Source organism: Benincasa hispida, chromosome 4 (genome assembly GCF_027475165.1).
Source record: "Benincasa hispida cultivar pf3 chromosome 4, pf3_genome.v1.1, whole genome shotgun sequence".
NCBI classification, from domain to species: domain Eukaryota; kingdom Viridiplantae; phylum Streptophyta; class Magnoliopsida; order Cucurbitales; family Cucurbitaceae; genus Benincasa; species Benincasa hispida.
The window spans coordinates 19,230,722-19,302,810 of NC_143481.1; the positions used below are offsets into that span (position 1 = coordinate 19,230,722).

The 72,089-nt window shown below is 36.6% G+C and overlaps 2 long non-coding RNA genes across 5 annotated transcripts; one reads left to right on the plus strand and one right to left on the minus strand.

Moving 5' to 3' along the window:
* Positions 1-5,923: 5,923 nt before the first annotated feature.
* On the plus strand, positions 5,924-39,906 carry LOC150036562 (uncharacterized). Of its 3 annotated transcripts, none has more exons than XR_016528967.1 (4): positions 5,924-6,303; positions 6,559-6,664; positions 37,448-37,914; positions 39,491-39,906. It is a non-coding gene; the product is annotated as an uncharacterized LOC150036562 (long non-coding RNA). The 3 variants fall into 3 exon arrangements; XR_016528968.1 differs by lacking the exons at positions 37,448-37,914; positions 39,491-39,906 and adding exons at positions 19,470-19,667; positions 30,698-30,932; XR_016528969.1 differs by lacking the exon at positions 37,448-37,914 and having other exon boundaries at positions 5,928-6,303.
* A 2,716-nt stretch (positions 39,907-42,622) lies between these two features.
* LOC120075745 (uncharacterized) lies at positions 42,623-46,319 on the minus strand. 2 transcript variants are annotated; one of them, XR_016528882.1, is made up of 7 exons: positions 45,933-46,319; positions 45,785-45,817; positions 45,617-45,670; positions 43,694-43,767; positions 43,487-43,613; positions 43,177-43,228; positions 42,623-42,962 (listed from the first exon to the last, which is right to left on the minus strand). It is a non-coding gene; the product is annotated as an uncharacterized LOC120075745 (long non-coding RNA). The 2 variants fall into 2 exon arrangements; XR_005481418.2 differs by having other exon boundaries at positions 43,177-43,381.
* Between the last annotated feature and the right edge of the window lie 25,770 nt (positions 46,320-72,089).

Sequence of the window (72,089 nt, forward strand, 5' to 3'; positions counted from 1 at the left end):
CCAATAACTAGTTGGTAGTAATTGTTTGAAGATCTGTTGTAGAAGTTGAGTGCCTTAAAGTTTCTTCAACAATTTCTTTGCCTCTTCGATTCATCATCAATTTTGACCAAAACCCAAGATGGGATTTGTTGTTTCTACGATGAGCTGCATCAGGTAGAGAAGTATTTGTAGTGAAGAAACTAGTGGCTGTTGCTGATCTTCTTTTGAATAACAAGCTGGACATAGAAGAAATTGAGGTTTTTTTTCTTGGAAAATATGGGGAAGAGGAAGAAGAAGGGGAAGAAGAAGAGTAATAAGAAGATAGAGATGATAATGAAGAAGATGAAAAAGAAGGAATTATTTTTTTTGTAGAGCTTGAAGAGGGTGTAATTGCTAAATTACAGAGTTTTTCTCTTAGACAAACGGAGCAAACACCGGGTGATTGCTTGTGTTTTGGGTGTTTCCTACATAGAGTATTGTTATTATTGCTGCCGCCGCCTCTAACGCCGCCGCCGTGGTTGGAATTTCTTCCCATTGCCGCCGCCGCATGATCCTTTAGTTTGCTACTCAAGTTGTTCTTTGGCATTCTTGTTGTTGTTCTTGTTGTTGTTCAATCATTTTGAATTTGCGAAGGTGAAATCTTTTTTGAGTTTGCTGTTGGCGATTGATATGGTAATATATTTAAAGGAGAATTGAAATTGGAAAAAAAAAAAATAAAAGTTGAAAGTGGTGCAGTTCGAGGATCTTTCCTCGGCAACTTCCTTGATTTTTCTCGTTCATTGATTTTTTAAAAAAAAGGAAAAAGGAAAAAGGAAAAGAAATTATTATTTGGTTTTTTTCTTTTGTTGGAAAATGGGTGTTTTGACTGGTTGTGTGTACATAAGTTGGCCGATTGAACAGCTGTGACTCGATGAGAAGGGTTCAGGTGGGGGCCACTACCGCTCTACTTTTGGAAATTGAACCGGACCAGACCACTCGGCTCAAATGGGCTGTGGCCAAATGGGACATTATAATTTAGTTAAAAATCACTTTTGGTCTTTAACTTTCTCGAGAATAATGATTTAATTTTTGTACTTTGGTTTATAACGATTTACTTTATGTATTTTCAATTTTGTAATAATTTGGTCTCTATACTTAATTATATAATAAGTTTGTCTTTACACTTTCAAAATTGTAATAATTTAGTCTCGCGTGTAAAAAATTTAATCAAAATTCAATGTCAATTTTTAATATTTTATGATGTAAGCTTTCCATTTTGCATTAATATTAAGTCTCTAATCAATTTAGCAGTTTATTTATGCATGAAATCTTATTAAGTCTTATAATTACTTTCTATAGTAGGGACTAAATTGTTATAAATTTTAAAAGTAAAGGGACTAAATTGTTATAAAATAAAGTTCATGGGCTAAATTGTTACAAAATTTAAAGTATAAGAACTAAATTGTTATAAACCAAAGTTTAAGGACCAAATCATTAGTTCTATGAAAGTTTTGGACTTAAAAGTGATTTTTAACCTTATAATGCTTTTGGACAATGCGAAAAAACCACCATTAAAATATGATGATAGTTGTAATTACACTTTCAAACATTCAATTATAGAATTTGAGCCATCAAACTTTGGACCTTCAAACTTATAATAGTTGTAGAAATTAGATCTCCAAATGATAAAAAATATCACTCAAAGAAATTTATACAATTATGAGTTTGAGAGTCTAATTTTAACACTTGTATGGCTTGAGAACTCAAATTTTACGATTAAAATTTTAAGGATTTTTAGCTCCTGTGTTTTCAATAAATATTAAACTTTTTTTAATTAGCTATTAACATTTCCATATAATAAATTTATATATTATATTTCCTCATTATTATTTAATTAATTTTAAAAAATTAAATTTAAGATTCATTAAAAATAGGTCGGCTAAAATTCAATAAAATCGAAAAAAAAAACTATAATATAGACCGTAGAATAAGATTTTAACTATATATATATGAATACATAACTAAATGTGGAAAACAAACGCAACATTTCTTTTTCCTTCCTTTCCTTCCTCTCCTTTCTTGTTTTTCTTCCCTTGTTTGGTTGGGCGGCGGCAGAAATTAATAATTTGTCTAATGGAGAAATAGAAGATACCACAGCCAAACCATGTCGTACATTAAATAAACAATTTTGTTTTAGAAAAATGTCGGTTAGGTCGATATTTTAATTTAATAGGTGAAATTGGTAGCAATTCTTTTTAGAGTACACTATAAGGGAAGTCCCTTTAGAACAACATCAATTCATTTATTGTAGCAACCTTCTAATCACATATTTCAATGAAGTTTGTCATTTACGTAACATGAACCACATTCGTGAGCTATTTGTAAATATCACTCGAATTTGTTCAAAAATTTAAGTTCAGGAGTTATAATTCAATTTAACTATAACAATACTTTAACAGCTACTGTGTTGCTATATTTTTGAACAATAAGTTAAAATCTGGAATGAACCTTTATTAAAAGTGAGTTGAGATGTCAATGTTTATATTTCTAAGACATGGGGTAGTGGTGAGCCTCTTCTTGAAAACACAAAAATATTTTCCATTCTTATTACATTTTTAATTATTTTGCCACAGGCCACCTTGTTTCTCAACCCAAAGAAGATCTCCCCAAAATTTAACCTAAGAAAATCTACTCTTTAAAAATTATGTATAATTATGAACAAGTTAGAAAAAGTGGAGTAAATCATGTATTATTTTGTAATATAATTATTCATAAAAATCTTTAGATAACAACAAGAGAATAGCCTATTATTTGAAGAGATAACAAACATTGATTGTACATGGTATAAAATAATGCAATAATTGGTTAATTGAATCACATAGTGTATGATTTAAAATAGCTTGTTTTTATGTAATAATGTGAAGGGTCATGTGATAATTTGGAGATTAGAAAACTAAATAAAGTCTAATCTCATACAACAATGCATATGGATTTTTTTAGTATAATAATACATCTAGGTTGCCATATTAGAATTATATAGAATGATGATATCCTTTGGTTCACACACGTGTCTCAGACTCGGATGTAGCTTTAATATGTATGTATCGTTCTAGCTAAATGCTAATTTTGGGACTATTTTTGGTTGAATAGTTGCTTTCAATACAACCAATTCTCAAGTACTTTCATATGTTTTTCATTCTCTATAATTCAATCATTTTATGCCAAAAGGAGAATTAGCTGTTCTATTGCAATACATTTCCATGTACTCTTAAAAAAAAACACGAATAGTTTGTTTGATGATAGTAATAATAATATTTATGATGCATCTACTTTGAATTAGATAGATATAAAAACATGGAAAGATTAAATTTAGAAATGAAAGGGAAAAAAAAAAAAGAGTTGGTTGGAAAATAATGGGATTTATTAAAAAAGTCGAGGCAAAAAAATGTTGAAGATGGAGTGGGCTACTACTTTTGGTCTGGAAAATCTGTGACACTCGGTTTTTATTCAACACCAACTCCTTTCCATTCTACTCTATTCTATGGATCTCATTCCTTCCAACCTGTTTTGAATTTTTAATCCCACTTTAACCACAAATATACTCCTAAACTTTAATAATAATTTAAAGTATCCTCGTGATTCATCCACGAGGAAGGGCTAAATTATAACAAATACAACTGAACTTTCTTCTTTGTTTTAAGAATACCTCCATACTTTTAAAAGTTGTAATATTACTTCTCAACTTTCATAAACGTTTTAAAACTATACTTAGACTTAGAGTATATATTCTTTAAAATTTTGAACAAATAAGGAGATGACCTAAAACGATGTAATGATTCAAATTTTTGTTCTATGTCATCTACTATATTATTTTATATCTCATTTTCTAATTTCTATTTGAAAAAATTTCCAATCCAAGTTATTTTTGAAACATTTATGAAAGTTCAAGTAATATTGTAACTTTTGAAACTATAAGGATATTTTTGAAATGACAAAGTTTTAGGGTATTTTTTTTTTATAATTTAACCAAAAGGAAAAGAAAAAGGACAATAATGATCCTTCTCCTACATCTACTTAGAAAAATAAAAGCAAGACTAAACCAAATGGGCAACAAAGAAAACAAGGGTCTTCCCCACAATATATCCTTGTATTACTTTTATTGAACTAATTCAACTAGATTTGATTCTTTCATGTATGCCAAGTCTAGGTCTTTAGAAAGACCTAAAGCATACATGAGATCTGAAAAAGAGTAAGGATCAATTTAGAATGACTTTTTAAGTGTTTAGGATTTATTTATTTCACTTAAAAAGACTTTTTAACTAATTAAAAGTCATTTCAAATAGATGATTAGATTGTAAGACGTTTCTTAAGAGTTGTCACATCAGGTTCAAGCTCACACAATCTAGTTAAGTGTATGAGATTCAAAATTGTTGAAAGCTAACATTAGGCCTATAGTTGATCCAAAAAGGAACTAAATAAAGAGGTATCTCAAAAGTTCGTAATACCAAATTCTAGTTAAAGAATTATAATTGCTCTCCAAGCAACATCCCAAGGTATAGCGTATAGGTTGAGCTAACTATAAAGAGTACCCAATGAAGGCATATGCTCTTTAAAGAGGTATATGTAAGCCTTTCAAAAGTTGGTGAATTCATATGAGAAAGCCTACTAAAGCTCAAACTCTCCTCCCAATACTAAGGGACAAAGAAATCAGATGGTTGAGAATTATTCTGAAATGGTTAAAGTTGTTTGTAAAATAGTTAAAATCACTGTTGACTTTTTAAAAATTACTTTCAAACAATATATATTAAATCATTTAAAATCAATTTTGATGAAATAGACCTTGTGTTTAAAAATGTAAAATTAAATAGATGTTTTGAGAGATTAAAGGTGTATTTTAGAATGATTTTAAAACAAAAGTGATTTTAACAATTTCAAAATCAATCCCAGACAATTTCTAGTAGCATTGTTACCTTACTGTGCTTTTGCTTCTTCCCTATGGGAGAAATAGAGGGAAAAGACAGGAAGAGAATACCGTTAGAAAACACACCGATTTCTAATTAAAATGTCTTTCTAAATTTGAACGAATAACCACTACTACAAATTTGAGCTTAATTGATGCATGAATTTTTTGTTTTGTTGATGCTTGTGACAGATACCGTCAAAAAAACCTTAATTTATAGCTTAAAAATAAGTATTAATTTGAAAATACATATATTGATGGTTAAAAAACATCAATAAAAACACCTATATTGACATAAAACTACGTAAATTTTCATCGAAAAGTGAATTCTCAAATTTTTGGTTAGTTGATGGGCAATATATGTCAATTAAAAGATTTTATGGCGGGCATTGGTTAACAACAAAGACTAAACTTATAGCAGTAAACTCTTCATACATGGATACTGACTCTAGATTTTGATGGGAAGAATAACCTTGAAGCTACAAGAAGTTGGCTCTCACAAGAACAACAATTGGGAAGTTGGTCCCTTGTCATTAATAATTATCTCACTTCCAAGCCCTGCATTTTGAATCAAAGCTATCATTCAATCCAAACACACATTTTAAAGACATCCATTATGTACATAAAAGTGAAACAGGGCACAATGCTTTAATGAAGAACTTGAAGATTTAATCTGAATTCGGATCTGTGAAGTTAAATTCCCCAGCATATAGAACTATAGCTTTAATTAATTATTTGAAATTCTGAAAATCCCTGAGAAAATTTGACAAATTGTCATGTGAAATTACAAATTATTGAAGACTAAATTATAACAAAGACCTTTGAAATTTGTTATTTGTTTAAAAAATATCTGTAGTTGTAATATTACTCTTGAATTTTCATCAATATTTTAGGAAAAAAGTTACTTTTTTGGTCCCTAGTTAGATTTTGAGTCTAATTTCTAGTTGGTCTAGAGATCAAAAATGTATTTTTTCAACATTTTAAAATTATCATGATAGTAGATATCCTTTAGAATTTTGAATAGAAAATTGATATTACAATGGACCGAAAAAGAAAAAGGAATGCCAGGCCAAGAAAATAAGTCCTTGTTTGAGCTGATCCAGAATGCAAAAGAAAAGTGGTAGCTGATGTGTATGGAGCTCCTTAGGCCACATATCTCATCAACAAGCATGTGGAAAGCTAAGTTTCCATTTCCTTTCTTCAATTCATCATGTCAGAAAAGAAAAACGAAACGAAAATTTTCTTACTTTTTTTCTCTCTACGGTTCATGCTAAGGTTAAGTCTTTCAATCTAAAATTTCTTAGTTTCCAGGGATGAAGATGAACATGCAATTAGAAATTCAAGGAGAGGAAGAAGAAATGAACACAACAATGTATAATAGTTCGGTGATTTTACTCCACCTACATCCACTTTGAAAGGATCTTCAAGTTTTTCATTCAACAACTTCAAGATTACAAAAAACGTTCAAATAAGTTTCTTTTACAGCTCCCTCCTAAAAAAATATTCACTGATTTCTCACACTGAAAAAAAAGCAAAACACATACATTTATTTTTTACACTGTGTTCCTTTTTATACACATGTTGATGGACAAAAAACAGTTTGTAACAACCTGCTAACTGTTTTCTGTTTGTTTGAATAGGGATTGAGAAGATAGAGAGCTAAAAAAAGAGCTAATGTTTTTGGTTCACATTGTCAACAAATCTCCCTCTTGAAGAAAAACACCTTGAAGGTCTTAAAAAAATTCGGTAATTATTTTTCTTTATTTAAGTTTACTATTTTGAGTAGGCTTAGACAATGGCCAAACTTAAGTCTTGGTTAGTCAGAAAATCAGCTGCGTTATCTTTTGTTTTAACCTTCTGTACGTTGACTATTCCCTTCTCAACGATGTCTCTAATAAAGAATAGCTATATATCAATGTGTTTTGTTCTGTCATAGTATCGCTAATTTTTGGTCAAATGGATTGCACTCTGGTTATCACATAATAGTTCTACTGATTCTTGTATGTAGCCTAGCTCAATAATTAAATCTTGTAGCCAAATTGTTTCTTTAATTGCTTCCGTTACTGTTATGAACTCAACCTCAGTAGTTGATAGAGCAACTACTGATTGTAGCGGGTAGACTTCTAGCTTATGAGGTTTCCTCCTAGCATAAAGGAGTAACATGTTAGGGATCTCCTCTTATCACTGTTCCTACAAAATCTGCATTAACATACCCTTTTAGAAGTAATTTAGGTTCATTAGGAGCTGTATATGATAGATATATGTTTGTTGACCCTACTAGGTATCAGAATACCCACTTGGTAGCTTCCCAATGATTTTTGCCAGGGTTACCCATGTATCTACTAACCAAACTTGAACTATAGGCTAGGTCAGGTCTAGTGCACATCATCAAGTATATTAAGCTCCCCGTGGCATTGAAGTACGGAATATTTGACATGGCTTGTTTTTCAAGTGGGTCTTTAGGAGAGTCTTTAGTAGACAACATGAATTGTTGACCCATAGGAGTAGTCACTGGTTTAGCATTAGTCATGTTAAACTTGTCTAGTACCTTTTTAGTGTACTGCCTCTGAGATAAAAATAATTCTCTTTTACATCTTTGTTTTATAATTTCCATTCCTAGGATTCTTTTAGTTGATTCTAGGTTCTTCATCTCAAACTCAACCTTTAGTTGGTCTTTTTCTCTCATTCAACTTAGTCAATTCCTTCCTAGCTAATAACATATCATTTACATGTAGTAACAAGTAGATTAGGCTCCCATCAGGAAGTCTCTTGTAATAGACATAAGGATCAAATAGGCTTCTCACGAAATTGATTTTGTTGATAAACACATAAAATATTTTGTACCAGGATCTGAATGACTGTTTGAGCCCATATAGAGACCTTTTCAACTTACAAACAAGCCCTGTCTTCCCTTGGACTTCAAAACCCTTAGGTTGTTCCATGAAAAGCTCCTCCTCTAGGCTTCCATGAAGGAAGGTTGTAGTAACATCCGTCTGTTCTAGTTCAAGGTCTTCATAATAGCTAGGAAGACTCTGATCGAGGTATGTTTGACCACTGGGGAGAATATTTCTGAGTAGTCAACCCCTTCTTTTTGTTTAAAGCCCTTGAAAACTAGCCTGGCTTTGTACTTTACTTCTTAATTGTTCTCCCATAGGAATTTCTTCTTGCACACCCACTTACAAGGGATGATACCTTTGTTAAGTGGTTTATCAGTCAGCTCCCATGTCTCATTCTTGTAAAGTGAGTTTAGTTCACTCTCCATAGCTGCAAGCCATTCATTCTTCTTTTCACTGTTTAGGGCTTCTTCAAAGCTGTTAGGCTCATCATTGTCATCATCCATAGAGTAGATAGAAATACAGTATGCTCTTGCAAATCTAGTTGGAGGTCTGGTAGACCTTTTTTCTTTGTCTCTAGAAAGAAGATAATCATCTAGGTTTTTTGGTTGTGCCATCGGTCTACCTTCAGATATGCTAAGAGCATTTGGTGGTTGTGAAAAATCATATGCTGACTCTGAGCGGTCAGGTTTAGTATAAACTTCAATGTAAAAGCTAGAATGAGGCTTATTCTGACTGGTTGAGGCTGGTTGCTCCATTGTTTCAGAGTTCATATAGGACTCATCTTCCTTAAAAGTCACATCTCTATTGATTAAACTCCTGTTAGAGTTGAAATCCCAGAACTTAAATCCATTTACTCCTTCAGGATACCCTATGAACATACACTTCATTGCTCTCGATGCCACTTTGCCTTGCTTGGTGTGAACTTAGGTTGTGCATCTAAAAGGCTTTAAGTTTGATAGATTAGAAGGTATCCCCCTCCACTTTCTTCAGCGGTCTTCGTATCAATAGAGACGTTAGGACTCCTGTTAACTATAAAGGTTGCAGTGGCAAGAGCCACTGTCTATAATTCCTCTGAGATTTTAGCTTCTGACATCATGCATCTGATTCTTTCCATCAAGGTTCTATTCATTCTTTCTGTAACTCTATACAATCCTGTGTCTAGTTATTCCATGCTCAACACAGAGAGAGAGAAATTATTTCCTAAAAATTCTAGGCCATTATCAGTTCTGAGGAATTTAATTATTCTTTTAGTTCGAGTTTCAACTTTGACTTTCCATAATTTAAAGCAGTCAAAGGTTTGATCTTTACATTTAAGCAGGTAAGTCCATGCCTTTCTTGAATAGTCATCTATAAGAGATAAAAATTACCTGGAACCTCCCCAAGAGGAAGTTGCTGCAGGCCCCATAGATCTCCATGTATGTAATCAAGTATGGCCTTTGTGTTATGGAATCCTTTTGTAAACTTCATCCTTTTTTACTTCCTCAGTACACAATGTTCACAAAAACTGAGTCTTTTAGTGCCCCTGAATTGAATCAAGCCTTGCTTCATAGGTTCATTCAGCCTCCTTTCACTAATATGTGAAAGTCTTCTATGCCATAGTTCAAATTCACTATTATTCTTAGTTTTTGACAGTAGAACATAATTAGGCTGATTAACCCTTTTAAAAACATATAGGCCATCAGTCTTCTTCCAACAAGGATGGTTGTTTCTCTATCTTTAGAGCATTTATCTCCCCAATGAATGTGCAACCTTGATCAACTAGCATGCCCAAAGAGATGAGGTTTCTCTTGAGCTTTGGAACATGCCTGACATCCTTTAGAAGAAATTTCTTTGTTGTCTGATAATTTTAGTAATACTGAGCCTCTGCCAACGATTTCACACTTATTGTTGTTGCCCATGTAAACTGAGTCTCCATTCTTTGTAGTAAACAAACCAGCCTCTTTTGGAAGTCATGTGGTAGCTACATCCTAAGTCTAGAAACCAGTATCCCTTCTTAGTTTCAAAGTCCATGGCTTTTTTATTTGCAACAACGAGCACCTCAATATACTCATAATTTTCTTCACCAACAGGCCTTTGATGTCTCCCTTGTTCCCTTGATTTCCTTTGATAATTTCCTATGAAGTCTCTATTTTTGGTTGGTTCCTCTCTGCCATATGGCTTAAACCTTCTATTATCATTCCTTTTATGATGATTCCCTCTCTCAGGGAAATTTCTCTTGAAATGCCCTTCCTTGTGAGAAATAAAGCATTTTAAGGTTGGCCTTCCTCTATGTATTTTATGATTTCTATTATAATGATTCTTCTTAAACTATTTTTTGCCTTTTGAAAATAAAGATTCTGCTCCACCAACACTTTTGTCTTCTGTTTGAAGTTCTAGCTCTCTGCTTCTTAAGCCTGGGATGACAGTATCTACTGTCACAGCTTCCCTTCCATACTTCAGGTGGTATAAAAGAACTCCTTAAAAAAGAGATTATCAAGTCTAAGGCATAAAACAACTTTCCTTTTGTCAACATTGTGTGTATGGAAAATCAAAGAGGCTAAAATTCATAAGAGCAGAGCATATTACTAAGAATATCATGGGATATATTCATGCTGACTTGTGGGTCCCTCTTAGACTCCATCACTAAGTGGTTCAAGATACTTCTTATCACTTGCTGATGATTATTCAAAGAAAGTATGGACATTTATACTTAATTCTAAGGATGAGACATTTGAAAAGTTTAAGGACTGAAAAATGAGGGTTGAAAATCAGACAGACAAGAAGGTGAAGACTCTTAGAACTGATAATGTTATGGAATTCCTCGAAGGATCTTTCACTCAGTTTTGCTCAGAAGATGGAATTACTAGACACAAAACTACTCCCTATACTCTATAGAAGAATGGAATAGCTAAACGGATGAATAGAACAATCATGGAAAGGGTGAGATGTATGCTTTTTGATATCAATTTACCCAATTCTTTTTAGGCTGAGACAATGGACACAACTGTTAGGGATGATGCCCTAAAGTCTCGTGTCTTGTAGTTTGTAAACACAGTTTGTACGACGCTTGTGATGTATAATGTATGATATTTTTTTCACTACTTGACTTTGCACATTGGATGTTTTATTTGCTTTACCACAAACCAATACTAAAATTCCTGGTTGTCATTATGTAACTTAAGAATGTATGTGGTGACATACAAGTGGATCATGTCCTAAGTTATAATTAAAATGGTCTGTAGTATATGACTATATGAGGGAAACCTTAACCTAGTAATGGTACGAATGCAGCCCGTTTTGTGGAATAGTTACAAGTGTTGTAACTTGCCACATATGGTCTGATCTTAATCATTTGTGTGGGGACATGTGAGCGGGGGCGTCCTATTGATAACGGGCAGAAATGCACGTTATCATAGTGCTAAGTTCTTAAACAATGTTGGATTGCGTTGATGAAATATGTTACTTCGCGTCCATTAAGCATCAATTTCGTAATATTGCGGTCGCATGTGTTCAGCGCATTAGAACAGTTGATCTTTGCATTTTTGTGCAGAATATGCATTAACGCAATGCAAGAATTGCGATCATAGGAATCATTGGTCGAGTGCAACATCACCGCAAGGCTTTGTGTTGATCGTGCTCGCAAACATTCACCCAAGAAGGATCACCGCAACTTGGTCAGCACAACATGGTGGGCGCATCTAGGTGAAAGGCCAATTAAGCGCGATAGGATAGAAAGTTGATGACAATCGAATCATAATTAAGTTGACAGCCGATAACGATCACAAAGTACATTTAGCTTTATTAGTGATAATTATTCGGCACATCAGTCAGGAATTAAAGTTGTCCCATCTGTACAACCAGGAGAGAGAAGCCATCTTTCACCATGGATGCTCTATAAATACTAAGAGCAGTCTTCAAAAAAGAGGTTCACCGTTTTTAAAATCTTTTATTCCACAAATTCATGCCATCGTCCATAGTATTCCTTTTCCTTTTAAGGTAGAGCAAGAGAAGAGTGGCGACATCGGAGATCGCTTAGGGCAACTCGAGAGAGAACCTTGGGGCGTAGGAGCAGAGAGTGGGCTGACTCTCGCGAGAGCGAGATTATATTTTGAGCAAGGGTAGAAACAATGTAATGCCTGGTAGCAAGAAATTGCTACCAGGCTCTTTATTTTCTACTTGCATTGTTATTATGTACTTCATCTTCATATTTATACAATGGAAGTTCTATTTCTACATCTGTTCACTCTCTTAATATGCATGAGTAACTAAACTAGTCGAATGAGTTGAGAAGAACTAAGCTAACATGACCTAGGAAGTTTATTGCTTGCGATTGTCTTGTTTTATGTTGTGCAAAATACCCTTTAGAGTTACTCGAGAGAGAGTCTAAAGAAAGAACCTAATGTCTCGAGAGTGCTAGGTTAGAATCTGGATTCGAAAGAGCAAGATTAGACTTGCATAAACAATAGATAGAGACTTAGAGATAAGCTCTATTTGTCAACTTGCATCGCATGCATCCTAGAGATAGGAATGATATTATGTGGTCGCCTTATTTGTGTGTGTACTATCCTGTCATCGCATAAATAAGAATAGAGGCTTATGTGTAAGTCCTATAGACTTATCGCATATATCACATGTGTTCTAGTATTAGAAGCCGTAGCATTCACATCGAGAGATGGTTTACTATTGTATGCATGTTGCATGATCGCAAAGCATGAACGCATTCTAGGGAGAGTTAACCGAAACCATTCTCAACCCATTCACCAAATATTTATCGCATCTCCCGTTTACCAACTCTTTTCAAACTCCGCCGTATTTGGTATTTATTTTTCATTAATGCAAACAACAAACCCAACACTTTATTTATTTATCTGGTTACCGCAAAGTCTTTATAAAAATTACCAACGCAATCTGTTTTCACAAGTCCCTTTTTTCGACCCTAGACTTACCAGGAAACTCAGAGGAATTTACACTCAGATTCCATTGCACAACGCAAATCCATCAACACATATCATCCATATTTCCATTTCATAAAATCAAGCATCACCTATACAAAGAGTTTGTATAAGATCGGACCACAAAGTGTTAATGTCTCATTATATAACGACATTCATGACAGAGACTTCGCTTCACTAAGATGACCACAGGTAATGACCTCAATCTTGAGTGAGTTGAGAATCCTGCCTTTGAGTATGGTCATTTGATTTTCATGGGTGAGAGTGGCCAAGTCGCCGATTCAAAACTACCACTTTGGGGATTCGTCTGATATAGGAGTTGGGAATTCAGCTACACAAGATGGAATTCAGTCCTTCCCTAAAGCAGAGGTAAATAGATAGATTGCTTCTATTGAGGGTTGATCCTGGGGCTTGAACGATGTGGCACCACACACCTTTTCATGGCCTGAGAGGTGTCCACACATAGTAGGACTATTTTGTATTGTTCATTAGAGGGATCGGTGCTACTTAAGAAGTAAGATGTAACTACAAAGGCAAAAAGGGTAAATTGGCCGAGCTGTACTTACGAGCATCTATGAAGGGTTATCGTACTAATGATTGATTATATCCAATGGACACAGAAATATATCTGTGGTAAGAAGAATTCAGCTTTCGGTGTTTAGTGGATTTCCTGGCAGTTAACGGATGGTAGATCTCGTGGCTAGAGAGTTTAGTCAGCTATTCACGTACCGTTGGAGCTTCGAGCCATAGGTTCATAAGGTCCCCTTGGTAGCTTGGATTCAAATTGAGAATCACTTTTTGGGTCACTTTGAAATATTCAAATTGACAAGAGGGAGTTCAATTATATATGAGATGATTGAACTAGTTAATTATATATGATATAATTGACTTTATGTATGAGATACATTAATTGGAGGAAATTGGATATAAATATGATTTATATCTAGTGGAGGAGAAAACACTATGGTTAATATATGATATTAAACTATAGGTTATGAATGTAATATGATTATATTTATTATTTTATTAATTGGACAGTTATGGGATAATTGGCCACCGTTTTCTCCGTAACCGTACGTTAGTGGGAAGTTCCATTCAGTTATTGTAATTGAAGGGTAAAATGAAAATTGTTTTCATTTTGCGAAGATATAAAAAAACACAGTTAATTACTCATGGTGTGTTTGCTGCCCATCGCTTAGTGAATTGAGAGCCTATACGATAGCTTACCTTTTCCTAAACGATCACTTAGCGCCGATCTTTAACTAAACGACCGCTTACCTTTTCCTACATGATCGTGTACCTCACCTAAACGATCAAACACCCTGTCTATACGATAGACATTTCCTTCTCCCACTTCCTTGATCGTTGTATACGATTTTTTTTCCTCCTCACTTCTACAAAATCCGAACATAGCCCATTCTTTGGATTCTCACTTTGAGAATACTAAGGGTTCTAAGTGGTGGTGTCGTCCCCATCTTCTTCATCTATTCGTGTGGAGTCCATCCGTGGTAGACGATCGGGTGTTACTGAATGAAATCTTGTTGTTCTATGAGAGCGTGAGGAGTCTGTTCACTTGGAGAGAACAAGCTTTGCCGAGAAGAAAGTCTTCAACTGGTAAGTTTCCTTGTGCTCGTGTTTATTTATCTTTAAGCATGTTGATAATTTAGTAGTTCAATGTATATCTGTATGTGTGAATGTAAATGTGGTAATTCTATCACAATGCTTTTGGAAAGATTTGCTTCCACTCAGAGGTACTCTTGTATAAGAGTTCTTTCAATTGGTATCAAAGCCAGGTTCTGATATTCCAAATTCATTGATGCAAAGAGTTGCATTTATGTTCTCGGTGGGTAAAAGCATGTGTACTCTCTGTTTTAATTATTAATTCGTTTGTGGATGTGTTGATTAATGGACTTTCATTCCTCGGTTTGTTAAATTCTTTTACATTTCGAGTTAATTGTAAAGGCCCCTGCATTTTTGGGCATTATTAATTGCTATTGAGTTTGTATTCAAAGTTGTTTGAGTCTGTGAGTCGTTCGTGAAGAAGCTTCGAAGCAAGGGTTGCTGTTCTTCGAGGACAAAGACAACCAAGCATTGGTCCGGTCATGTAGACGATGGGGCAGACGATCGCTGAGTTTCAGATACTCGGTAACTGTTTTGAGCGTGCGCACTAGACGATCGTATAGCTCAGTAAGCTTCATCACTTAGTTACTGACTCTATGACCGCAAAGTAAATCGCATAGTAAATCATTTACCTATCGCGTGTTAAGCGATCATCTAGACGATTGAGCTTCGTAGCTTCGTTGTCGTCTAAGTGATCGTTTAACATCCACGTGCTATTGTCTTGTGCGCTACACGATTGTTTACCTGGAGGCATTTACTAAATGATGGGAGCTTCGCCTGGCGGTTCAAGATCCAGTTCGCCTGTGAGCAGGTTTTCTCGGTGGAAAAATGTAATAGATAGAATTTTTCATTTCGGTTTTTTGAGGTGGTTCATCCTGATCCATTAATTAGTGTTTTTATACATGAGATGTATGTTTTATTTATATGTCATATGATATGCACATATAGAAAAATCCCACCTTAGGTTATGCATTGGTCATGCATCATCTCTTTATTATAAATGTTATGATTTAGAGAAGCATGATTTAAATTACGTAAGAGAATACTCGTGCATCATATAATATAAGAGTTATATTTATGCATGCATAATGCATTGACATGCATCATCTTTATATTATAATTGTTATAGTATAAGGGTGTATGAAAAGCATGTGTACTTGGTTGTTATAAGTATATAAAAGTTATGTATAGTAATAACCGGACATTGTATGAAGCATGACACATAGGTTAAATTTATAAGCATTATAAATACCTTGGTGTGTGGCAATGTATGTTTTAGTTGTTTCTTTTATAAAGGTTATGAAAAAAAATTAGAACTAAAGTCAATAAGAAAGACATGCATGCCAACTTAGGTTTAATTCATGGTTTAAAATGTTTAAAACTTGGATGAGATAGACCTAAGATCACGGTTCTAATATGATTAGCAACCTTAGGCTTTAATCTTTTCATCAATTGAATAGGATTAAATTGACTAATAAAAGGTTAAAGTGTAGCAAATCTATCTATAAGGGACTTTTTGCTTAAGGCAGGTTCTGTCTAGACTGGGGTATTTAAGGAGATGGAAACGTAATACCCCCACCTGGGAACCTACCTGAAAAGGTGAATTAGATAGATTTGATGCATGCATGTAAGTTAAGGATAGTCCATTAAAGAGTTTAATGTGACTACTTGAACTTGTTTTATTTCAAAGACAAAAGTTGTTTTTAAGCGGACTTAAAAGATGACTTAGACTAAAATCAGTAGCCGGATTGTCTAGATTAATGAACTCCTAGGTAGAAAATTTAGTGGGAGGTATTTGGGGCATTTGATACTTCATTTAAACCTTTCGGGTTTCTCCCTTATAGTCCACATTGTGAGATCTACCCTTGGCCTCGTGGCACCTTGGGAGTATCCCCCTAAAAGATGGTGTTTGGGTAGGTCAATATCAAGATAGATGGAGAGAATGTTCATAGTAAGTGGGAGCGGGAAGTGCGACAACATATCCCACAGTCTCTGATGCATTGAAAAAGAGAGAGGAAAAATAAATATGCGTGCATCTTATGATATGCGTTGATCTCATGTGTCGATGGTCATATGTTGGACTAGAAATATTCAATATGCGTTTAAGCGTGTATGCGATGACCATGCGTTCCTGTCACAATTTTTCTCGTTTTCTCGCTGAGTATAACGAGAACGCAAGTTTCTCAAGATGATTCGAGGTCGAACACAGGGATTTGTAACTTAATGATGCTTGTGAAGTAATGCGTTTGAGGCGAAGAACAAAAGTAAAAGGACAGAAATTAAAGGATTATGCGCTACTCCTACTCCTAACTAAACAGATTGAGTAATGGAAGTTTAACTATGAGGATTGGTAGAGATGCGACAACTGTTAACGTGTAATAATATGCATGAAGAAATAGAATTGTGGAGGGGATAAATTCACTGCGGCATTAAGTTTTGTCGTAAGGGTAATCCTAGCTCGCCACTCTAACACATTGCACACCTCTCGGTGGTCAGCATGGTTGCATTGAGTATAAGATTATTCCTATCCCTAGGAACATTGCTTACTTTGATTTAGTGTGTTCCACTATTCACCCTCTCAAGCTGTTAGTTGTGGCTAATCAGCTCATAGACAAGCATTGCTATAGCCTCACACCAAACGAAGAGGATTAACTCACTATACTCGCACAACGCACACCTCTCGATGGGTTGCTACATGCGTCCTATCTCTAGGTTACACGATTGAGTATGGAACTGCCTTTGATAACTAAACGATGAAGGTAAACGATGACAAAGATGAAGAAGATGGTATTGAAGGAACTAAAAAAATCCATTAATTAAAAAATGTTTTAATGTCTAAAGTCAAAATATAATACAATACAGGGATAAGAAGAAAGATGAAGGGCTAGATGTAGGCAATCTCTTGCTTCCATCAGGTGTCCGTCAAGGCTACCGGTGATGCCATTGATGGGTGGTGGAGCAGTCTCTCTCGAGCTCTACTCCGGTCGTCACTCGGAATGGGCTGTGGAGGTGAAGAATCCTTAAAGAGTGTATGCTCATACTCTCATCTGTGATCACAAGGATCTGCCTTAAGGCAGAAGCTCAAATGCCTTGAATTTGGGCTTTAAGACTCTATTTATAGAGCTCAATTGCCGACAGCATTGGTGGTCCCACTCTGAATCACTGCCACTTTTGGTGCGGTAGGTGAAATGTCAACATCACCTTTTTGATACTCCCAAGATATGTGTTTGATGCGTTATTTTATGATTGTGGAATTATGGATGAAATGTGATGATGAAATGCATTGAGCGCTCAAGTTTTCTCAGTGGAATTCAAGTGTTAACCCCACTAAGTTTCCTGGTAAGTCTAGGGTTGAACTCAGGGACTTGGGAAAACAATATGCGGTGGTAATTTTTCAGAAAACTTTGCGGTAGCAAAATAAATCAAATAGTTGTTGGGAATGTTGTTTGCGGTGTTAAAATTAAACAAATGCGGTGGAGTTCGAAAAGAGTTGATAAAACGGAAGATGTGATGAGTATGCGGTGAATGGGTTGAGAAGGATTTCGGCTAACACTTCCTAGGATGTGTTCATGCTATGCGATCATGCAACACACATACAAAAGTAAACCATCTCTCAATGCGAATGCTATGGCTTCTAATGCTAGAACGCATGCGATATATGCGATAAGTCTATAGGACCTACACATAAGTCTCTTATTTATGCACTGAAAAAATGACACACACACAAATAAGGCGACCACATAATATTGTACCTATCTCTAGGATGCATGCGATGCAGGTTGACAAATAGAGCTTATCTCTAAGTCCCTATCTCTTGTTTATGCAGATCTAATCTTGTTCTCTCGAGTCTAGATTCTAACCTACCTTTCTCAAGTTCCAGGTTCTTTCTTTAAACTCTCTCTCGAGTAGATCCTAGGTCATGTTAGCTTAGTTCTTCTCAACCCATTCGATAAGTTTAGCTACTCATGCGTGCTAAGAGAGTGAACAGATATAGAATAAGAACTTCCATTGTATAAATATAAAGTTGAAGTACAAAATAACAATGCAAGAAGAGAATAAAGAGCCTGGTAGCAATTTCTTGCTTCCCAGGCTTTTACCTTGGCTTTTCTACTCGTGTTCAAAAGATAATATCGCTCTCTGCTTTCTACGCCTCCGGGTTCTCTCTCGAGTTTCCTTGAGCTATCTTTCGGCGTCTCGGCTCATCTCTTTCTCCGCCTTAAAATAAAAAGGAAAACTATGGACAAGGCTAAACTATGGAGAAATTTATCTAAGTATCTGAACTTGCTGAACTGTTGAACCCCTTTCCTGAAGGATGCCTTCGGTATTTATAGAGCTTTGGGGTGAAAGACGACTTCTCTCTTATGATTGCACAGATGGGATGACTTTAATTCTCTGACTGATGTGCCGAATATTTGTCACCAAAAAGCTGAATGTACTTGTTATCGTTAGTGGCTTGTCAACTTAATTCCGATTCGACCATCATTAGCTTTCTGTCCCATCGTGATTAATTATGCCTTTCACCTAGATGCCCCACCAGGTTGCGCCGGCTCTATGCGGCAATCCTTCTTGAGCAGATGTATGCGAACAAAAAATCATCGCAAAGCCTTGCGGTAATGCTGCGCTCGTTCGTTGATTTCTTGTGATCGCGCTTTTCACCTTGCGTCACTGTATATTCTGCATAAAAATACAAAAATTAACTATTTCTATGCGATGAACGCATGCGACCGCAATGTTATGAACTTAATGCTTTTTGGATGCAATCTAACATATTTTATCAACACAAGCCAAAATTGTTTAAGAACTTAGCACTGTAATAATGTGCATTTCTGCCCGTTATCACACCCCCAAATTTAAACAATGCTTGTCTTCAAGCATAAGCTGAAGATTTCCTTTAGCAAGTCGACTGCAAATCTCTTTTCCTAGATTTCTCAAGGATACTTCATTAAAATCCTATACACAAAAATTTCCTTAAGTCTTATTCAAGTCTCCTCTTAAAATATTTCTAAGACCTAGGGATCGCAAGCTTAACCTTCAAAAGGACTTTACTAAATTTCGAGACATCGCATGATTTATTTCAAAAAGAAAACTTTTCCACTGGGGTGTCAAATGATTTTTATCCTTGCATATTTCTTGACATTATTATTTTTTTCTGACCTTACGCAGATCCAAGTGCATTGCCTTCGTTTTGGCTTGCCCCACGTGTGTCATGCGGACATCCAACTACGAGCAATGTGCTCTTTCTCAGACTAAACTCATACCTACTTGGCAGCGGAGTTGCAGTCATTTAATTATGCGTTGATTTTGGCATCTTATTTTCGTTTTGGCTTGCCTCCAGTGTGTCATTTGGACATCCAACTACGGGTAAGTACCCTTCACAATTTAACTCTTATCAACATGGGTTTTCCTATTGCATTGATAGTTGAGTTGTTATTCTCAGAATTTTTTTTTCATAAAGCTGAAAATAGCAAGGTCAAAAAATAAATACCTCATCCCCAAATTTAAAATGCGGCAATGTTCCTATTGCCAAAAGATTGAAAGAAGTCATGCGATGTTCTTAGGAAGCTACGTAAAGAGAGTTTGAAAGAAAGCTAGCAGACCTCTAACTTTTAGAAATATTTCATGAAGTGACTTTTCTAAGATTAAGTTGATTCTAGTATATATGAAAAAATAGAAGCATGTGTTCATCATTGAAATCATAATTGGCAAAGAGACAGCATGCAGTAAACAAAGAGGATGTGATGATAAAACTTTTAAATTAAAATGCGACGCGATAGTGTAAAATTTGGAATAAAGTCAAGGAAGAATACAACTCCCAAATTTGCACTGTCGCCCGCATTGTTTGTTGACACATCCTTCTTTGCGGCGATCTTCTTTCTTTAGATTGCAGTGATGGAATAAGATAAGTTGCTTCGTCATGTGGCGCCTCCGCAATTGTTCGCCTCGATCATTGCAAGAAAAACAGTGAGAGGGTCAAATAATAATAAACAAAAAGATTTTTTTTTTGTTACCGCAATCGTTCAGCAAGATTGCCCCCCCTCCCCCCCTTTTTATTTCTAGAGTAGAATAGTTAAAGAACTGAAAAGATATAGTGAAATGAAAATTTTGAGTAGTAGAGAAAAGTTGAAGATTTCATGATTCCCAAATCTTGCGTCCCTGATGAATTTCGATCGTCTGATAGCGCAGGGATCACATACTTCTTTCTTATTCAGAATCTCTTAGTTCTACGGAGTCGACTTGGCGATGCCAGTCTTCTCTGGGATATACTTTTACTCGCTGCTCGTTAACTTTGAATATGTTGAATTCGACCACACCATGCGAAAATACTTCTCTAACTATGAATGGTGCGGACCAACGGGACTTTAATTTTCCAGGGAAGAGCCGTAATCGTGAGTTGAATAGTAAGACCCTTTGCCCGACTTGGAGGTTCTTGCCGTATATATGTTTGTCGTGCCAGCACTTTGCGTGCTCCTTGTAAATCTTAGCGTTCTCATATGCGTTGATCCTCCATTCCTCCAGCTCGACCAATTGAAGTTTTCTCGCTTCTCCTGCTTTCCTCAAGTCAAAGTTTAGCTTCTTTACCGCCCACAGTGCTTTGCATTTCAGCTTTAGAGGAAAATAACACGCCTTACCAAATACCAACGCATATGGGGACATATCTATGGGTGTCTTAAATGCAGTTCGGTATGCTTACAACGCATCGTTGAGGTTTGTTGCCCAATCCTTTTGCGAAGGCCTTACTACCTTCTTAAGTATCAGCTTGATCTCTCGATTGGATACTTCGGCCTGACCATTCGTTTGCGGATGGTATGCGGTGGCCACTTTGTGGAGAATGTTATATTTGTGCAGCAGTTCTTTGATAGTATGATTGACAAAGTGAGACCCTTCATCACTTATTATGGCACGTGAGGTGCCAAAACGAGTGAAAGTATTTTTCTTTAGGAATTGAGAGACTACCGCCGCATCGCTTGCGGCGCATGCCACTGCCTCTACCCACTTGGATACATAATCGACGGCCAACAAAATATAAGTTTTACCATTCGATGGAGGGAATAGTCCCATGAAGTCGATACCCCATACGTCGAACAACTCAAGCTCTAAGAAGATGTTCATTGGCATTGCATGTTTCCAATGAATGTTACCCATGCATTGGCACCGATCACACTTCATCACCTAGTCGGCTGCATTCTTAAACAATGTTGGCCAAAAGAATCCACTCTGTAAAACCTTAGCTGCGATGCGCTGTCCTTCAAAGTGCCCACCATATGGTGAGTCATGACACTACGATAATATGCGTTGTTGAGCAACATTTGGTACGCATAGTCGTAGAATCTGGTCTGCCCCCTTTTTATACAGATTTGGCTCGTCCCAAAAATATGATTTGCATTCGTGCTTGAGCCTCATCTTCTGGTGGTTAGTATAATCCTCTAGAAATTGCTCGCAAACCAGATAGTTGACTATGTCAGCGTATGATAACGGGTAGAAATGTACATTATCATAGTACTAAGTCCTTAAACAATATTGGATTGCGTTGATGAAATATGTTAATTTGCATCCATTAAGCTCAGTTTCTTAATATTTCGGTCGCATGCGTCCAACGCATTGGAACAGTTGATCTTTGTATTTATGTACATAATATACGTTAACGCAATGCAAAGATTGCGATAGGAAATCAGTGGTCGAGTGCAACTTCACCGTAAGGCTTTGCATTGATCATGCTAGCAAACATTCGCCTGTGAAGGATCGCTGCAACTTGGTCAGTGCAACATGGTGGGTGCATCTGGGTGAAAGGATAATTAAGAGCGATGGGACAGAAAACTGATGACAGTCGAACCCAAATTAAGATGACAGCCGATAACGGTCACAAAGTATATTCAACTTTATCGGTAACAATTATCTGGCGCATCAGTCAGGAATTAAAGCTGACCCATCTGTAAAACCAGAAGAGAGAAATCGCCTTTCATCATGGATGCTCTATAAATACCAAGGGCATTCTTCAGAGAAGGGGCTAACAAGTTGATTAGTTCACCGTTTAGCTCACGCTTCTATTCATAATTTTCTTTCCATTTTAAGGCGGAGCAAGAGAGAAGTGGTGGCACCAGAGATCGCTCAGGACAACTCGAGATAGAACCTTGCGGCGTAAGAGCAGAGAGCAGGCCGACTCTCGCGAGAGCGAGATTATATTTTGAGCACAAGTAGAAACAGTGTAAACGCCTGGTAGTAAGAGATTGCTACTAGGCTCCTTATTCTATACTTGCATTATTATTCTGTACTTCATCTTCATACTTATACAGTGAAAGTTCTATTTCTACATTTTTTTACTCTCTTAATACGCATGAGTAGCTAAACTAGTCGAATGGGTTGAGAAGAACTAAGCTAACATGACCTAGGAAGTTCTTTGCTTGCGATTTTCTTGTTTTATGTTGTGCAAAATACCCTTTAGAGTTACTCGAGAGAGAGTCTAAAGAAAGAACCTAATGTCTCGAGAGAGCTAGGTTAGAATCTGGACTCGAGAGAGCAAGATTAGAAATGCATAAACAAGAGATAGAGACTTAGAGATGAGCTCTGTTTGTCAACCTGCGTCGCATGCATCTTAGAGATGGGAATGATATTATGTGGTTGCATATTTGTGTGGATGTCATGTTGTCATCGCATAAATAGAAATAAAGGTTTATGTGTAGGCCCTGTAGACTTATCACATATATTGCATGCGTTCTAGCCTTAGAAGTCGTTGTATTCACACCGAGAGGTGGTTTACTGTTGTATGCATGTTGCATGATCTCATAGCATGAACGCATTCTAAGGAGTGTTAGCCGAAACCTTCTCAACCCGTTCACCGCATATTCATCGCATCTCTCGTTTACCAACTCTTTTCAAACTCCACCGCATTTATTTACTTTTCATCAACGCAAACAACAAACCTTACACCTTATTCATTTATCCGGTTACCGCAAAGTCTTTATAAAAATTACCAACGCAATCTATTTTCACAAGTCTCTGTGTTCGACCCTAGACTTACCAGGAAACTCAGAGGAATTTACACTTGAATTCCGCAGGGGAAACTTGAGTGCACAACGCATACCATCCACATTTCCACTTCATAAATACAAGCATCAGCATACCATGGTAATTCTTCAATATGGAATAACTGCTCATCTGGTAACACCGCACTCACTTCTGACTCATTGCGGTCAACCTCAGGATTTTCCAATCTGGACAAGTGATTCACAACTTGGTTCTCTGTTCTCTTGCGATCAATTATTTCTATGTCAAGTTCTTAGAGGAGGAGAACCCATCTGATCAACCTCGGCTACACGTCTTTTTTTTCATTAAATACTTTATCGCCGAATGATCAGTATGGATAAGTACCTTTGTTCGCAGCAGATATGTTCTAAATTTTTCCAACGCAAAAATTACCTCAAGTAGCTCCTTTTCTGTGGTGGTGTAACTAGTCTGAGCAGGATTCAACGTCTTACTCGCATATGCAATGGGATGTAAGATTGTCTTTCTCTTTTGTGCTAGAGCTGCTCCCATCGCATACCCGCTTGCATCGCACATTAACTCAAAAGAAAGTGTCTAATCAGGTGCGATTAACATGGGTGCGGTTGTCAGTTCATTCTTTAGAATCCTGAATGTGTTGAGGCAATTGTTGTCAAAATAAATTTTTTTGTCAGCCTCCCTCAACACACTCAGCGGTCGTACTATTTTCGAAAAGTCCTTAACAAATCTCTATAGAATCCGACATTCCCCGAGAAACTTCTTACAGCCTTCACATTTGTTGGAGGTGGGAGTTTTTCAATTGCTTCTATTTTTCCTTTATCCACCTCCAACCCGTCTCGAGAAACTTTGTACCTTAACACGATGCCTTCATTTACCATAAAATGGAATTTTTTCCCAGTTAAGAATGAGATTCGTCTCCTTGCATCTTTTCAGTATCTTCTCCAGGTTGGTCAGACAGACTTCATAGGTGTGCCCATAGACAGATAAGTCGTCCATGAAGATTTCAACAGAGTTCTCAAAATAGTATGAAAAGATGGTCATCAAGCACCTTTGGAACGTGCTCGGCGCATTGCAGAGGTTGAACGGCATGCGGTGAAAAGCAAAAGTCCCATATGGACAGGTGAATGTGGTCTTGTCCTAATCTTCTAGAGCAATCATAATCTGGTTAAACCCGGCATAGCCATCCAGAAAGCAGTAAAAGTCATTTCCAGCTAGGCAATCTAGCATTTGGTCAATGAATGATACAGGGAAATGATCTTTCTTCATTGCCGCATTCAGCTTGCGGTACTCCATGTAAATACGCCACCCAGTAACGGTTCTTTGCGGTATCAACTCATTATTCTCGTTGGAGACTACCGTCAAGCCGCCTTTTTTTTGCACACACTGCACGGGGCTGACCCACATGCTATCTGCTATCAGATAAATAATTTTCGCATCTAACCACTTAATGATCTCCTTTTTAATGACCTCTTTCATCGCAGGGTTGAGTCTGCACTGATGTTCGATCGATGCCTTGTGGTTTTCTTCGAGACGAATGTGATGCATACAGTATGCGGGGCTAATTTCTCGAATGTCTGCGAGCGTCCAACCAATTGCTCGCATATGTTTCCTCAGAATGCTCATCAATGCATTCTTCTGGTCTTCATTAAGTTCCGAGGAAATAATTACTGGCAGCTTCTCATTCTGCCCAAAAAATACATACTTTAAGTGATTCGATATGGTCTTCAATTCCAGTATTGGTGGTTCTACAAAGGATGGTTGCGTTGTTTTTCTTTCTTCTTTTTCTGTTGGCTCATCTTCTTCGGTTGCGGTCATCTCAACTTCCTTGTTTGTTTTTTTATGATCGCATTACATGCAGCAATGGATGCGCTTGCATCCTCTTCTTCATTCTCTTCGTCAAGCTTTTCTTCTTCAGTTAAATTCTGGTCGTTGTCAGAGTCATGCAGGTCTTCTTCGTCAAGAAACTTTATGGCATGGATTATGTTGAACTTGAGCTTCTGTCCATTTATGCTCAAAGTGATCTCTCCTTTGTGCACATCAATCTGAGCATGACCTGTTGATAAAAATGGTCGCCCCAAAATGATGGGCACATTTTTATCGACTTCATAATCTAAGATGATGAAGTCGGCTGGTAGGATAAATTTGTCGATGGTGACCAGCTCGTCCTTCACCTTCCCCTCTGGATGCACCAGCGATCTATCCGCAAGTTGAAGAGTCACGGTCGTGGGCGCAAGTTGCCCTACATTCAGCTACTTAAAGATCGACAGAGGCATTAAATTGATGTTGGCTCCAAGGTCACACAATTCTTGCCCGATGTACAGTCCTCCAATGGACCAAGGTATAGTAAAGCTCCCAGATCATTCATCTTCGGTGGAATTATTGATTTTGAGTTTTGCATTAAAGCCATCGTGGAAAACTTACCAGTGCCCCTTTTCTTAGTTACCATATCCTTTAGAAACTTCGTGTAGGCAGGCATCTCCTCAATTGCTTCACTGAATGGAATATTAATATGTAATTGTTTTAATATAGACAGGAAATGTTGGGACTTTACCTCGTCATTCCTTTTCTTTCCGAGTCTCTGCGGGAAAGATGGTAACTGCACTCTCGCGGTCCCCTTTTCTATTGGCTTAGAGGTGGATGCAACTTCTGGCTCTATCGCTTCTTTTTTCCTTTCTTCTTCTTGGGTCACCGCAGTTTCAGGTTCCAACGCAATGGGAGCAGTCCGCCTAGGCTCCTTTCTTTCTCTCTCCACAGTTTTTCCACTCCGCAATGTCACAACCTGACATTACTCTTTACCTGATCCCCCCGGGTTGCGTGGGAGTTCTGTTGAACTCGACAGAGCCCCTTGCGGTCTGTTCTTTAGCTCGTTTGCAATCTGACTCATCTGTAATTCTAGATTGCAGATGGACGTAGCTTGACTTTGAAGTATAGTTTCGTTTTTCTCTATATACTGCCTCAACAAGTTTTCCAAGGAGGAAGATTGCGGCGATTGCGAGCTACTAGCTTGATTGCTTGTCTGACCGTTATTCCGCAGGAAGAATCCAGGTGGCCCTTCTTTCTGTGCCACAGATTGAAAATTCTGCTGCTGATTCTTCCATACAAAAATGGGGTGGTTTCTCCACCCAGGGTTGTAGGTATTAGAAAATGGATTATTTTTCACAAAGTAAATAGACTGTGGATTCTGTGGGCATTCTTCCATCGCGTGTCCATCACTACAAGTCATACACCTTGCGGTGTTTTGATTAATTGCGTTTACTTGCCCAGTTTTCGGTGTTAGACTATTGATCGCAATTCCCTGAATTAAGTTCATCATTGCGGTCATCTGATTCTGTAGTGAAGCAATAACACCATTATTTGCGTCGTTATCCTTTATTTTCAGTCTTTGATCACTCTCTCTCCAATCCTCGTGGTTTTTAGAGATGCGATCCAAGATGTTCTTAACCTCGTCATATGTCTTGTCTAGCAGACTACCAGCGGTTGCTGCATTGGCAGCGGTCTGTGAAGCGGAATTTAAACCATGATAAAAGATTTCCATCTGAAGGCAGTCTAACAATCCATTGTGAGGATAGTCCCTGACCAACCTCTTAAACCTCGCCCAGGCATCGCTCAGCGATTCGTCCATGTCTTGTTCAAAATTGGTTATTAGTTTCCTTCGACGAGCATTCTCAGTAGGTGAAAAATATTTCTTCATAAATTTCTCTACGACCTGTTCCCATGAAGTGATCTCTCCCGGCTCGAAGGAATACGCCCATTTTCTTTCTTGATCACACAGAGAAAATGGAAACAAAGTTAGTCGAACTTCTTCGGTAGAGATGTTCGAGAACACAAAAGTATTGAAGATTTCCATAAAGCTATGGAGGTCGGCATGTGGGTCCTCGTCATGCCTTCCTCCGAATTGTCCTATAGTCTGGATCATCTGTAGCATCACCAATTTCATTTCGAATCGGCTTCCATCGAGGGCATGCCTTATGATTCCTGGAGAGAATCATGGAGGTTTGGCGATGCATAGTCCCTGATGGGCCTATTACGATCGTTTGCCAAGAGGATTGGATTCGCCATGACGTTTTTTTTGTTTGGTGCTCCGTTTTCAGGCTGCTCCTCCATATCTTCTTTATCTGGCTATTTTGTTGGCAGTCTCTAAATCTCCGTCTGTACTTCTCTCAATCTCTAGGTCGTAATTCACCAGCGATGGAGAGTCTGCAAAGAAATCAGAAAAATCACCTTTAGCACTTTTATTTGCTGAAGTCTCCGGCAATGGTGCCAATAACTTGATGCGTTATTTTATGGTTGTAGAATTATGGATGAAATGCGATGATGAAAATGCATTGAGCGCTCAAGTTTTCTCAGTGGAATCTAAGTGTAAACCCCACTGAGTTTCTTGGTAAGTCCAGGGTCGAACTCAGGGACTTGGGAAAACAATATGTGGTGGTAATTTTTCAGAAGACTTTGCGGTAACCAAATAAATCAAGTAGTTGTTGGGAATGTTGTTTGCGGTGATAAAAATAAACAAATGTGGCGGAGTTCAAAAATAGTTGATAAAACGGAAGATGCGATGAGTATGCGGTGAACTGGTTGAGAAGAGTTTCGGCTAACACTTCCTAGGATGCGTTGATGCTATGCGATCATGCAACACACATACAATAGTAAACCATCACTCGATGCGAATGCTACGGCTTCTAATGCTAGAACGCATGCGATATATGCGATAAGTCTATAAGACCTATACATAAGTCTTTATTCTTATTTATGCACTGACAAAATGTCACACACATAAATAAGGCGACCACATAATATCGTACCCATCTCTAGGATGCATGCAATGCAGGTTGACAAACAGAGCTTATCTCTAAGTCCCTATCTCTTGTTTATGCAGATCTAATCTTGCTCTCTCGAGTCTAGATTCTAACCTAGCTTTCTCAAGTCTCAGGTTCTTTCTTTAGACTCTCTCTCGAGTAGCTCTAAAGGGATGCTAAGCACAGCATAAAACAAGATAATCACATGCGATGAAGATCCTAGGTCATGTTAGCTTAGTTCTTCTCCACCCATTCGATAAGTTTAGCTACTCATGCGTGCTAAGAGAGTGAACAGATGTAGAATAAGAACTTCCATTGTATAAATATAAAGTGGTGAACCCTGAGCGATCTTCTGGCGTCTCGGCAATTCTCTTTCTCCACCTTAAAATAAAAAGGAAAACTATGGACAAGGCTAAACTATGGAGAAATTTATCTAAGTATCCGAACTTGCTGAACTGGTGAACCCCTTTCCTGAAGGATGCCTTCGGTATTTATAGAGCTTTGGGGTGAAAGGCGACTTCTCTCTTATGATTGCACAGATGGGATGGTTTTAATTCTTGTGATCGCGCTTTTTGCCTTGTGTCACCGTATATTCTGCATAAAAATACAAAAATTGACTGTTTCTATGTGATGAACGCATGCGACCGCAATGTTATGAACCTCATGCTTTTTGGATGCAATCTAACATATTTTATCAACGCACGACAGCATTTTTTAAGAACTTAGCACTGTAATAACGTGCATTTCTGCCCGTTATCAGTATTCATACTTGTTTCTCCCAAAGTACCAACGTATTCCACCCACCTTGCGATCAACCTTCTATTATGGTTATTACTCTATAGCCGTAACATCCATGCGACGAACGCATGCGATCAACTTTGCAATGGTCTAGGCTTCGACGCATGCGATCGATTCCTTCGATAGCTACGAAAATAAACATTTTGACACAGAATAACGCATAAAATTGGGTTAGTAGAGATTTTCAGTGCTGATCGACGCAAGCTCACTTTTCACATAAATTCTTAGTATTATCACCGCATATTATGCTTGTTAGCCCTCATAACTCTAAATAAAAGGCTCAAATATATTGTTTTTCTACCCACTATCAGTCTCTCTCGTTATGTTGAATAAAGTTTCTGCGCATCGCCTCGAGGCACCCTGGGAGTGTCCACCTATAGGATGACAGTTTTGCGCGTTTCTTTATTTGATCTCCTACAAGAGGATAGGGCTACTTAGTCTTTTGTCCTAATCTGCTTCTTCCCTAAGGGCGCATTAGGGCGGGACTCTGGGGTCGAAAAGAGGGGTCACACTTACGCGGAATTATTAAGGATTAACAGTTCTAGACCAAATTAATGGTGGCTGTTAGGTTCAGTTCCAAGAGTTGGTCCAGCCTAATAGTTGAGAATGTCTCATCCCAATGAAATGGCATCTGATCACCCCCGGTGACGTTTGTTCTGCCTTGCTAAGGCATCATTGAAAAATAGAAGTCTAATCACTTAGGATACTTGGAAATTGTTTTTTGCTAAAAATAATTGGTTAAAATGTGGTTTAGCAAAGTCTTATAAAAGTTTGTTCGTTTTTTTTTCAGTGACGGTTTTAAAAATGGCTACAACCACGATTTTTTTGTTAAGAGCCAAAAACTTACTAGCGACAACTATTCGAGTTAGAAGCATATGATCACGACGATATTCATCATCGAGGATCTGATGTTTTCCTTTAGAAAGTCTGTCCTCCTATTCCAGCTCCAAACACCGCTTGAAATGTTTGAGAGGTGTACGAGCGCTAGACACGAGCAAACAAGAAGGCCCGAGCCTATATCTTGGCCAGTCTGAGTGACATGTTGGCCAAGAAGCATGAGCCCATGGTTTCAGCGCGTGAGATCATGGAGTCCCTATGGGGGATGTTCAGACAACCGTCTGGACAGCTCAAGCACGAGGCTCTGAAATACATCTTCAACTCCAAAATGGAGGAAGACACCTCTGTTTGTGAACATGTGCTTAACATGATGGGCCACTTTAACGTGGCAGAGATGAATGGGTTTAGAATTGATGAGGGCAGTAGGTTCGTATAATCCTGCATTCATTATCAGAGAGCTTCCTTCACTTTGTTAGCATTGCGATTCTTAACAAAGTGGAATATACCCTTACAACTCTCCTTAACGAGTTGCCGACAAACCAATCTTTACTGAAAAGTAAGGAGAGGAAAAGGTTTGAGGCAAATGTTGCTTCATCTTCTAGGACGTTCCATCGAGGTTCAATCTCAGGAATGAAGTCTATACCTTCTACTTCTAACTCTCAAAAAAGGAAGAAGAAGAAGGGTGGTAAGGGGAAAGGGAAAGTGCCTGCTAACCCGCCACCTGTCACCCTGCGGAGGCGTCCGCCGCCGATTGAAAGAGAAAAATGTTTCCATTGCAATCAGAACGAACAATGGAAGAGGAATTGTCTTCACTGGCTGAAGGAAAGGAAGGCCGCCAAGGCTAAGGCTAAGGCAGACAAAGGTAAATATGATTTACTTGTGCTAGAAACTTGTTTGGTGGAGAATGATGTTTCTGCTTGGATAATTGATTCGAGCACCACTAATCACATTTGTTCTTCTTTTCAGGGAATTAGATCCTGGCGACGCTGAAGGCTGGTGAGATGACGATGCGAGTAGGCATCAGGTACATCGTCTCAGCTGTGGTAGTGGGAGGCATCCAGTTAACTTTACAGAATAGGTTTCTTATATTAAAAGATGTTTTTGTTGTTCTTGAGTTAAAAAGGAACTTAATTTTTGTAAAGTGTCTGTTACAATGTAAATACACTCTTTCTTTTAATGTGGATCAAGTGTTTATTCATAAGGATGGTATTGAGATTTGTACAGCTAAACTGGAAAATAACTTGTATGTGCTAAGACTGTTAGCCTTAAGTTCCTTCCATAACATAGACATGTTTAAATCTGCCGTAACTCAATCCAAACGTCAACGAATTTCTCCAAAATAAAATGCCCAACTTCGGCACCTTCGATTAGGGCACATCAATGTTAAAAGGATTAAGAGATTGGTGAAAAATGGCCTCTTCAGTGAGTTAGAAGAAAATTCTTTACTGGTGTGCAAATCTTGCCTTGAAGGTAAGATGACCAAAAGACCTTTTACTGGAAAAGATTATCGAGTCAAAGAGCCTCTTGAGTTAGTACATTTTGACCTCTATGGTTCTATGAATGTGCGAGCCCGAGGAGACTATGATTATTTTATCAGTTTTACTGATGATTACTCTAGGTATGAGTATGTTTATCTGATGCAATGGAAGTCTGAATCCTTTGAAAAGTTCAAAGAGTTCAAGGCTAAAGTTGAAAATGCATTGGATAAATGGATTAAAACACTTTGATCAGATCGAGGTAGAGAGTTTTTGGATTGGGGTTCTAGGACTATTTGATAGAACATGGAATCATTTCCCAAATCTCAGCGTTGAGTACACCTTAGCAGAATGGTGTAGCGGAGAGGAGAAACAGAACCTTTTTGGACATGGTTCGTTCGATGATGAGTTACGCTTCCTTATTGAACTCGTTTTGGGGTTTCGCAGTGGAAACTGTTGTATACATACTCAATTGTGTTCCTTCTAAGAGTGTTGCGAGAACACCTCTGGAGTTGTGGAATGGGCATAAAGCTAGTTTACGTCACTTTCGCATTTGAGGTTGCCCTACACATGTGCTTGAGGCTAATCCTAAGAAGTTGGAACCACGGTCGAGGTTATGCCTCTTTGTAGGCTACCCCAAATGTACACGAGGGGGTTATTTTTATGATCCGTCGGAAAATAGGGTATTTGTTTTCATGAATGCTACTTTCCTGGAGAAGGATCATATTAGAGAGCACAGTCCTCATAATAAAGTCGTGTTAATGAGCTTTCCAACAAAACTACTGAAACTTCAACAAAAGTTGTTGAAGGGCTTGCTTCATTAGCAAGAGTTGTTGATGATAGTTCATCTAGTAGGTTGGTTCCACCTCAAGAGTTGAGGGAACCTCGATGCAGTGGGAGGGTTGCGAACCCACCCGTTCACTATTTGGGTTTCATGGAAATCCTAGTTATGGTAGCAGATGGCAACGTTGAGGATCTGTTGTCTTATGAGAAGGCAATGGAGGATATAAACAAGGATGAATGGGTCAATGGATCTCAAGATGGAGTCGATGTACTTCAACTCAGTATGAGATCTTGTAGATCAACTTAATGGGGTACAACCTATTGGTTGTAAATGAATCTACAAGATGAAATGGGGTGCTGATGAGAAGATGCAAAACTTCAAGGTTCGACTTGTGGCAAAGGATTATACCTAGGTAGAGAGAGTCAACTATGAGGAGACTTTCTCGCCTGTTTCCATGTTAAATTCGATCCGCATTCTCCTGTCCATTGCCGCTTATTATAATTATGAGATCTGGCAAATAGACGTCAAGACTGCTTTTCTGAATGACAATCTTGAGGAGACAATTTACATGGTGCAGCCCGAGGGATTCATTGCCCAAGGTCAAGAGCAAAAAGTTTACAAAATAAATCGGTCCATTTATGGGTTGAAACAAGCATCTCGATCTTGGAACATTCGGATTGATATTGCGATCAAATTGTATGGCTTTGACCAAAACGTTGATGAACCTTGTGTTTACAAGAAGATCGTCAATGGTTCAGTAGTTTTCTTAGTATTATATGTAGACGATTTCCTACTCATTGGGAATGATGTAGGTCTACTGGCTGCAGTTAAGAACTTGCTAGCGACCCAATTTCAAATGAAAAATTTGGGAGAGGCTTAGTTTGTTCTGGGTATACAGATCTTTCAGGATTGTAAGAACAAATTGCTAGCACTGTCTCAGGCATCGTACAGTGACAAGATGTTGCTTAAGTACTCGATGCAGGACTCCAAAAGGGGCCTATTACCGGCCAGGCATGGAGTCCTTTTGTCTAAGGACATGTGTCCTAAGACGCCTCAAGAGGTTAAGAAGATGAGACGGGTCCCATATGCATCTTCCGTTGGCCGTTTGATGTATGCGATGCTCTATACTAGGCTAGACATCTGCTACACTGTGAAAATAGTCAGTACGTGTCAGTCTAACCCATGCCAAGGTCATTGGACCGCAGTTAAGAACATCCTCAAATATCTTCGTTGAACGAAGGACTACATGTTTGTGTATAGATCTAGGAATTTGATCCTTACTGGATACACGAATTCTGACTTTCAGATTAATAGGGACTCTTGGAAGTCCACTTCAGGGTTATTTTTTACTCTTAACAGAGGAGTTGTAGTGTGGCGAAGCACTAAGCAGGGGTGCATCGCCGACTCCACTATGAAGGCCTAGTATGTAGCGGCATGCGATAAGAAGGCCGTCTGGCTCAGAAAGTTCCTGACAGAGCTAGAAATTTTCTAGATATGTCTAGGCCCATCACTCTATATTGTGACAATAGTGGTGTTGTGGCGAACTCCAAGGAGCCCAAGAGTCATAGGCGCGACAAACACATAGAGCGGAAGTATCACCCGATTCACGAGATAGTGCATCGAGGGGACATGATCGTCATGAAGATTGCTTCGAAGCACAACGTTGTTGACTCATTTACGAAGAGTCTTATGGCTACAGTGTTTGAGGGTCACCTTTAGAGCATGGGTCTACGGGACAGCCCGCATCTGGACTAGGGCAAGTGGGAGATTTTAATGTACTGGGCCTTAGTGCCCTAGTTTATTGTTTTGTACTAGTTTTTGTACACCCCACTCGTTTTAGGATAAGTGAGAGATTGTTAGAGATGATGCCTTAAAGTCTCGTGTCCTGTAGTTTGTAAACACAACTTGTATGAATGCTTGTGATGTATAATATATTATTTTTTTCACTACTTGACTTTGCACATTGGATGTTTTATTTGCTTTACCACAAACCAATACTAAAATCCCTGGTTGTCATTATGTAACTTAAGCATGTATGTGGTGACATACAAGTGGATCATGTCTTAAGTGATAACCAAAATGGTATGTAGTATATGGATATAAGAGGGAAACTTTATCCTGGTAACGCTACGGATGCGGCCCGCTTTGTGGAATAGTTACAAGTGTTGTAACTTGCCACAGATGGTCTGGTCCTGATCATTCGTGTGGGGACATGCGAACGGGGGCGTCTTATACAAAGATTTTGTATAAGACCTGACCACGAAGTGTTAACGTCTCGTTATATGACGTCTTTCATGACAGAGACTTCACTTCACTAGGATGACCATAGGTAACATGACCTCAGTCTTGAGTGAGTTGGGAATTCCTGCCATCGTTTTCTCTGTAACCGTGCGCTAGTGGGAAGTTCAATTTAGTTATCATAACTAAAGAATAAAATGAAACTTGTTTTCATTTTGCAAAGATATCGAAAAAACACGGTTAATTACTCACGGTGTGTTTGCTGCCCATCGCTTAGTGAATTGAAAGCCTATACGATGCTTGTGTTTACTAAACGATCGCTTATACACACACGCTTCCTTTTAGACGATCGCTTACCTTTTCCTAAACGATCACTTAGCACCGAGCTTTAATTAAACAATCGCTTACCTTTTCCTACATGATTGTATACCTCACCTAAATGATCAAGCACCCTGTCTATTCGATAGACATTTCCTTCTCCCACTTCCTTGATCGTTGTATACGATCTTTTTTCCTCCTCACCTCTACCAAATCCGAACAGAGCCCACTCTTTGGATTCTCACTTCGAGAATACTAAGGGTTCCAAGTGGTAGTGTCATTCCCATATTCTTCGTCTGTTCATGTGTTGTCCATTTGTGGTAGACGATCGGGTGTTGCTGAATGAAAGCTTACTGTTCTAGTGAGAGCGCGAGGATTCTGTTCACTTGGAGAGAACGAGTTTGCCGAGAAAAAAGTCTTCAACTGGTAAGTTTCCTTGTTCTCGTGTTTATTTATCTCTAAGCATGCCAGTAATTTAGTAGTTTGATGTATATCTGTATGTGTGAATGTAAATGTGGTAATTTTGTCACAATGCTTTTGGAAAGATCCACTTCAGCTCAGAGGTACTCTTGTATAAGAGTTCCTTCAACAACAACCTACACTATTAATAGAAGTCCATGCACTACTCTTGAAGAAATATGGAGTGATAAGAAGCCTGACCCTTCTAATCTAAAGGTATTTGGTTGTGTGGCCTTTGTACATACCAAACAAGGAAAGTTAGATCCAAGGGATTTAAAATGCATGTTCCTAGGTTATCCTGAAGGCACAAAAGGGTTCAAATTATAGGGCTTTAAATTCAGAAGGAGTATTGTCAGTAGGGATGTCATTTTCAGAGAAAATTAGTTTTATTTAACTCAAAACAAAGAACCAACACACGATGAGAAGAAATGAGAGGTTTCAAGTTCTAAGTCTAAGGTAGAGCTTTCTAACAAGGAGAAAGACAAAGTTGATCAAGGACATGGAGAAGATGAAACACAAAAAATTCCTGAAACTAATTCTACCAATGAGTTAGAAACACAACAAGCTGAACCTACTGGTGGGGATCTTTCAAATTATACCCTATCCAAAGATAGACAGAGGAGAGAAATCAGACTTCTTTCAAGGTACTCTCAAAATAATTTTGGCTCTTATGTTTTAAATACCATTAATAATTCAGAATCTTGTGAACCTAAATAATACGAGGAAGCTGTTAATAGTAATGAGGATTCTTTTTGGAAAAAGAAACAAAAGAAAAATTTTATTCTTTATATAAAAATCATATGTGGGACCTTGTTTCATTACCTCATAAACAGAAATTAATCTCATGTAAATCAGTATTAAAAAATAAACTAGAAAAGGCAACTGAAGGAGGAGTAAAATTTAAAGCAAGATTGGTAGCAAAGAGTTTAACACAAAGAGAAGGGATAGATTATACATAAATGTTCTCACCTGTGGCAACACCAATTTGATTGCTTCTAGCTATAGTTGCTTATAAAAGCTTAGAACTTGAGCATATGGATGTAGAAAAAACTTTTCTACATGGAAAATTAGAGGAAGAAATTTATATGAAGCAACGTGAAGGGAGTGAGAATACTAAGAATGGGAACTTGGTTCTATGGACTTAAATAATCTCCTAGGTGCTGGTATATGAGGTTTGGTGAATTCATCATTGGAATCAACTTCAAGAGAAGTAAATTTGATCATTGTGTTTATTTAAAAGAAGTCTCTAATATGAAAACATCTATCTCTTGTTATACGTGGATGATATATTACTAGCTGGAAAAGATATCAGGGAGTTGAATAAGGTAAAAAAGCTACTTTCTAAAGAATTTGAAATGAAAGATCTAGGGTCAACTAGTAAGATCCTAAGGATGGAAACCAGAAGAAATAGAACTTTGGGAGAACTATATATTTGCCAAAGTGATTATGTAAAGAAAATCTTAAAGAGGTTTAATATGTCTAAAGCTAAAATAGTAAGTACCCCTTTAGCTCAACATTTTAAAATTTCAGCATTGGACTCTCCCAAAGACAGTGAAGAGACTAAAAGAATGGAGAAAGTTACCCTACTCAAATGTCATAGAAAGTCTTATGTACTTAATGGTATGTGTTGAATATGGAAAGCATCCTCTTACCTTGTTCATATGATTTTATTCCGTATAATTTGGATTTATTTTTATTCTTACCATATGTATAATTTTTTTTCTGTTATAAGTTTTTCCATAATTAGCTATCATAGTTGGATATATAAGGGATGATCCTCTTGTAAAAAGATCATAATAAATATAGAAAAAGTTCTGTATTACAACAGTATGTACAAGACCTAATCTTGCACATTGCTCTAGCCTAATAAGTAGATATATGAGTAATCCTTGAAAGAATCATTGGGAAGCTACTAAATGAGTCTTCAGGTATTTAAATGGCTCAATAAATCAAGGACTACTCTATAAACATTCTAAATCTACAGAGTTAGAGCTACTTGGATATGTAGACTCTAATTATGCTGGAGATTTAGATAAAAGAAGGTCTTTAACAGGCTATATTTTTATGTTCGGGGGGAATATAATCTCTTGGACGTAAAATCTTCAAACAGTGGTAGCACTCTCAGCGGCAGAGGCATAATTCATTGTTATGACAAAGGTAGTAAAATAAGCAATTTGGCTAAAAGGGATCGTAAAAAAATTTGGCTTCTTCCAACAAACAGTCAATATATTGTGAGATAATCAAAGTACAATACATCTGTCCAAGAACCAACAATTTCATGAGAGGTCAAAACATATAGACGTAAAACTACATTTCATTAGAGATATAATCGAAGAAGGGACAGTCAACATAGTGAAGGTAAAATTAGAAGATAACGCAGCAGACATGTTAAGTAAAGTTGTTACACGAACTAAACTTAAACATTGTCTAAAATTGTTCAAGGTTACTGATTTACCAATCGGGTAGTCACAGAATCCAGAAAAACAGGCAAGTTTATATTCAAGGTGGAGATTGTTAAAAACAAGGTGAATTTTGACTTACCTCAGTAAAATTGAAGCCAAATATATTTTTGTGGTCCATGCTCCAACATGCTCAGCTTGTTATGCACATGACAGAAACGAATTCAGTTAGAAAAAGATTCTTTTGACAATTTCTTTTAACCTTCTTTTTGATGTAATAAAAGAGAGAAGAAAGTGTGAAATTTTCTCTGAGTTATTTGTATTTTTTCCTTTCTTCGAAAGTTTTTAGAGAAGAAAACAAAGAGAGCTGAAGAGTAAGGAAAATTGCATATACCTTCTTGTATTTTCGATTACTCTTCTTCCCTTTTGATTAACCCTTGAATGAAGATGGCTTGTAGCTGTTTCTTGGAGTGGATGTAGGCACTGCTAGCTAAACCACTATAAATTCTGGTGTCTTCTTCTTCCCTCTCTTCTTCTACATTATTTTCTAGTAATGCATGATAATTCTTCTTCCCTTGATTAAATGTTTAGCTTGAGTTTCTATCTGGTTTGTAAAATAAGAAACAGAGTGAGAGGGAGAGAGTTGGTATTTGAATCTGAAAAGAAATCAGAAAACTTGCTTCACTTCCTTTTGTTCATTTAAATCTTTCAATTGACAATTCAATCTTATTATCTTTGAGACACGTGGGTTACATGCTGAGAAAGTTTTGTTAAATATATTTATCTTTTAACACTCTTTATCATACTTTGGAGACTAATGTTGGTCATTTGTGGAAGCCTCTCCCTAAAAAATGCAAATTCTTTGTTTGATCTCTTATACACAATTACATCAACACTATGGATAAATGTCAATCGAGATTTTCGTCTTTGTGTCTCAATTGAGATTTTCGTCTATGTATCTCAATCCAAATTGGTATGTTTTATGCAAGACTAATAGGAAAAATGCAAAACACCTTTTCATCACTTGCTCATATTCCTAGAAAATTTGGGATTCTCTCTTTAGATATTTAAATGGAGACTTTCAGGTCTCTAGCTCCATCAATGAATTATAATTACACATGAGGCAGCTTAAACAGAACAACAAGAAGAATATTCTACTTTATAATCTTCTTGGCGCTTCCTTGTGATGCTTGTGGTTGGATCATAATGATAGAACATTTCATAATGGTGGAAAGATCTCATCTCATCTTTGGGAGGGTAATATTTATTAGGCAGCTCTTTGGTGCACCGAATCTTCTTTATCTTGTAACTATAGCATTGCTTATATTTCTTTTAATTGGAAGGCTTTTCTCTAACCTCTCTTCTCGCTTCTATTTGAAGACTTTTCTCTAGTCTCTCTTCTCTTTATTTTTTTGTATGATCTTTAAGCTTTTGAGCTCTTTTCCAACTTTTTTCTTGTATCTTTTACCTTGATCAATGCATATTTTAGTTCTGTGGCATGATGAGGGTGCTAGGGATGTATCAACCTAGCTAGATATCCTGATACACCTACTGATCCCATATGCCTCGTGTACATTTTAAAAAAAAAAAAAACTCCAAAATTTTAAAGGACTTTTATTCCAAGTGTATTTTAAAATATTTATGAAAGTTTAGGAATAATGTTGCTTTTGAAGTATAAAGGTCTTTTTGAAATAAATGATGAACCATTGTACCACTAAGCTAATGAGGAACGACAATAAATTATGTCAAAATTCAAGGACATTTCTTATCAACCACGATTTCAATTTAGGACTATTAAAGTTAACATGTGTCCCAATTAAAAGTGAGACAAAAAATGAAAAAAACTCTATTGTTGTCAGTTCGAGCAGAGCTCGAGGAGTCATTTTTCATTTTGTAGTGAACTTGGAGACAATTCACCAACAATCAAAAGACTCTCAACTTCAAGACCATATTGTTCACATGATATTTCGACAAAGGAAATTTAATTTGTGGAAGTGAATTTGATTTTATTGATTTGTAGTAGTGTTACAGTCTTTGATGTATAATCTTCTGATGCTTTCTCTCGCATGTTGTCTTTGACTTAAAGGCTGTCGAGCTTGTTCTCAAATCAAGAGAGATTGATCTTAATTTGTAAATGGCAAATAGACGATCTATTCTCCAGATAAGAGATGCTTGGTTTGTTGAAGATGATCACTTTGAAGAAGAGATGATCTATTCATTGACAAAGAGATGCTCAGTTTGTTGAAGATGATCATTTTGTTGAAGAAGAGACGATCTATTCATTGGAGAAGAGATACTCAGTTTGTTGAAGACGATCACTTTGTTGAAGAAGAGATTATATATTTGTTAGAGAAGAGATGCTCAATTTATTGAAGACGATCACTTTGTTGAAATTTTCTTATATTTGAATCTTTTGAATTTTAAATATTGAAATTTCCTGAATTCTCTAATTTCTAAACGAATCAAATGGTAGATTCCTCTATTTATAGAGTTTTTGGGAGGTCTCGTATGGGCTTGTGCCTGGTTGACATTGGGCCCAACTTTTGGGCTTGGATTTAATTTAATCTATTTTCAATGGATACTTAACTAAATTTGACCAAATATATTTTAATGAACCTTAGGCTGTCCTAGCTTCGAGCCCAGTCACCACATGGCATAATTTGATTGGACGAGCTGACATGGCCCTTTGGATCAATGCTTAGACAAGTGGCCTAATTTGATTTGCCAATTTTCATGTCTTTCACTTTAATTTGAGGACACATGTAAATTTGCAATTAGTCTTAAATTCATTAATCATTACTTTATATTAATGATGTGACAATTTGTGATTGACCGTAATTTCTTAATCAACAAATGTCCCCTTCCGAAATTTATGTAGTTATATGTGTGTGAGTTTCGAAAAGAAATTATACTGACATTAATTTTAGTTGAAATTAAAACCTTTTGACATTTTTTTATTGTCGAAGAATTACAATAGTGAGCCAACATTCGTATCATAAATTTGGCCAAAGTTCTAATTTTTGCATTTGACTAGAATTTTCTTTCTAAATGGCATATGGATTTGGGGCAAGACCCTTTTTTCTATTGTAGAAGAGATTTAATTAGGACTCCTCCAATTGATATGCAAATTTGGAAGTGATTCCGTTAATATCACTTCTGAGTACATTTTAAAATTTATTCTGAAACATACATTAAATCATTTAAAACCATTTTATAAAAATTATATTAAAAAGTTTAAAATTAAATAGTAAATTAGCTCTATTGACGTTGTTATCTTACCTATGCATGCCACAATGAAATTTTAGAAATAAAATCAGAGGTGACTTTGCAATTCTTGGATTCAAAGTGACCTTTTAACACTACTCATCTGCCTCCATAATAGGTGTAGAGGAGGTAGAAGAGTTGACCTTGAAAGACGACGTAGAATTCAAATTGGACAAGGTTTCATTTTCGAACTTAGAACTCTCTGTTCTCTCCCTAATTTGACCATCACTCTGACTCGAACATCGGTTAGTCAAGTGTTAGTTCAGGGTCGTGCAATATGGAGTCGTAACTATTGCATAATCTAGTTTCGTAGTGTTTGTATAAGTACTCTCGTTCGTAAACATGCATCACAAATTTTGAATTTCGTGCTTCAAAAACTCTCGATCGATTTGGTTGATATTATCTATCTTCTCATCATTCTCAGATTCCTTTAGAGATTCGAATCCTACATCTAAAGCTTCACACCAAATTTTGATGACATAATATACACACCCTTAATAAGGGTAATGCACTTTACGAAGTGGTTTTCTTTTTTACCTCAATTTTTTGCTTCTTCCCTATTTTTGGAGAAGTAGAGGGAAAAGATAAAAGGAATACGGTTAGAAAACACACCGATTTCTAATTAAAAGGTCTTCTTAAATTTGGACGAATAACCACTACTACAAATTTGAGCTTGATTGACGTATTTTTTATTTTATTGACACTTGTGACAAGAAATCATCAATAAAACCTTAATTTATAGCTTAAAAATAACTAATAATTTTAAAATACATATATTGATGGTTATAAAACGTCAATAAAATGACCTATGTTGACACACAATTAAGTATATTTTCGTCAAAAAATGAATTCTTGATTTTCCGATTAGTTGGCGGACAATAATCGTCAATAAAAAGATTTTATGATGGGCATTGACTATCAGTCAAGATTAAATTTGTAGTAGTGAACCCTTCATACATGGATACTAGCTATAAATTTATGGGAAGAATAACCTTGAAGCTACAAATTTGGCTCTCACAAGAACAACAATTGGGAAGTTGGTCCCTTCTGTCATTAATAATTATTTCACTTCCAAGCCTTTGCCATTTGAATGAAAGCTATCATTCAATCAAACACATCTTTTAAGGACATCCATTATGTACATAAAAGTGAAACAGGGCATAATGCTTCCACGAAGAACTTGAAGATTTAATCTGAATTCAGATATGTGAACACTATAATAAAATTGGACTTTAATGGCAATTTTAAATTGATATTATAGGATATAATATCGATTTAAAATCGACATCGAAAATTGTGTTATAAAAAATCTTCAATATTGGTTTTAAATCGACACTATAGATCACCAAATTTTCAATGGCAATTATCTTCAATATCAGTTTTCCACCGATATTGAATACTATCTTCAATGTCGATTTTTGACTGACATTGAACATCATCTTCAATGTCGATTTTCACCTACTTTTTGCTAGTAATGGTCCGATATTAAATGTCTTTCATCGTTTTGATATTGAAATATATATATATATATATTTTTCTCACACACGTTCAAATCAATAAAATTTCTCTTTCACCTCACATATACATGCACAAAATAAAATCTTAATTGCTTGCACAAATCCTCAATAAGTCATAAAAGAGAAATAAGATAATAATTTAGGGCAATTGCAATTAATAATATTTTTAGGAATAATAACCAAGTGTATAACATCATTTTAAAAAAATTGCAAATATAGACAAATTTATCAGCAATAGATTTCTATCGTTAATAGACTCCCAAGTCTATCAACGATAGACTTCTAACGTTGATAGACTCTTACCAATGATATAGTCTATCATTGTCCATATTTACATTTTTTTTTACATTATGTTATATCTGTTAATACTTTGGATCTAATGTCTATATTTGCAACTGTCCCAATAATTTAACTTCAAAACTAGAATAAAATAGATGTTTCATCCAAATCAATTCCATATTATTTAGACAACAAAACCCTAAGTATCAACCACGAAGTATGTATCTATATATATATATATATATTCTACATTGAAGACAAACGTATGAAAGACTTGGAACCATATACTGAGACAACCAACAAGTATTAAGTTCCTAGAATTAGAACAAGTCATATCCTCCCTCAGCAAATGCGTTAGGCTCATTTATGATTGCCCAATATAATACTTTATCTGAAGCATAATTCTGCAAAGGTTGTAAAGCTCACTCGGATCCACCACCATGGAAGGAAAACGCGTTTATTAGAGCTATATTCATCAACCTCTCTTTAGATTTTCACCTGAGCAAATTCAACGAAACATGTTATTTCAACGAAAAAGGTACACCAAAACAGAAAACAAGCACATTTAGCAAAACTTAAATGAATTATTTTATTTTATTTTCCCTTCCTTAGTTCACTAAGAAGTAAAACACTACCCATGAATTTACCCATAAAACAGAAAATAGAAAATAGAAAAGGGTGATGGGGATGGAGAATCAGGAAGTATTTTTACCTAAAAGAATCATCCACATTTGGCTGGATATTTCCTTATTAAAAGCTTGGTCCTGCAACCGTGAGAAAACATGCCAAAAGAAAAAAAAAAAAAAAAATAGGAACTTGTAAGGAGAAGATCCAACCGTATCACTCATTTTAATGAGCTTCACAGAAGTGATAAATTCAATAGTACTCATGTTAATTTTGGTTGGAATATTAAGTACCTGCAAGGAGAAGAATTCAAAAACTCAGATGAATCTACCTAGAAAGAGGCAGGTTTTTAACTAGAATTTAGTCACCTAGAAAACAGCTAAACATTTTATACCTACCGGTCTGTTACCATGTCTGGCACAACTCCAAAACGTGGAAACTTAGTTGTTCAAGAAAAATACATTACATTTTAAAGATAATTTTCCGACTTAAACGACTATCATAGTTCAAGTTATTGAAAGCATCCTGTCAACAAAAATGTACATAGGTTAGTTAAGGGCTCTCCAATATAATTTTCTTCCAAAAAACATAAATAGGGTATGTACCTTGATTGAATTTGTGAACATGAATTCAGTAGAAAAAACATGTCAAGTTTTCCACCCTTTGAATTAAGATATTGCTGGAAAAGAAATGGAAATCTGGGAAATTGAGCACTCACGCGACAAGATTGAGGACTGACAATATTATTTTATTTGAGAAGTATAGAGAAAAGGCAACAGTATTCATGAGAACCCTTATATAACCTGCATTTTAGTTCAGAAATCATTTTAAAAAATCAAGTATGTGTCACAGATTCAGTAGTTAAGTAGACTTCTTCAACAATTTATTAGCAATGAAGTAGCTCTAGTTGAAGTCCACAAAAATGTTAGAAGAAAGTATAAGAAAGCGAACCTTCATGTGCAATGTGAGAACCTATAGCATTTGGTTGAAAGTTTAAAGACAAAAATCACGTAGTTAAGATATATATTAAGAACATTAACGTCATGTTGCCAAGGCCCAAGAGTACAACCTCCTTAAACATCCAGAGAACATTTAATTCAAGAACATTGATAATTTAAATTAGAATTCTTAAGCAACTAAAACATTTAACTCCTGGACATACATTCACTGATAATTCAATCAAGTTCAACATCAGTCACCATTTTTCAATCAAGTTCAAGAAAAATCAATGCTTTGATAAGTAATTCTTCTCCTGCGAGTCCATATTCTACTGGTTAGTCATCAAAATATGGCCATCCAAGAAACAAATGAGACAAAAAAGAGCAAGAGAGAGAAAGAGAACTAATAGATACTACTTATTAAACATCAGCGATGGAACATCCATGCTAATTAATAAGTCTCTCTATCATGCTACAAAAAAAGTTATAAGTGAGAAGTTACCATACTACAAATTTAATGAGAAAAAGGTTTGTCAATGTAAACATTATGTTAATTATATATATCATAGTGCTAAAAGTAATGAGTGGCTATTAGCTGCCAGACGATTGTGCAAGCTGAGGTTGCAATAAAAATTTTACTTAATCTGCATAGTTGTCAATTCATTGAGTAGAATCCATAAGAAGAGGTTCACAATAAAAGGTACCATAAATTTTCAAAATGAGCAATATTTAGTCCAAATGCACAGGAAAGAGGATATGTACCCAAAAGCATTTCGAATAATTAGGCACCCATTGCATAAAAATTCAGGAGAAATTGTGCAGCCTCTTTCTCATGCTTATAGGCACAACCTAATAACTAAGAGAAAGGACAATGGTAACTGTATTCATTTTGAAAAAAATACATGAACATAAACAAAAAATTACAAAAATATAAACAAATAAAAACAAACAACTAAACTTATGAAACTAAATAATCTCAACAAGGTAATAAAAATAAAAAATGAATGCAAATACTCTATGCCTAAAGTTTAAAACAAAAAGAAAAAAAGTAGTATCAACAAACACCTTACAATAATTTATGGGGTGTTTAGTTTAACTTTTCAAGTGTTTAATTTTTTAAATTAAGTTATTTTAGAAGAAATCAAGGTGTTTGGTAATCTCTCAAAATAGTTTTTAGAACACCTTCAATGTGTGTTTTAAACAGGCCCTTATTCAAATAATAATAAAAAAAATTTAGCAAATGCAAATACAATGTGCAGGAAGACAAATGACAAGAGATAAGAACGTTGGTTTTTCTATGAATTAGTTTTTGAAATGATGATTTATCAAGCAAGGACCAATTGTCTAATGTACTTAGATAGTGACATCCTACATAGGCTTTGAAGGGGAGGGGAAAATTGGCTTGTATAAAAAGACTAAAATGGTTTGTTCCATTTTCAGCCACACACAACCTTCCCTCGCATACCACCACAACTCGTTCTTATTTTGATTTTCTCAAAATGAAGCAGTGTAAACATAAACCATAATTAGTTTTACCCAAAGAGTATAATTTCAAATCACAGTTTACTTAAGTGTCCTTAAACCACTTACCCAAATGTGCATTTGATCCAGAAATCACCCAAGATTCCACTCAAAGGCTTCCTCCTAAACAACAAGTCAACATTAGAGAATTAACCCAAATATTCCAGCAATAAATAAGCATCCCAATAGAATTTAAAACCTTAAGAAGTTACTAAAATCCACCAAAACGGACTTTACCTCCACTGAACAATAGCTTCGACACCTTCCAAACTTCGAATCCAACCCCAAAAAACGAAATTAAACCAATTATTAGGCCAAAACTTCAATGGTTGAACAAGACCTTCAAGAAAATTCACAAAACATACCAAAATAAACCAATCCTTACCTAACTCCAAGCTTCCGGTGAAACCCATAGGAACGATGGAGGTTCATCAACGGCAGCGCACGACGACAGAACTCGCATGCTAGAAACCCAGACAGACGCATGAATGGAAAAAGGCTGACAGTTGGGCGAATGTGCGACTGGTATGCATACACAGATCTAACGGTCCGATAGTGATCTGCAGACGACGCCAATGGCTGGATCTTCTTAATCAATGGTGTGGACGTTGGCAGCTAAACGATGGCGGAGGCGATGGACGCTATCGATTGAGGTTCCTGTAGATGGCTAAGAAATAAAGAGAGAGGGTTTGTGTGAGAGGAAACTCAGAGAGAGATAGAGAGATTGGGCATTACACATTTACGGGGTGTTCCGGGTGAGGAGTGAAATAGTGAGGAGTAGGGAGTTATGAAGTGTAGAGGTTTTGAAGTGGGACTCTTAGTGTAAGGAGTGGATAAGATATAAAATTGATATTTTTTTAGTAGTGAGACCTACCTACTCCTTGAGCCAAACAAGGAGTGGAGTTCAATACTCCTACTTTTTAACCCTAACTTCTCAATTCCATGGCCAAACACATTTTTAGTTTAGGTCTTTTATTTTCCTTTTTCTTTTTAGTAGAGGATTGAATGGAAATGAAAACGAGGGGAAGGAGGGAACAAATTTTAGTGTTTTAAACTTTTTTTTTTATTTCATTTTATTTTGAAAAAAGGGAAGGCTTTAACAAGGTTTATCTACAATGTCGGTTTTAAACCGACATTGTAGCTTTATTATAATATACCTATAATGTCAGTTTAAAACTGACATTAAAGATCCATTTTTCGTGCAACCGACATCGTACATCCGTGTTTATGTTTTCCAACCGATATCTGAAGTCAAATTTCTTGTAGTGGAAGTTATATTCCCTCGTAGAACTATAGGTTTAATTAATTACTTGAAATTCTGAAAAATCCCGGAGAAAATTTGACAAATTTTCATGTGAATTACAAATTATTGAAGACTAGATTATAACAAATACCTTTGATCTTTGCCATTTGTTTAAAAAATATCTTCAGTTGCAATATTACTCTTGAATTTTCATAAATATTTTAAGAAAAAAAATTTTTTGGTCCCTAGCTAGATTTTGGCTCTATTTTCTAGTTGGTCTAGAGACCAAAATTACATTTTTTCCAACATTTTAAAAACTATCTTTTTGGAGTAGAAATCCTTTAGAATTTCAAATAGATATCGGAATTTAAAACTGTCTAGCAATAAACTAAACGGTGTGATGATGCAATTTTTTGTTCTAGGTCTTTGCTATGTCATTTCATATCTCAATTTCTCCAAAATTTTAAAGGATTTCTATTCCAAAAGTATTTCTAAAACGTTCATGAAAGTTTAGGAATAATGTTACAACTTTTGAAAGTATAAGTGTATTTTTGAAATAAATGACCAACCATTCTACCAATAAGCTAATTTGGAACAACAATAAATTATGTCAAAATTCAAGGATATTTCTTATCAACCATCATTTCAATTTAGGACTAATTAAAGTTAACATCTGTCTAAATTAAAATTGAAGGAAAAAAAAAACTCTACCGCAGTTGGGTTGAGCAAAGCTCGGGGAGTTCTTCATTTTGGAGTGAACTTAGATACAATTCACCAACTATCGAATGACTCTTAACTTCAAGAACATACCTTCTATTTATGGAGTGAAACACATTTTTAAAAGAAGAAAGACGAATAAGAAGATTGAGTTATTAAATCACCAATTGACCCAAAAACTTAAGTTAGGCGAAAGCAAATTTAATAGCATATGATCTAACGCTCATCTCATTTGTGGGCTCAACATATGAAGAAGACCTAAAAAGTAAAGATCAATAGTAATTAGAGGGAAAATAAAATTATAAAAGTTTGAACATATGACCTCTCTGACAACATGCTCTGACATCATTCATCTTAAATCACCGATTGACCTAAAAATTTTAGAAATCTAAACAATTCTAGATAGATTTAGAACAAAATTTACAAGTGGTTGAATATAGGGAGGGCTTTATACCCATAGTCACACCGCCTTGAAGAGTCTATGAAAATGAAGTAGGACGATCAGCAAAGGTTTTCTATAGTTCAATGGACGACTAAGTATATTGACTTTTAAAATGAAGATTAGTAAATTATATAATAAATTATGCTTGAGCAAGATGAAATATTGTGTACCCATAGTCACACCGCCTAAGACACAACGTGGCATTCATCTCCTTCTCTCTATAAACTCCCCATGAATAAGACTCAGGTAATTCAAAATTTTCAGCTATATTTTCCTTAAATATTATGTTTAAAATGAGCACATATTTATAATAAGGTGGATACAATAAGATATACAAATAATCCTAAATTTTAAGAAAAAATACAATAAAAGATACAAAAGATTTTAATAGAAAATCTAAACAAATCTTAGGAAATCTAATACACCCCCTCAAACTCAAGGTGGGGAAGTGTCATGAGTTTGGCCAAAAAGTTCTGAAAGGAGCATGGAGAAAGAGGTTTAGTGAATAAGTCAGCAATCTGGTCATAAGAGGAGACAAAATGAATAGTAACATCTTTGCGAAGAATATTTTCACGAATAAAATGATAGTCAATTTCAATTTGGTGTGAGCATGAAAAATAGGATTGCTAACAAGAGAGATAGTAGACACATTGTCACACCATAATACAGGAGGATCAAAGAGAAAAACCTGAAGATCACACCACACCATAGCTATCAGAGCTAATAAACGTCAGATGCGGTATTGGCAAGAGAACGATACTCAGCTTCAATAGGTGAGTGAGAAACAATGGGTTGTTTTTTAGTAGACCAAGAAACATGAGAAGAGCCAAGGATAACAACATATTCTAAGGTGGAGGTGACGATCAGTGGAATCACCAACCCAATCAGTATCACAAAACTGCAGAGAAAGCTTGGTAGGCTTGGATAGAATACCAAGTCTTGACATACCACAAAGATACTGAAGGATGCATTTGGCAGCAGAGTAATGAACAATAGTGGGCCGCTACATGAACTGATTAACATGGTTAACAACAAAGACAATGTCCTAACGAGTGAATGCGAGATACTATAGTGATCCAACAAGCTTCCAATAGAGAGTGACATCAGAAAAAAGTAGAGCAGGAGCATGAAGATCAACAGAGGTGGACATAGATGTGAGATGAGATTTGGTTGCAGACATGTTAGAGGAATAGAGTAGGTTAACAAGATATTTAACTTGATTAACAAAAATACCACTAATAACAGTCTGAACTTCAAGACCCAAAAAATAACTGAGCTTGCCAAGATCTAAAATATGAAATTCTATGGTGAACATAAGCTTTAATCGATGAACATAATCCGAATCAGAGCCAGTAATTACAATTTCATCAACATATAGAAGAAGACATGTCAAAGAGGAATCGATAGACTGAACAAATAATGAATTATCAAAAGTAGACATGACGAACTCCAAGGTGAGTAAATAGGAAGCAAAACGATCATACAATGCTCGAGGTGCCTGTTTGAGCCCATAAAGACTCTTTTGAAGAAAACAAACATGATAGGGACAAGATTTGTTGATAAAACAAACAGGTTGAGACATGTAAACAATTCTTATAATCGACTATGCAAAAAGACATTTTTGACATCCATCTAATACAAAGGTCAAAAGTAGGTGGCAACAAGTATAAAAATTATCCGATTGGTAGGTTCCTTAACCATAGGGCTAAAAGCCTAGAGAAATAAAAACTTTCAATTTGATGATACCCTTTGGCTATAAGACGAGCCTTGTAACGAGCAAAAAAACCATCAACATTAAATTTTGTGTAGAAGATGAAGGAATTGAATTCCTCGTGGAAGCATGTGAACGGTGCACAATTTGAATTCAATTTATGTACAGTAAATAAATTGAGAAGAATGCAAACATGTTTTGAATAACAGGATAAACATACAAGAAGCCTAAGTATGCTTTCTACAGAGGAATTAAAGAAGAAGAAACTTACTCTTGATGAACAAAAATAACAAACCATATAATATGCATTATAATCATATTATAGTGTAGCTATCTCTTATATCCTATAATTTTAATACGAATTATATTTATATTAAATTTTATGCTATAGTTTTTATACAAATCTTATTTATATAAATAATATTTGAATCTCATTCAAATATTTTTTCTCACATATTATATAGTTTAATTATGAATCATATTTATAATTAACTATATATTATAATATATCAAAATAAATTATATATTACAAATATATTAATATAATTAATTACTTAAATTCCCATAGATAATTTGAACAATTCAAATTATTCCAAAAAAATTATTCCGTGTATTTATCCTTAGTAAGCTAACAAGGGGACCTTATAGACCTACAGATTAGAAGCTCTAATGATACGAGATTAATCAACTAAACTATTTAATTGGATTAATCAACATTCATTAATTGTCGATCACTCCATTAAAAATCGATAACTGTACTCTTTGCATTGTAGATATATTTATGTGTTCATTGAATATAACCAATAAAAAATAAATTGACCCTTCATAAATTGCTCGTAAATACTGTTGGGTAAAAAACCTTGTTAACAACACTCAAGAGTTGGCTAAAATCCCCAGCTAGCAGATGTTCCGTAAGCCGTTAACTTAAGTACCTTAAGCCTTAGACATGATTTAGCTAGTTATACAAGATAATGACCTATTTTAAAAAAAATGTTATGAGTTAACCCTAGTTGAGCATGCATCTTATCTTTGTTATAAAGTTTAAATGTCTAATTCATTTTATAAAACTTTATAAAGTTGTAGACATGTTTTTCCATCCATAACATGCATCGTTATATTAAATGCATGAAACCCTAACACATGCATACTATATATTATAACTAATTATAACATACTTTTAATGCATGCTCCATACTTCCTATGGTGGGAACTTAAATTTACATGGCATACTATATGCACATACAAGATTTATTTAATTATAACATACATTCCTCAATGCATAAATAATTAAACACATTGATGGCATCTTAAGCAAGTAAACAAGCTAATTATTACAAGAATAATTGATAAATAACCTTGAATTGCCCGGACCGACCTGAACCAGCTCAAAAACACCCGAATCGGACCTCCAATGCTTGAAATATGGCTAGACCGAACCAAAAACTTATGAACCGTACCTTCAGCAGTCGAATCGGCCAAATCGAGCCGTGAACCGCCCGAGCCAGCTTCATCCGAACCGGACGAACTTTGTGCGTGTATTTCTAGGCTGCTTAATGAACAGTGTTGCAATGTTTGTGAGCCAGCAGCCTCCACTACTTCATTTTCAGCTTTTGCATGTTTAATTTCTCCTCCAATTACATCCTAATTTCCACTCTATTGACTCTAATAAATTTACAAACCCTTAATCACACATTAAGGCCCATAAACAAGGAGCGAATTATAATTATTACAATATAAATGAGGAGAAATCTAATGCTAAAACTGAAAAATATCCATATCAGCACCCATTTCATACAACTTATGAAAAACACCCACCAAGCTAAAATTAGCATAAATTGAGTGCTTAAATCATGCTCTGGTAGCAATTGATAGAGTTGTCATTCAACATAAGGAAGTAATTCGGATCAAAATCACTCTAACTACATCAATTTTAGTGATTAAGCAAGCATGTCCATTTTTCTAGAAAATAGGGTTTAGAAAGACAACCTTTGAAGATTCCTCTAATTGCTCCAATCCTCTGCTTGTTTCTTCTTGTGAGCTTGATGTAGACTACCATAAGGACTTCTCTACTATCCTCTTTGTTTAAGTTGATGTCCTAAATCTCGTAGGGTCTTATAGTTTGTAATTGTATTATACAAACATTTTATTTATGTAATAAAATATATGATGTTGTATTTCAAAATCAGTTGCATTAACCAAAAACCAATAAACTAACATCCAAGGTAATCTTATAGCTTAAACATGTATGTAGAGACATATGTGTGGATCATGTTTAAGTGATAACCTAAATGGTCTGTAATAGATGGATAAGGTTGGATACCTTATCCTTGTGATACTATGAGTATGGTCTGCTTTGTAGAGATGTTACAATTATTGTAAAGTGCGCTACAAATGATCTGATCCTGATAACTCATATGGAGATATTCTATATAAATGAGTTTGTATAAGACCGGACCACGAAATGTTTAGTCTAATTATATAACGCAATTCATAATAGAGACTTACATTTCACCAGGATGACCATAGATAACTTGACCTTAATCCTATGTGAGTTGTGAATTTCTGCCCATGAAGGCAGTTCTTGATTTGTATTGGGTGAGAGTGGCCAGATCGCTGACTCAATAAGCCTACCATTTTGAGGATTTATCTGATTGGAGAGCTGGAAACAGAGCTACACAAGAGGGAATTCACTCCTTCCCCAATGTCGAGGTAAATAGATAAATTGCTCCCTTAAGGACTGATTCCGGGCCTTGAACAATGTCGTGCCATACCCTCTCCTGGCTCAAGAAGGGTTTGGTCATAGTTGGACTATGATTTATTGTTCGTTAGAGGAATCAGTGGCACTTAAGGAGATAGATATTACTATAGGGGCAAAACGGTAATTTTGACTCAACTGTACTTATGAGGATTTTGTGAAGGGTTATCGTACTGTTGATTGGTTATATCCAATGGACACAAAATATATCTATAGTACCAAGAGTGCAGTTGTTGGTCTTTAGTGGAGTGCCCCACAGTTAACAGATGATGAAAAATTTAATTAAAGAGTTTAATTAATTATTCACGTATCGTTGGAGCTTCAAGCTATGGTCCATGAGGTCCCATCGGTAGCTCAAAGGGATTTAATGAGAATAAGTTTTTGAATTAATTTGAATTGTACAAATTTATCGAGAAATTAATTATATATGATATAATTAATTAAATTTTAATTATATATGATATAATTACTATAATGTATTTGATACATTATAATATTAATGAGAGGAAGTAAATATTTGAATATGATTCAAATATTAAATGGATTCATAATGTTAAATTTAATGTAAATGTGATTTATGTCAAATGTCACTAGTGAGAGAAAAGAAACTATAAGTTATATATTATATTTGATATAACACATAGTTTAATACATATATTATATGATAAAGTGTTTATTAGATATAACATATTGTTTAATACACATATTATATGATAAATTGTTTATTATATATATATATATATATATATATATATATATATATATATAATTATTTATTAAAATAAATTAAGTTTATTTTAATTTTGTTTTATTTAATTATTTTTTTGAAATAATTAATGGGAGGGAGTTGACTCCTTCTCCCCTCTTTTCTCTCCACATGACGTAAGTGGGGAAGTGGCTTCTTCTTCTTCTTCGTGTGTGAAAAAGAAAGAGACAGAGAAGACAAAAAAGACTAAGTTTTTACCATCTTCCTCTTCCTCTCCTCTTTCTTAATTCCCTCTTAACCAAAATAGCCAGAGCCCCACTCCTCCTAGATTCTCATCCAGAGAATACCGAGGTAATCGTTCGTGGTGGTGTTCATCAATTCGAGGGAATTCATTGAAGACTGTTCTTCAAAGGTAAGGGTTATGAACCCTAATTTATTTTTCCTATAAGTTGTTAAAAGCATGTTGTATTAATTTTGTTGAATATGTAAATTTTGTTTTGTTTATTGTAAAATTTGGAAAAATTGGGACGATCTGCTTCTGCTGTGGACCCTTCATAGGGATCCTACACTCTTGGCCTTAGATTGGGTGGTGGAATCGAAATTGAGAGATATTTTCAATGAGTTTGGAGTTTGGAGTTTGAGAGGATTTTAGAGAAAAACAGTTTTTTTCTTCAAATTTTTTAATTTTGCATGAAGTCTTTAATCAAATTAAATATCTTGTATAGATTTCAACATGCAATTTAATTTAACAATAATTTGTCATTTAAAAAAGCACTAAATAATTGGATTAGGTGGAATTGGTAGTGGATTTTTGGGATAAATCTACTACCAATTCTAATTTTATATATTTAAAAATTAAATCAATTTAAATAGATTAAATTAATTTTAAATGTTAAATTTGAATTTCAAATTTCATAAAATTAATTAATTGTTTAAATAAATAATTAATTAAATTATTCAATTAATTTAATATCAAATATTAAATTAATAAAAAAATGTCTAATCCAAATATGAATCCATATTCATATATGCAATATTTAAATCAAATTTAAATATTTTCATCTCTCCAAATTTGTTTAATTCGATAATTAAATATTAATTATATCATATACAATATTCCAATCCTTAATCTGAATTTTAACATTTCCAACTCTCTCAACACACTATTCTAAAGATTAATCTATTTATGAGCTAGTAGAGGGACTTCATGGACCTACAGATCATGAGCTCAAACGATCCGAACCGAATTAACCAACATTTGTTAACTATCGGGTCAATTCACTAAAGCCTAGTAGCTTCACTCTCTTCATTGTAGATATATTTTTGTCCACTTGATTTAACCATAATCAGTAAGTCGATCCTTCACAGGTTGTTCGTATCTATACTTGGGATAAAATTACTGTTTTACCCCTATAATACATCTTGCTACTTAAGTCTTTACTGATTCACTAGTAAACAATTGGTTGATGGACCTACCAATAAAGCGAGTCCCTTTCAGTCATAGAGAGGGTGAGGCCCCTTGTTCAAGACTAAGAGTTAGTACTTAAGGGAACAACTCATCTACTATCCTTAAAGTCGATAGGAGCAAATTCCATCTTGCAGGACTATGTCCCCAGCTACCTACCCGGTCTTACCCCTAAAATGGGAGGCTTATTAAGCAGCAATGTTGAGCCACTCTCACCCATACAAATTAAAGGATACTCCCGAATAAACAAGAGTTTATAGTTAGCTCAGGATTAAGATCGAGTTACCTTAGGTCATCTATTGAAATAGTCAGTTTTAATAGTAAACGACGTTATAAAGAAAAATGACTATTTCGTGGTTTGGTCTTATGTAAACATTGTTTGCATAGGATGACCCACATACATGTCTTCACATGAACGATTTTGGGATCACATCGTTTGTATCAAATATAAAACAGGTCGTATCCATAGTGTTCCCAGGATAAGGTACCCAACCTTATCCTTATACTTATAGACTATTTTGGCTATATACTCAAACTTGATCCTCTTTTATATTTCTACATAAAGTTTAAGTATTCACGCTAAAGCTAGGGGTTCGTTTAGTTTGTTGGATTTAGGCTTTACAAGTGCAATTTACATGTTCAATAACAATTTTATTGAATAACCTTAATAGCAACTTTATTTAATAAAATATGTTTAAAAATTACAAACCGCGAGTTTTAGAACATATAACCCAACAATATTGAGTCGACGAAATAAACCACTCTCATCCATATAGATTAAAGGATTGCGCTCATAGATAGGAGTTCACAACTCACTCAGGATTAAGGTCAAGTCACCTATGGTCATCCTAGTAAAAAGTTAGTTTCAAGCAATAGTGTTATACTGAGAAACTAATCATTTCATGGTCCGGTCTTATATAAACTCTTTATAAAGGATACTCTCACTTACATATCTCCACATGAACAATATGAATAATATGGTCTGTAATACTTAAAACTCATGTAACAGTTATTGATGCGTTCATACCATGCGATGAGATGAATAATGATTATGAGGTTATAACGCTTTGTTTTTTCTGGTAGAACCCAAGTGTAAGTTCAACTAGGGTTCTGGTAAGTCCAGGGTTGAACTCAAAGATTGCTTACCTGTGTGTGATGAACTAATACTCTAATCTTAATGCAAATAAAATGTTCACACAAATGGTTGATTTTTGGTATTATTCTAATTCTAAGCTTTATGGGACGAGGGTTGTGCTTTAAGTGAAACAGTTTGAGTGGTGGTTGTTATATACTGATATGTAATGATAGGGTTGAGAAGAATTTTCACCAATACTTCCTAAGCAACTATATGAATCATGCGTTCAAGGAATGCACTTGATATTACGACCAATACTTCTCAGTGCATCTAACCACATTATCCTATCTCTAGGATGCATGCAATGAGTGCAATATGTAAAAGATATATTTCTAAGGGGCATCTCCTCTTGTTTCATGAGTTCTAAATTTGTGTTTTTTTTTAAACCTAGATTCAATTTACTTAGAATAATCTTTCGATTTATTCAAGTGATACAAGTAGGCATACATAAAACAAGTTGATCGCACAATTTTTTTTATTGCTTAGTTCGTGCTGGTTATATGCTTCTCAACCCATAAAGTAATTTAGCTACTCATGATAATGATAGAGAAAATGAACAAAGGATAGAATAAATAAGTATTCATATTGTAGACTTTGAAGTTTTCAATGTTAATGATACAACACAAATACACTGTAGAATGAAGAAAGGGATAGAGAATCAAGTCGTGGTGTGCAATGTCTTGCTTCCTCCAACTCTAATGTTGTCTGCTTTACTCAAATATCGAACAATGGAGCTTCTCTTCTTCCACAAGAGACCCAAGCTCTCACTGGGGTGTTTTTATGGCTGAACGAGAAAGATTCTTGATAGAATTTTCTTTTCAAAGATTTCGTGTCTCTCATCTATCTTGCATGGTGATTTCATGGGTATTTATAGGCATCTGAGGATGAATTCTCTTCTCTTCATCATGATTGTGCTGATAAGCTGCATTAAATTACATACTCTGATGCGCTGCCTGTAACGCGTCAGAAGTTCATTGAATCTTCAACGAACTTTTCGTATCAGCCACCAACTCAATCTGAGATTTGACTTCCACCGCCCATATGATATCATGCTTCATCGCCTAAAGTTATCGACTTAACTGGTTATACGATCGTGCATTTTTTTCTAATAGTTCTTGTTTGATCGTATTAGTGGGCGTTTTGCATTAAAATAGTGACATTAGCTCAAAATTCAGATAGATCAGGCTTGAAGATGTATCATCGCATACTATGATTACTTTATAAATTCTTTAGAAAAAATGTCGTACTTTCAGAGCTTTTTCTTATTCTTTTAGATGAGAGAGATAAAATAACTTGTATTTCTACAAGTTATAACACCCCCAAATTTAAAACAATGATTGTCCTCAAGCATATACTTAGAATTTCTTAAAGTCCCGATCACCTTGATTAGTCGTGTTGGGATTGGTGTCCTAATTCTCTCGGAGTCTCATTGTTTTGTAAGGATACACATTGTTCAATGAATAAAATAAATGTTATTTAATTATGGCATTTACTCATATCCAATAAACAAAGCTCCTTGGTTATCTTATGTGAACTTAAGCATGTATATGTGATATACAAGTGGATCATGCCTTAAGTGATAACCTAAATCGGTCTGTAGTATAAGGATTAAGGTGGGACACCTAATCCTGGTGACACTACGAATACGGCCCGCTTTGTAGAGGTTTGTAAGTGTTGTAAACTATTACAGATGATAGATCCTAACCATTCATGTGGAGACGTGGAGCGGGGGTGTCCTATACAAAGACTTTGTATAAAACCTGGACCACAAGATGATTAGACTCTTTATATAACGCCATTGATACTAGAGACTTACATCTCACCTAAACGACCATAGGTGACACGACCTCAATCCTGAGTGTTTTGGGAACTCCTGCCTTTGAGGGCGGTCCTTTGATTAGTATGAGTGAGAGTGGCCAGATTGCCAACTCAACATGCCTACCTTTTTGGGAACTTGTCTGATCTGGGAGCTGGGAACTCAATCCACAAGATGAAATTCACTCCTTTCCCGAAGCAGGGATAAGTAGAGAGATTACTCCCTTAAGGGCTGATTCCGGGGCTTGAACATAGTGGCCACAGCTTCTCTTTGGAAGTGAAGACTCAGTCATAGGAGGACTATGACTTATGTTCATTAAAGGGATCAATGGTACTTAAGGAGACAAATGTAACTATAGGGGCATAACGGTTTTTGGCCCAACTGTACTTACGAGCGATCTATGAAGGGTTGTCGCACTGCTGATTGGTTAAGATGGACACATAATATATCTGTGGTAAGAAGAGTTCAACTGTCGATCTTTAATGGAGTGCCTAGCAGTTAACAGATGGTGGATCCCGTGACTAAAGAGTTTAGTCAGTTATTCACGTACCGTTGGAGCTTTAAGCTACAGGTTCATGAGGTCCTCTTGGTAGCTCAATGGATTCAGTTGAGGATCAGTTCTTGGTGTTGATTTGAAATGTTCAAATTGACAAGAGGTATTTTGATTATATATGATATAATCGGTTTGATGAATGAGATACATCTAGTGGAGGATTGATGTAAATGAGATTTACATTAAGTACCATGGAATAGAAAAAGAACTATGGTTTATATGTTTCATGAAATGAAATATTAAAACTATAGGTTATAAATATAGTATGATAAGTTGCTTATCATTTATGTTTATAATAATATTAATTATTGGATAATTAATTCTTGTTATTTTAAATAACCAAAGTAGTGGGTGATTATTCAATCATGGTAATCGTGAGTTTAAAGGAAAATGGTTTTCCTATTTTAAAAAGAAGTTTTTACAAAAGATTGAAAAGGTTTTGAGTTTTCTCTCCATGCAAAAGAAACTCACGAAGTCGTCAAGTAAATTCAAATTTACTAAACGACGGCCGAGCGAGCTAAACGATCGTGTAGAGTATAGCTAAACGATCGTGCAGTAGTTACTAAACGATCGCATAGTTTTGCTAGACGATCGCTGGCCCAAGGTAAATGATCGTGTAGAGTCTGTAGGCGACAGACCGAGCTAAACAATGAGCTAAACGATCACATATCTTTTGCTAGACAATCGTTTAGTTTTATCTAAACAATTGGGCATCGACCTATACGATAGGTCTCTACCATCTCCCACTTGCCCAGTCGTGTACGCGATCGTTGTTTCCTCCTTCATCTGCCTCATACCAAGTCCAAATAGAGCCCACCCTCTGGATTCTCAAACTGAGAATACCAAGGTCGCCTTGTTGGTGGTGTCAGACTCAACTCGACACCGTCGAGGTTTTCTGGAGATCGTTCGCTGTTGCGAAGGAGATCGTGATTGAGGAGATCGTTGAGGATGAGTGCGAAGAGTTCGTGCTGTGTTGTGGTCGTGTAGATTAAGCGTTCGAGGTTGCTGATTGTTCGAGCAATTGCGCAACGAAGCGTGGAGACGCACCTTCATATGTGTGTAAAGTTGTTTTCTGTGCATTGTATTTTTTCATTCTGTAATTTCTGCATTTGAATTGTATAACCGCTTATTTGAAGTCGACTATAAATATATATTCATTTATGATTGTAATTTGGAATAGTCTTGTTTTGCTGCTTATGGAAATCTCGCTTCTGATTTCCTTCAAGTCGCCTTGACCCCTCAAAGTGCTTAACTCAGATTGCTAGACTAGAATCTTCTTGAGTTTTATGCCTTTTCCTTCTGAAATTATTTTTAAATTTGAGAAGCCACAAGCTTAATCTTCAAAAATCCCTTACTCATTTCTGAATCAATCTCATATTTTTTTTTTTTTCAGAAATGGGGTTTTCAATAATACGAAGTAAGATTTCTCCTTGTTATTTTTGTTGTGATCTTGCGCTGATCCAAGTGTGTATCCTTCGTTTTGGCTTGCCCCCACGAGTGTAGAGTTGTTATGACTTATGACTTGTTATGGCAGTGGAGTTGCGATCAATTATTTCTTTCATTGATCACGATTCTTTCCTTCGTTTTGGCTTGCCTCCACATTGAGAGGAATCTCTGTGGTGCTTAGAAGTGTACCTAGTGTCCTGTTTTTCAATTCGCTAGCAATTTGTCCCATTTGCACCTTAAGATTGCGAATTGATGTTGCTTGGTTTTGAAGAGTTGTTTCATTCTTTAGTATGTATTCCTTCAACAAGTTTTATAAGGAAGAGAAGATTGATGGTTGAGGTGAGCTGGCTGCTTGATGGTGCCCATTTGGTCTTTGATGAAACCCTGGTGGTCCGTCCCTTTGGGCATTATGAGAGCTAGCTTGTGTTTGTTGTTGATTACCACCCTAAGAGAAATTGGGATGATTTCTCCATCTGGGATTGTAAGTGTTGGAAAAAGGTTGTTTTTAATGAAATAAACAGATTGTGGATTACACAGGCACTCCTGAAAGGATGAGGTTCTTCACAAAGGACACAACTTCCATTATTCATCTGTGCGACTGCATTCACTTGCCCACTTTTCACGACAGACTTGGCCATGGTCATCGCCTGTCGCAAATTAATCATTGCATTCACCTGTGTTTGTAGTGATGCGATAACATCATTATTCTGGCTTCTATTCGTTCTTGATCCATATTCATTTTCTTGCCAATCTTCACGGTTCTTCGAGATTCGATCAAGAATGTTTTTAACCTACATATATGTTTTGTCTAATAATCCACCTGCCACAACAACATTTACTGCAATTTATAAGGCTAAGTTCAAACCATAATAAAAAATTTCCATCTACAAACAATCAGGGAGTCCGTTATGTGGGTAATCACTCACTAGTCGCTTGAATCTCGCCCATGCATCGCTGATCATTTCATTTTTTTCTTGCTAAAAGTTAGTGATTAACCTTTTTCTCTTTGCATTCTCTTTTGATGGAAAGTACTTCTTCATGAACTTCTCTACTAATTATTCCCAGGATATTATTTTGCCGGGTTCAAGTGAGTATGCCCATTTTCTAGCTTCATCGCATAGTGAAAATGGGAATAATGTGAGCCATACTTCCTCTAGGGTGTAATTCGGAAGTAAAAAGGTATTGTAGATTTCAACAAAACTTCTCAGATAGGCGTGGGGATCCTCGTCGTGCCTTCCTTCAAACTGACCAACCGTTTGAATCATTTGAAGCATTACAGGCTTGATTTTGAATCTGGTCTCGTCTAAGGCTGGTTGCATGATTCTTGGTAATAAATCATATAAATTTGGTGATGCATAATCCCTAATCCATCTGTTGCTATCGCTTGCCAATAGAATGGGATTGGCAAGTGCATCGTCTTCATTGTTATTCATTATTCGTGACACTTCTGGATGATTTTGGTATTCTGCCATCCTTCAAGCTCTATTATGTCATCTTCTTTTGTCAGCTCTCTATCTTTTGCAGAAGGTTCTCTCAATTTCTAAGTCATGTGCAGGCTCAAGCGTCGACCTTTCGCTCATAGAACGTTTGTACCTTTTTCGCAGTTAAGGTACAATACACCAATAATCGAGGTTTGTAAAGATCAATAAGAATAGTCTTAACACATGTAGTAAATGCAATCCCTGGAAACGATGCCAAAAACTTGATGCGTTCATACCATGTGATGAGATGAATAATGATTATAAGGTTATAATGCTTTGTTTTTCCTGGTAGAACCCAAGTGTAAGTCCAACCAGGGTCCTGGTAAGTCCAGGGTTGAACTTAGAGATTGCTCACAAATGGTCGATTTTTGGTATTATTCTAACTCTAAGCTTTATGTGACAAGGGTTGTGCTTTAAGTGAAACAGTGTGATCAGTGGTTGTTAGATACTGATATGCGATGATAGGGTTGAGAAGAATTTTCACCAACACTTCCTAAGCAACTATATGAATCATGTATTCAAGCAATGCACTTGATATTATGACCAATACTTCTTAGTATATCTAGCCACACTATCCTATCTCTAGGATGCATGCGATGAATGCAATATGTAAAAGATGTACTTATTTCTAAGGAGCATCTCCTCTTGTTTCATGAGTTTTAAATCTAAGTTTGTTTTTTCAAACCTAGATTCAATTTACTTAGAATAATCTTTTGATTTATTCAAGTGACACAAGTAGACATACATAAAATAAGTTGATCGCACAATTCTTTTGTTACTTAGTTTGTGCTGGTTATATGCTTCTCAACCCATAAAGTAATTTAGCTACTCATGATAATGATAGAGAAAATGAACAAAGGATGGAATAAATATGTATTTATATTGCAGACTTTGAACTTTTCAATGTTAACGATACAACACAAATATATTGTAATATGAAGAAAGTGATAGAGAATCAAGCCTTGGTATGCAATGTCTTGCTCCCCCGGCTCTAATGTTGTCTGCTTCATTAAAATACCAAAAAATGGAGCTTCTCTTATTCCACAAGAGACCTAAGCTCTCATTAGGGTGTTTTTATAGCTGAACGAGAAGGGTTATTGACAGAGTTTTCTTTTAAAAAATTTTGTATCTCTTGTCTATCTTGCTTGGTGATTGCATGTGTATTTATAGCCTTTTGAGGATGACATCTCTTTTATCACTCTTGATTGTGCTGATAAGGTGCATTAAATTCCATACCCTGATACGCCGCCCGTAACGCGTCAGAAATTCATTGAATGTTGAACAAAGTTTTCTTATTAGCCACCAACTTAATCTGGGATTTGACTTCCACTGCCCATGTCATATCATGCTTCATCGTCTAAAGTTATCGACTTAACTGGTTATGCGATCGTGCGTTTATTTCTGATAGTTCTTGTTTGACTGCATCAGTGGGCGTTCTGCATTAAAATAGCAACATTAGCTCAAAAGTCAGATAGATCAGGTGTTGAAGATGTATGATCTTATACTGTGGTTACTTTATAAATTCTTTAGCAAAAATATCGCACTTTCAGAGCTTTTTCTTTAGCAAGCTATTAGGATGTTAAATTCTAGGACATTGTTTAGAAAAAAAAAAAATTATATGAAGGCAAATCTTCCAGAAATGCTCATGGTATTGGCTTCACTAATTCCAGTTTTGAAAAAAGACATCAAAGTTCAGACAAAGGCAAATAGAAAATTGTATTTTTCAGAGAATAAGAACCATGGAAAACTACTCAGCCAGAATATCCTACTTCTGGTCACCTTCAAACTAGGAATCATTCGAGCAGAAAGCAGTGGATTTGCCACTTTTGTGGACAAAGAGGCCATATTAGAGCTTACTGCTACAAGCTATATGGATACTAGAGCTTTCAACACCTCACAATCTTCTGGTTATTTCAACAGCAAAAGATCTCATTATCTCTGTAATGTTGTTCTTACATCTCTCAAATTTTCAACCAAAGAGGATTAGTTCTTTGACAGTGGTTGTTCTCAGCATATGACAGAAGAAAGAAGCTATGTTCTGAGATCAAGAAAGTTGGATTAAGACAGGTTACTTTTGGTGATGGAGCAATAGGGAAAATAATTGGAAAAGGAAAGCTCAGCTATCCAAGCTTGCTTGTACTTTATGATATAATGCTAGTTGAGGGTTTGACTGAAAATTTGATTAGTATTAGCCAGTTGTGTGATCAAGGGCTGAATGTGAACTTTACAAAGGAAAGGTGTGTTTGCCATAGATAACGCTAGATCTCTTGTAATGACAAATAAGAGATCATCTAACAACTACTATTTATGGACATCTATTGACTCTCAATATTATTGTTTTGTTTTGAAGGATGATGAAACTACCTTATGGCTTAAACATTTAGGTCATTTTAGCATTAAAGCTGTTCAAATTGCTATCTCCAAAAAGGTTGTAATCGATATTCCAAATGTTGGCAATCATGGATGACCTATTTATAGAAAGTGTCAAGCATGTAAGCAAATAAGGGTGTCTCACAGACAGATGATAACTTGTAGAAATACAAGTTATTTAGACTGCCTTATCTAGATATTGCGGCCAAAAATTAATGAATATACGCCGATTGTATGAAAATTAGCTCAGAATTACAATAATTGTAAATTATCGCAATTACACCCACTAACATCTTTAAGATGGAAGAAAAGGAGATTTTACTCTGTTTTGCAGGAAACCAAGTCACCGCATGTGCTCAAGGCTCAAGAAGAACTGATCAATGCATCTCTGTCACATTGCGCTCATCAATCAACAATGAAGAGACGATTAACGCAATGACGGCGCAATGCGACAGTCGATCTAGAGCTGACTTTCAACTGCATGCGGTAATAAAAACAACACCGCATGTGAACGCACGATCGAAAGATGCAGTTGAGCAACTCAAAAGCGGAGAAGTGAGATACGTGTACAACTAACGGTTGTGCAGAATTGACGATCTGATTGCATAACAGAAGGAATAATATCCCTCCATCTTCGAAATTTCCATAACAACAAGTGGGTACCACAAGGTCGGAGTCAAAGATCCTCACCTATAAATACCTCATAGATTTCAGAGAAAACTTATGCTACTAGATACGGGGCTAATTACTGCTAAAGTGTTGAGAGGAAAGGCTGAGCTGAGCGCTTAACTGAAGAAATCCGGGAAGAAGACGAGACAAGGCCGAGAGGTGAGTCTCAGTTCTATTCTGCTGAATACCCGCTGAAAAGCTTTGTGCTGAAAACCCTGCTACCAGTTGAGCAAGCCTGAGAGGGAAGCTCATCCATCTATCTGATCCATCCAATCAGGCAAGCAGATCTCCATCCGAATCGGTGCCAAGTCGTTGGCGCTTGTTTGTATCTGTTCTATCTCTTTTCATCATTGTATTTCACTTTCTTTATCTTTTCATTCACACACCATGTATCAAACGCTTAATAGATATATTAAATGTTTCGATTGCTTTCATATTCCATTTTCTGTCTACTTCCGTTCCTCCGTGAATCACTTTCTCCATGATGTCTTCTTAATCCCCGGGTAGTTAATATGAATTAAACGAGTACTTATGATCTATCGAGAGAAGGTTAGGTGAAAGAAGGCAGCAAGCATGGCGGACAACAATGATAATGCGGTACTAGTAGAGAATCAAGGAGCTGTTCGGCCAGCACAGGATCTTGTTTTCCTGGCAGCTGACCGCAACATTCCCATGAGGAATTATGCGGCACCCAATTTGTATGATTTTTCGCCTGGAATCTCGAGGCCGGAGAACGCGCAATTCGAGATTAAGTCGGTTATGCTGCAAATGATTCAAAATGCCAGGCAGTTCGGGGGTCTGCAAGGTGAAGACCCACACGTCCATTTGACCAGCTTTGTCAAAATGTACGGCAACTTTTCCTTACCTGGCGTAACCCCAGAGAGTATAAAAGTATCTCTGTTCCCTTACACCTTGAGGGATGAGGCTAAGAGGTAGGCTCACTCATTGAAGCCAAATGAGATCACTTCATGGGATCAACTGGTAGAGCGGTTCATGAAGAAGTTTTTCCTACCTGCCGTTAACACAAAGCGACGAAAGGATGTGCTGAACCTCGAGAAGATGGAGAATGAGACCCTAAGTAACGCCTGGGTGCGATTTAGAAGATTGGTGAAAAACTGCCCGCATATCGAGATCCCCAATTTCATCTTGATGGAAACTTTTTATAACGGCCTGAATCGAGCAACGCATGCTGTTGCTGACGCCTCTGCGGCAGGAGGTTTTATGGACAAAACATACACAGAGGCTAAAGTCATCCTCGGCTGCATCTCGCGGAATATGGATGACTAGATCGACGATGGATATGGAGGCCGAGGCGCCGAGAGAAGGAAAAATGAAACAACCATTGTCCCTGCGGAGACAATGACAACGTTGGCCGCAGTGACCTCGATCCTCCAGTCAATGGCAATTAACCAAGGAGCCATTGCTCAACAATCAGTGCAACCTGCTGCACCGGCTCAAGTGGCCACAATTAGTTGCGTTAATTGTGGAGGGGCTCATGGAGCTGACTTGTGCTCATTGACTCTTCAGCAAGTATGTGTCATCCAGAACAACCCCTTCAGCAACACCTATAATCTGGGCTGAAGGAGCCATCCTAACTTCTGTTGGGGAGCAATCCCAACCAAGGGGGGCTAGTTAACCATCAAGGGGGCAGTAGAGGGAATCCTTCTTTTCACCACAATCAACCAAGGTAATCGCACAACCAGCAGTCATCATCATCAAACACCTCGGGAAGCTCATTGGAGACACTGCTGAAGCAATACATGGATAAAAATGACGCAGTGATGCAAGCACAGGCGTCTTCAATAAGGAGTCTAGAGATCCAAGTGGGCCAGCTGGCCTCTGAGTTGAGAAGTCGCGCACTGGGAACGTTGTCCAGCAATTCAGAAGCCCCAGGATCTACAGGAAAGAAGCAATACCTTTAGGACATTGAGCATACAAGTCTGATCGCCTGCGGAGATGTGGATTGCGATCACTCATGACAACGCAATTTTTCGATCCATATCTCAATACTATGTTTAATGCTTTCTTAAATTTCTGTCTATTTGAATTCTGAATTTTGTCTTTGATTCTGCATTTAATTCATTCTTGACTTCATGAATTTATATCCTCATTTATTTCTTTACATTTAATTCTGTCTCGTCTTTAATTCTTTGAGTTTTTATGTAATTAATGTGTTGTGCTTTAAATGGTGAATGATTGAGTAATAAAGAGAAAATTTATTGCTGCAAGTCATCGCACTTGCGTTGATGAAAAAATTAATAAAAATAAAATAAAAATAATGAAACAATTAACAACAAGTATGCAAGGCGAAAATGGACGCATATCAAGCTAATAAGAGCTGCTTTGCGTTCACCTAACTCAACTGTATTAAGTTGAGGGGTGTGTTGTGCTCGTATATATTCTTTGCCCGTCCTTAGCTAAATGCACTATGTTGAGGTATCCTTCAGAAATGCGTTTGGTTAAAGGGTGTGTTGCGAGGATATATGCGTTGTTGCCCATCCTCAGCGAAAATGCATTTGCGTTGGTGAGCACAATGAGTTAATCTTTATCTTGCGTCCATTCGAATAAAATATTAAAGAAAATTATTTTTTGTAATGTGGGTGAAGTCCAATCGTTTCGTATCCCAAAATAATGATGATTCAACAGACGAAAGGACAATTTTTTTTTCTGAAATTCCATAAATGAGGGAAATCGATCGACGCGCCTTTTGAGCTACTCGAGGTCTGTCGCCACAAAAATCGCGTTGGGCCCACCACGGCCGAACCTATAAAAAGAATCCCTTCCTTCATTGTGAAACTTTACCTCATTTTGCAAATCAGAAACCCTAGCGTCTTGCATCCAGACCTCCCTTCTTCCCCAGCATTTCAGCATTTCACAAGTCATCCTAAGTTCGTATCCATGGCTGACCAAACTTTCAACCAATCTGCTTCACCATCCACCTCCAACCAAGTAGCCATGTGAGAGGGAGCATTTTTGGCTGCCAGCTGCAGACTCGCCGCCCAAGCCCATACTGTCCCTAGACTTGCCGGGAGAGCCTGGAGAAACCCTCTGGTCGTTAGGCCTCCTCTGTTCAAAAGAGGAGGAAACACTGAGAGCATTCCTGTTCCAACACCTACCGTCTCGACTAAGAGTGAAAGAAAGAGACGTGATGATACATAAGTGTTTGACAATATTTTGAGTACCTTGGAGCTAGGAGGTGGATTGCCGAGGCTGGGGATGTAAATCAACCACTGCCTACAGAAGAGGAGACGTGGTAGTAGCAGATGGAGTAGTGGTGGCAGAGGTAGTGGTGACTGAAGAAAAAACGGGAAAAGGTGTTCTGGCCCCAGAGATTCCGGAGGAGATTGTCAACGCAGAAGCCTATGATGGACCGCCAAGAAGAGAAGAAAAATAGAATGCGATAGAGGAGGCCAAGGAGGCCGAAGTTGCATTGGAGGCCCCTGAAGTTGCATTGGAGGAGGTTGTAGAGGAGGCGCAACCAGAAGTGTCTAAAGATAAAAAGAAGAAGAAGAACAACAAGGGAAAGAAGGCTGGGGAGGCTGAATCTTCCCATCATCGCAAAGAAAAGAAGAATAAAGAGAAAAAGGATGATGATGAAGATGAGAAGGCCAGAAAGGAAAGAAATAAGAAGGAGAAAGAAGAAAAGAAAATGCGTCGACGTGAAGAGAGGCGCTTGAGAAAAGAAAAGGAAGCGAGGTAGAGGGCTGCAAGCCTGAAGATAGATGAAGAATCAACATCCGTAAGGGAGGATAAGGGGAAAATGGCGCAGTTGATGGAATCGGCGTAACCCGAAACAACGTCAATGGTTGCGACCGAAGAAGGAGAAGAAGAAGAGGGAACCCCCCTAATGCGGCATCATAAGGAGAATGCGACGCAAGGGGCCACTATTGACCCTCAAAGACTAATTATCGCAATGGAAAAAAAAGAGAGAAAAAGAAAAGAAGAGGAGGAGAAGCAAGAAAAGATGGAGAGGGAAAAACTCATCATCGTAGAGGGGAATAGAAGAAGAAGATTGGAGTTTGAAGAAATGCGACGCAACAATGATCTTGCTAGACTTGAAGGGATACGGAAGTGCAAAGAGGAACAACGTCTGTTGCTGGCCTCTGAGCAATTTGAAGAAGAATTTGCGAGAGAAGAAGAAGAAGAAGAAGAAGAAGAGATGAGGAAGAAAGAAGAAGAGGACAGATTATTGGAGGAAGAGAAAAGGAAAAAGTGTGAAGCCAATAAGCGGCGCTTATACAAGAAGAAGGGAAAAGAACTCGCAGAGCGCGAGAAGGAGGAACAACGCAAGGAGCGAGAAAAGAAAGAACGACAAGCAGTCTGTCTTGCATTAGCTAAGGAAAAAGGCAAGGAAATTGCGAAGAGTAGTGAACCCGCACCGGCCAGGAAGTGTTCATCAAGGAAAAAGAAGAATGATGATATGTTGATCGAGATGGGTTTCTTTCCTGCGCCGAACCACTACCTGACCTTATCACGAGCGTGATTGTAGAACATGGGTGGGACATATTCTGCCAATGCCCATCCATCATTATGCCTCAGATGGTGCAGGACTTCTATCACGGGGGCTTCATGGAAATAGGGATGCGGTGACCTTTAAAGAAGAAACAGTATCCTTCAATGCAAAGGACATCAAGGAAATATATCAAATGAAAGACAACCCTGATGCACTAGGGAATAAAATTATTGATGATCCCACGGAGCAATAGATGGAAAAGCACTGAGGATATTAACGCAATCGGACACGAAATGGTCAGTTTTGTTCAAAGGCATCCGCACTCTTGAGGTCAAGTCCTTGCTTCCGGAGGGAAGGCTCTGGGTTTACCTGGTCAAGAAACGACTGATCCCAACAACGCATGACAGAACTGTATCAAGGGATCGGGTCATGGTCGCATACTGCATCGCACGCGGCATTCTTATTGACATAGGGCAGTTGATCGTAAGGCAGATCAGAGCATTGGTGGGGCATATTCGGGAGCAGTACTTCTTTCCGTGGATCGTTTCAAGTCTATACCTGTTTATGGGCGTAGGCATTGATGAAGAGCCCATGTTAGAAGTCCATGGCCTCATCAACATCAAAATCTTGAGGCTGTTCCTCAAAGACTCCCCACATTGCCTCGAGATGCCAGCAAAGAGGCTCGCGATCGATTTGAATGCGCCGCAAGAACCCAGGCCAAAAAGATGACGAAGAGAAGATAAGGGAAAAGAAAAGGTCCTGGAGTCACCAACGCAAGATCGAGTACCTGTGGACCCTCTTCCCTTAGTTATTCAACGTTTAAGCCCCCCGAATCCACCAGCACAACCCTATTCCCCTCTTCACGAACATTTTACCAATCTCCTCCTTGTCCCAACCTCCTCACATGTTTACCCAGCAGCCCCACCTTCACCATCAGCAACATCACCGCAACCCACCATTCCACCGCCGCAAGTTCATGACCCACACGATTTGGGCAAAGGCACCTCTGCCCAACCCCAAAACGCTGCTGACGAGACATCGCGGGCACAACCCTCCATTTCCTCCATGGCTGCTGAGTTAGCAGAAATGAGAACCCTCTTCTTCCAATAACAACAACTTTTGTCTCAACAACAACACTTCTTCAACCAGCGATTTGAGGTAGTAATAGAGCGCATTGATGATATTCAACGCAGTACGGCCACATCAAGAGAGACGCTGATCAACATGCAATGCAACATTTATAAAGTCCATATACACCAGAGAATGATTGCGGAGCGTAATCAATAGTACTTTAACTTTCTCACTGCATATCTTCATGGTCCAATGGTGCCTCAACATCTCCGGAAGCACTTAAATTTTGAAGAAGTGCCTCCTGCACCACCTCAAAATCTGCCTCCAGACCCGCCAGCCCCTCAGCAATAATCCTCCTATATTTTTTTTCTCTTCTATGTGATCATTATATATTCTTTTAAATTCATTTATTCTTTTATGAGTTAATCAATTCTTTGATTCTTCTATAGGCACAAAATTTTGTATTGCATTAATTTGTAATTAATTGTATACTTTGTTAATATTCAATACAATGAGTACATATTCACTCCATTTTTGCCTGTGCCTTTTTCTTTATCATCCTTTATCAATACTTGCGATGTTCTCAATCTTTTACTTTTGTGTTCTTCATTGCATTGCTATGATGTAATATATGTTTATACTTAGAAACATTTCCCATACTTAGTAAATTTTGACTAACACTTAGTTAATTCTTAGTTTAGCAGTACTTAACCTTTTATCTTTCAAAGTTCTGCTAAAACCTTCTTTTTGAAATTTTCTTCTAAGTGTTTGTCTAGTCTATCCAAACAACGCAATGAGGACCTGGCTGGGGAAGGTCTGAGCAGATAAGATCAGAATATGTAGTATTTAAGAAAAATGCGTCCTTTTGCTTTCATAAAAAAAAATGTTCATACAAAGGTCCAATGTCAGCGCAAGGGAAATCCTTAAAAATGTTCCCAACCTGATAAGAGTTTAGTTGTGAAAGAAGCTTGCTCGTAGTTGGATGTTCGTATGACACCCATAGGAGCAAGCCAAAATGAAGGTGGGTTTCTAAGAACCACGCAATATGAAATAGAAAAAGAAAAGAAAAGAATACAAGAGACAAATCCTCTGAAATTCATGAGTTAAAGTTGAAATTGGCACACAACCGTAGTTGGATGTTCGCATGACACCCGTGAGGACAGGCCAAAACGAAGAGTGTAACCACGACCAATAGTCTCTAATAAATAACGCAAAGTTTTGACCACCGCATATAGATATATCGAGTTGTTTTGACAAGAAGAGAAAAACATTCTAATTAGAAAAGCATCTTTGAGCAGAATTTTGTTCTATAGAAGAATAAGGTAGGGCTTTGTTAAGAATTAGCAAGGATAGAAGGAAATTGCAATGTCAAGTAATGTGCCTAAGTGTAACATTCGGAGTAACCAATCGATGCAAAGTAGGATAGAAATTAAGCTTTATTGCTTAAGTAGAATGTATGCTTGAGGACAAACATATATCTAAATTTGGGGGTGTGATAACTTGTAGAAATACAAGTTATTTAGACTGCCTTATCTAGATATTGTGGCCAAAAGATAATGAATGTGCGCCGATTATATGAAAATTAGCTCAGAATTACAATAATTATAAATTATCACAATTACACCCATTAATATCTTTAAGATGAAAGAAAATGAGATTTTACTCTGTTTAGCAGGAAACCAAGTCACCGCTTGCGCTCAAGGCTCAAAAAGAACTGATCAATGCATCTCTATCATATTGCGCCCGTCAATCAACAATGAAGAGACGATTAACGCAATGACGGTGCAATGTGAGAGTCGATCCAGAGCTGACTTTCAACCACTTGCGGTAATAAAAACAACACCGCATACGAACTCACAATCGAAAGATGCAGCTGAGCAACACAAAAGTGGAGGAGTGAGACACGTGTACAACTAATGGTTGTGCAAAATTGATGGTCTGATTGCATAACAGAAGGAATAATATCCCTCCATCTTCGGAATTTCCATAACAACAAGTGGGGACCACAAGGCCGAAATCAAAGATCCTCACCTATAAATACCCCATAGATTTCAGAGAAAACTTATGCTACTGGATAGGCTAATTGCTACTAAAGTGTTGAGAGGAAAGGCTGAGCTGAGTGCTTAATTAAAGAAATATGGGAAGAAGACGAGACAAGGCTGAGAGGGAGTCTCAGTTCTATTCTTCCGAATACCCGCCGAGAAGCTCTGTGCTGAGAACCCTGCTACTGGTTGAGCAAGCCTAAGCGGGTAGCTCATCCATCCATCTGATCCATCCAATCCGGCAAGCAGATCTCCACCCGAATCGGTGCCAAGACGTTGGCACTTGTTTGTATCTGTTCTATCTCTTTTCATCATTGTATTTCACTTTCTTTATCTTTTCATTCACACACCATGTATCAAATGCTTAATAGATATATTAAATGTTTCGATTGCTTTCATATTCCATTTTCTGTCGACTTCCGTTCCTCCGTGAATTACTTTTTCCATGATGTCTTCTTAAAGGTGTA